The 70590-nt window shown below is 39.4% G+C and overlaps 4 protein-coding genes across 5 annotated transcripts; 3 read left to right on the forward strand and 1 right to left on the reverse strand.

The window, feature by feature from the left end:
* Positions 1-1612: 1612 nt before the first annotated feature.
* CCNG1 (cyclin G1) lies at positions 1613-7250 on the forward strand. 2 transcript variants are annotated; one of them, XM_067305172.1, is made up of 7 exons: positions 1614-1779; positions 2144-2407; positions 3445-3698; positions 4305-4383; positions 4476-4574; positions 4793-4987; positions 5644-7250. In XM_067305172.1, the coding sequence occupies exons 2-6, from the start codon at positions 2144-2146 to the stop codon at positions 4982-4984; spliced, it is 888 nt and encodes a 295-aa protein (XP_067161273.1). In that variant the 5' UTR covers positions 1614-1779; the 3' UTR covers positions 4985-4987; positions 5644-7250. The 2 variants fall into 2 exon arrangements, with proteins under 2 accessions (XP_067161274.1, XP_067161273.1); XM_067305173.1 differs by lacking the exon at positions 5644-7250 and having other exon boundaries at positions 1613-1779; positions 4793-4988.
* Positions 7251-9580: 2330 nt separating this feature from the next.
* NUDCD2 (NudC domain containing 2) lies at positions 9581-13765 on the reverse strand. The gene is made up of 4 exons (XM_067305175.1): positions 13519-13765; positions 12458-12506; positions 10929-11080; positions 9581-10001 (listed from the first exon to the last, which is right to left on the reverse strand). Exons 1-4 carry the CDS (start codon positions 13705-13707, stop codon positions 9918-9920), a joined length of 474 nt encoding a protein of 157 aa, XP_067161276.1. The 5' UTR covers positions 13708-13765; the 3' UTR covers positions 9581-9917.
* HMMR (hyaluronan mediated motility receptor) lies at positions 13706-28984 on the forward strand. Its single transcript, XM_067305083.1, has 19 exons — positions 13706-13714; positions 13809-14010; positions 15152-15232; positions 15892-15968; positions 16886-16966; positions 17689-17877; positions 18194-18280; positions 18819-18919; positions 20113-20187; positions 21293-21465; positions 22287-22435; positions 22765-22979; positions 23603-23719; positions 24643-24801; positions 25733-25882; positions 25997-26096; positions 26339-26515; positions 27079-27241; positions 28026-28984. Exons 1-19 carry the CDS (start codon positions 13706-13708, stop codon positions 28043-28045), a joined length of 2325 nt encoding a protein of 774 aa, XP_067161184.1. The 3' UTR covers positions 28046-28984.
* A 4413-nt stretch (positions 28985-33397) lies between these two features.
* MAT2B (methionine adenosyltransferase 2 non-catalytic beta subunit) lies at positions 33398-45714 on the forward strand. Its single transcript, XM_067304997.1, has 7 exons — positions 33398-33529; positions 37716-37910; positions 38815-38929; positions 39226-39378; positions 42235-42428; positions 43770-43883; positions 44886-45714. The coding sequence occupies exons 1-7, from the start codon at positions 33467-33469 to the stop codon at positions 45054-45056; spliced, it is 1005 nt and encodes a 334-aa protein (XP_067161098.1). The 5' UTR covers positions 33398-33466; the 3' UTR covers positions 45057-45714.
* Positions 45715-70590: the final 24876 nt, after the last annotated feature.

Genomic DNA, 70590 nt, shown 5'->3' on the forward strand with positions numbered 1-70590 from the left:
AGGATAGAGGACTAGCCTCTCTGGGGAGTGAGGGGAAAGGAAAACTGAAAAGGAGATTCCACTTGGCCTTTCTTCCTCACGTCTCTCCTTTCCTACTTCTCTGTTTCCATTCAAAAATTCCCTTCACGTGACACGTAACCAAGGCAGCATTTACCTTGAGTCAGCGGGAGGAGAAGGGCAGCAGCCGCAGGTTTGCGGTGGGGAGGTCAGGGCGCAGGCGCTGGCCCTTGGCTCTCTGGTAGCAGCTGCCTCCCGTCACCCAGAGAAGACTGGGCCGAGCTGGGTCGGGAAGAGGTGCAGCAGCAGCACAACCAGGCTCTGACATAAGATGCTGTGACTAGCAGCCTGACTAAAGTACCTTCTCACCAGTCTGACCCTCTGACTCACATCCAGACAGGGATTAATACAAATTACCTCATTTTGCTGCAGGTAGAGGAAGAAAAGGTTTAACAACAACAGTTTAGGAAAATAAATACTGTAGGAAAATGCCATCTTCGTTCAGAGCAAGCAAACGTAAATGTCATTTGAGTGCAGAATTTTTTTGGACAGCATGAATAAGAGACTCACAAACCACAAAAATCTTCTCTTTCTGGTCAGCCAAGTAAGGAGTATACTCTTTGCACTCCTCTTTTTCTCTTCATATTACTGTGACTTTTTCCTCTTTTATGCAGGCAGCAGCACTCAACACCGAGGAGACAAAATCAATCTTAATTCACTGAGCTACCAACCACCCAACTCAGCCTATCTTAAGCAACAGGTAGGGTAATTACCAAATTACAGTATGTTTTATTTATATTAGGCAGGTTGATCTTGTCTTATTGTTAGTCTTAACCTAGCATGAATATATGAGCATTTCTGAGAGGCTGGAAAACATTACATAATCCCCCCCCGCCCCCCCCCCAAAAAAGGCACCTTACTGATTTTCTGTCTAAAACTTTTCATCATCACCTTCAACAGCTAAGGGCTGTTGCAAGGCTAAATCCCTTTGAAATTCCCAGCCTATGAGAAACAGGTGCTTCACAAGCAACAACGCTGAAGCTACGCTGACCTAAAAACCCGAGAGAAAGCTGCGGCAAACATTTAAAAGCTCGCTGCGCAACGGCCGGGGTGACCCACTGCCAAGTTTTCACCTTCCCAGCAAGCAGTAACACTGACTGCCCGCCCTCGCACCGGCCCGAGCGGGCTCCTCGGAAGGCAAGGACGAGGATACGCGGCCGAGGACAGGGATTTACGGGGGGGGCATGGGGGGGAGCGGGGCCGCAGGGCGGGCGCCCACCCCGGCCCTCTACTGGCGGGGCGGGGCGGGGCGGGGGAGGGGGGCTCCTGGGCTGGCCACGCACCTCGCGCTCTCCGCACGCGCCGAGAGGCGGGAAGCGGCGTGGGGGGAGGGGCCTCGCCCCGCCCCTTCCCGCCAGCCTCAGCGCCGCCGCCGCCGCCGGAAGCCGCCAGCCCCTCCCGCCTGCTAGCGACAGCGCCCGGGCCCCGCCCCTTCCCGCCCGGCCCTCCCGCTGCGCCCCGCCGTTGGCCTGCCTGCAAGTCCGTCACGCCAGAGCCGCGCCCAGGGGCGGGCGCTGCTCCCCGCTCCTCCCCCTGCGCGCCGCGCTGCGCCGCGGGGCCGGGCCGGGCTGGGCCGGGAGGAGCGGTGCCCGGGGCTGGCGGCGGCCGCATGGCGCTCTGCCCGCCGCCGCCGGCGTCTAGGCAGCCTGGCGGCCCTGCCGAGTGACCTCTCGGAGCCGCTGCGGTGCGGGGCGCGGGCGCTGCCCGCCGGAGGAGGGCGAGGTAAGGGCGCGGCGCTGGGGCCTGCCGCCGGCGGGGAAGGGGGGCGGGGGTCTCCGCGGCGCCCGCGGGCCGGGCTCGGTGGCCGGGCAGCCTCGGCTCCCCCGCGCGGGCGGGTCGCTGCGGGGCGCTCGAGAGGCGGCGGCGGCGGCGGCAGGCCCGGGCATGCCCGGCGGAGGGCTCGGCGCGTGCGCGGCGCCGCCGCGGCCGGGGGGCGTTGTGCAGCGCCGCGGGGCCGGGGCACAGGGCGCCGATGGCTGGTCCAGAAAAGTTTGGGGGGTTGGTTTTGGGGGAGAAGCAGCCGTAGCTTGGCACTTTTCTTCCTCGTTTAGGTGCTTGGTACACTTGCGCTTGTCTCTCGTTACAGATGATTGAAACCCTTGGAAGTACCGACGCGCAGGAACTGCTGTACCAGCTCGCAGCCCTGCTGGAGCAGGAGATGAGATGCCAGCCGAAGGCCTCTGGCCTGAGACTGATTGAATCTGCCCATGACAACGGCCTCCGAATGACTGCGAGGCTGAGGGACTTCGAAGTGAAAGATCTCCTCAGCTTAACTCAGTTCTTCGGCTTCCATACGGAGACGTTTTCTCTAGCTGTGAATTTCTTAGACAGATTTTTGTCAAAAATGAAGGTATGGCTTTTTAAAGGATAAGCTCTCAGTCATCAGCTTCTGCTCATTATGACCTTGTTGCTGTTACAAGTTACAACATCTTGGTTTTAAATAGCTAAAGGTTAAGCGCCTTCTACTCGCTGTGATTGCCCAAGAGCCAAAAAATTGCCTTGCCTTTTGGGATTTTAGTAGTGTTAAGAAAGCTGTCTCCTCTGGAGGGAAGGAGGAAGAGGTTATCTATTTCAATGTGGGGACGGCTGTAGGCTTGGATGGATTAAATCAGGACAGATGGTCTTGCCTGTTGCATGTATAAACAAGAACAGCTTCAGTTGCTTCTTATTTTACTGCTAGTTAAATCTATCAATAAGGCTCACGTATATCAAGGGGTTGGATGTTATTTAGCACTTACTAATCTGGCAAAACGTGCAGTAGAAAGGAGTGCTCAGTATATATTCATCTGTGGCATGCTGACCAAGGATTGTTGTTAATCTTCTAACTAGCCAGGCTTATTATACTGCGATCAAGAACGAGTGTTTGTCTTCCTCTTTGTTTTCAGTGTATTTTAGTATGTTCCTAAACAAAAATGAGAAAGTTAAATGGAGCAGATGAGAAAATGATGATCTGAAAAAATGAATACAAAATAAGCTGTAGAAAAAGGACTCTAATGGCTGTGGAATAAAATAAGGGACTATTTTAAAAAATATTTTTGGCATAAGCCAATATGTACAATTCTTGAGGTCCTCCAGGCTTCTGATTAAGGTATTCTAGAACCTTATAAACTACTTCTACCTCCCTTAAAAAACAGCATTTTGCCAACCTGCTCTTTAAATGAATGAGGCAGAACTTGCAGTGTGTAAAGGCCTCTTCATGTAGTGAAACAAAGGTAACAACATCAGTGAATAAAAAAGACTCAGTTCTTCAGCATTTAAAAAAAAAAATGCCCATAATTTTTTTTTCTTAAAATATATGGGCACCTACGTAGCTTAATTTGCTATACGTTGAACGGGCTGATTAAAATCCTTCTTTGAAAGTGACAGGACAAACTGATTTATTTTCAGGTACAGCCTAAACACTTGGGCTGTGTTGGACTCAGCTGTTTCTACTTGGCTGTGAAGGCAACAGAAGAAGAGAGAAACATTCCCTTAGCTACTGACTTAATTCGAATAAGCCAGTACAGATTCACTGTTTCTGACATGATGAGAATGGAGAAAATCATATTAGAGAAACTGTCCTGGAAAGTCAAAGCTACAACAGCCTTCCAGTTTCTACAACTCTACCACTCACTCATTCATGAGAATTTAAGCTGTGAAAGGTAAAATACCTAAAACCTATTTTGCTGTGACTGCAGATGATGAGGAAGTCCACATAAAAAACAAAGTGGAGAAAATTACTCACGTAATTGGCCTTTCTGTACATAAAAAGTCAAAATGAAGGAAAACGCCTCCCCTTGCTGGTGAACATCACAGATGTGAATATCTCTGGTTTAATGTTATTTTAACTTAATATGTTGTTTGCTTGAAGTGACCCAAGAGTGTTGCTCTCCGAGCATAAAACCAGACTTGCTCAACAGTGGTGGTATAATAAACCTCTGCTTACGCTCTAGTAAGTAATGCCTCATTGCAAAGATTTCAAAATCTTCTGGCTTAGAAGGAAGTTCCTTTTGCTAGAAGCATTTGAAGTCCTTTTTAGCCAGCCTATTTTGACAGTGCAACTTTCCCATGTAATACAAGACTTGTTTTTTGCATTAGGACTGCCAAAACCAAACACCTGTTTGGCTGAAACCCTAGAACTTCTGGGACAAATGAGGCCCTTATTTAAGTAAAGGACATTCTAGCCACTTCTCTGAGCTTCTAGGGTGGTTCTGTCTTGATCAAGCTTGCTTTCTTGTGCTACATTCACTCATCTGTTTTTATTACAGGAGAAAGTATCTTAATTTTGAGAGACTTGAAACCCAGCTTAAGGCATGTCACTGCAGGATCATGTTTTCTAAAGCCAAGGTAAATAAATGTCTTGGAAGTGCAAAGATGATGAGACTATTGAAACTTAAAAAAACAGTGTTCAAAAATCATGACGTTTTTTCTCTCTCCAGCCTTCTGTCTTGGCAGTGTCTATTATGGCACTAGAGATAGAAGAACAAAAACTACCGGAGTTGACAGAGGCATTGGAATTTCTGCAGATGCATTCCAAGGTGTGTATAGATTAAGCTTTAGTGGGGGAAGGAAGAAAAATACATGAAAGCACCTATTCACTGGGGAATGGGTTGGTACATTGACATAGAGACTTCTTCTGTTTTTTCTTCAATTTGGCTTGGGTTCTTTCCTATTTTAGGTGAAGTACCTAAAAATGCTCATGTGAAATAAGCATGTAATGAATTAATGATGTGTGGGATTCTGTTTTGCTATTTAGATAAACAGCAGAGATTTGACCTTCTGGAAAGAACTGGTGTTAAAGTGCCTTACAGAATATTCCTCGAGCAAGTGTTCCAAACCAAACGTCCAGAAATTAAAATGGATTGTGTCTGGACGTACAGCACGGCAGCTTAAACATAGCTATTACAGAATAACACACCTTCCTACAATTCCAGAGACCGGCTCATAATAGGTAGTTATCTGTAAAATCAACTTATGATAATGTAGAAGCAATTAGCTGTTAACTACCTCACAATGTTGTATGCTATATAGGTAACCTGGTGAAGATTTGTGTGACATAAACCTAGCAGGCCTGTCATCGTGACTGATCTATTTTTGAGCCAGTGCTTGTACCTACAGAAATGGCAACTTAATATGTTAAGGTCTCGAGAAGGAACTGATCCTCTGGTGTCCTGAGAGACCAGAATTGTGTTCTGCAGATGGGACCTCATTCAGACTAAAATGTGGGATAAAAATAGTAAAAAGGCCAAGGAGAAACTTAGCTTGCACCTACCCTGAAGAGAATTGTTTAAGAAAAAGCAGTTAGCTACTAGAATGTATATCATGTAAACAGTTCAAGCGAACTATTAAAAGGAAGACAGTTTTCTACAGTTTTACTTGTTTAACTGTCCATAGAGTAAACTCCAGAAACTGTAATTCAATTATTTGTATTACAATTATTTGTATTTTTTTAACTCTGTAGAAATCATGAACTCCTTCCATATCTAGATTTTAATCCCAAAGGCTACATATTTTCTGTAACAGCTGTTGTCTTCCTGTATTAAAGCCTGGTGCTTTATTTGGCTCTTTCAGAAAGCCCTTCAGTTGACTGTGGTATTTTCTTTACAGGAGTACAATAAAATGAAGAGATGACCATCCTGTGGCCTAGTTTACAAACTGCTGAAGATTTGAGAAATAAAGTCTGAAATATGATCTAAATGAAGAACTCAGCTCATGAAAAGAATATGTAACACTTCAGACTAAAGATCCTTCCAGCAAACAAGTTCTTTTCATGATGATTACAACAATGAATATTCAGTGTCAGTTTTTAGTCTTATTTGTTAGAATGTTTACTATTCAAACAGTGAAGCACCACAATACTGATACACAGAATTCTAACACCATGTAATTTGTAGAGCAGCTTCTGTAGTCTAACCTTGGTTTACTGTAACTACAGGTGCTGAATTAGGTATTTAATTTCAAACATTTGATCAGTTTCATAAGATTATGTGACATTAGGAAAACATCATGTGCAGTAGCACAGTGATGCAGTCTCAAGCAAACTAAAGACCATTCTGCTCAGTACTAATGAGAATAGCAAATGCATGTCAATCCACCTGACATGCCAGTTGTGTGGTGTCATGTGGCCTTGTGTTCCTCCTGGGCAGGGCACTGGCCTTTAATGTAGATACACACCAACAAGTAGGCTGTGTGGTGGTATCTGCTGTGTGTGTGTCAAGTAATTTGAGTAGGAGAAAAGGGGTGAACCTTACTTCATTACCTTGTAAGAGCAAGTAGCTGACACTGCATTAATAACAACTTCAATATTCTGTAAGGAGTATAGCTTACTGAGATTGTGAATGATATAGAAATGTCATGATACATAACAAAGGCTGAGGGGAAAGCACTGAGTCACCTGCCTCAAATCTGAAACTAGTTTTCCAAGGTTCAACTGTACAGGAAAAGTGCTGATGCTGAACAGGTGCATTTTTATATGCTCAGTAAGAGTAGAGCTGTCTTCCCCGTACTGGCCTGTAAGTAGGAGTGATCTTGTTGAGAAACGCTTAAGACTGCTTTAACTGTTCTCTTTAATGGTAAGCTTCATAAAATACAACTACATTTTCTGAAGACTAGGTCAGTACTTGAAGAGGAATATCATACTTCTGGTGCTAACATGAAAGGGTTGAGAATGTGTTACAGTATGTAAGATGGATAATTGTGTTGGGGGAACGTTGCTAATGACCTCTTGAATTCTATGTCACTGTGAAACAGCAGCTATTAGTTGTAGTCTGTTAATAACCGATGGCCATGTGAACTGACTTAGCAGAGAATGAGAGATCCGAATGTTCTGAATATGGTGTGGGCCTCGATGTTAGCCTGCCAAACCTATCTTGTTTATAACAGCTGATGGGGAAATCACGTTCCTTGCCTATCTCAAACAGAAACTATAGTTAAACATTTCACAAAAGATTTCATACCAAAGCTCTGTAGTGAACAAATCAAAATTTCTCTTGAACTCATGGGAATGAATGCACTGCGTGGTATCTGATTGGGTCATGTATCTTGCCAGTGCTATCTGCACATTGTGCTGACCTATTAAAAATATACAAGCAATTCAGACAGAGAGGTGGCCAGCTTACTGGAAGAAATGAATAAAGATACAATGTGCAATTTAATGGTGGTGTCAAGCCTCAATATTAAGAGATGTACCTTCCAATAAAACATATTGAAATGTGGTTAACTGAGTAACTCTTTTCTAATTGGTTATGAAATACCTTACTAGGAGGCCTCTACCTGAACAGTACCTGAAAGAAACTTGCATACAGGAGGGGAGGGATTACAGAGAACTTCATTCATTTATAGAGGATGAGGCTGAACAGGGAAGGCTGGAGAACCAACAAGTAAGACTCAAGGTGCTTGATAAGATTATTTCCACTTGGCCCATCGCTGCTCCAAATCCTTTGAAAGATAAAAGCATCTAGACTGAAAGAAGATAGAGGATCTGATTTAAATAATCTAAATGATGTAACTTTAACTGTTCTAAGTTTACTTTAGTAACTATTTCTATACATTACAGTAGATAAATGGATGAGGCTTGCTTATTGATAGTCTGGCACCCAAATTTCTAATCCCAAGATTTGAGTTTTTGCTCTGATCAGAGCATCCCAGTTTGCTAAACAGATCAACACAGTGGTATTACTCTGAACTGACCTTGAACCAGATGCAAGAAAAAAAAATGAGACTAGACTGTCCTCCACTCATTTAAATGGCAAAGTAGCACTCAAATATGAGTGCAACAGGGTTATTTCCTAGAGAGGGGATTGCCTTCAGTTGCTGGTAGCCAAATACATGCATTTATCAAATTGCTGTTACTCTTTGTCTATGAAACAAGGGATGGAATCCCACTGAGATTGTTGTGATATGAAAAAACAAACCACCATCTGGTAAAGTACAGACTAAGAACGAAGTAGATACTGATTAAGGAAAATGACAGCATCACTATTATCCTTTTCATCTAGATTTTCTTCCACTACTGGAGGTCTGTAACTTAGAACAGACAAGAGCAGCAGTTAACTAAGTAGCTTAAACCTCTCCTCTTAAAACAATTCAGAGCAGTGCTGCCTGAATACAGATTTGTCATCTTTCCTTGACATTAGAATGAAAGTTAGCCTATAAGCTAAGTCCAGAAAATAAAGGAATAAAGTTTAGCTTTGAAAGCACATACAGTAAAACTGACAATTCACACAGTGAAATGTCAGATGCCATTCTAATGCTCTAAACTGATGTAAGCAGAAGATGTACAAAACCTTTCTGTGCAAACCAACTTAACTGGTATAACATAAAACATTGTTTCACTGAACATAACGTAAGCATTTTAATGCAGGGTCGACTTTTCTGTCTTCCCTTTGTCCTCAATTACTTTCGCTGTTCATGTAACTACAGCATCCACCTTCTATACTAAGATCTTAGTGAAGGTACAAAACCTCATAGCCATAAACCAGCAATTGATACCCTGCTGTATTTTCCTTTTCTTGATAATGAGGAAAGTTCTCTACAATCCAAATATATTTTCTGGACATACCTTACAACCTGGAAGAATGACAGGCATAGAAGGTTTATAGTTGATTATTTCAGGAGTACTTAATACTTGCTTGTTGGTGCAACAAGAAAGTGCTGGACATGATTACAATAGAAGCAGTCCTCCCCAACTTTTTTTTTTTTTTTTTTTTTGGTCATATGCCAACTGAAATAATATTTTAAAATAAGGCTCAGGAATGCAATGGCTGTTGCTGGCAATTTATCTCCAGTGAAGAGACTTCTGCTCAGAGCTTAACTGTAGGCAGTAGTTTCAGTACTCAGAATACAATGGGATTCAGCAATAATGCTTTCTTTCTCTGTTAGTCTATTTGAAGCAACATTAGCCCTTTATAATGCTGTTGTTGCAGTGGTTCTCAATTGCATCCTTAAGAATGAGTAGAAAATCTTGATGCATAATTCCACATACAAAATACTAAATCAGCCAACAGCCAAGTTTAAAATTTGGCTATTAAATTTAAAACTATATTTACAGAAATTTACAACTGCACATTCTTAGATACCTAATAAGCAACTTGTGCTATATGTTGGTCATGAATAGATGCAAGACACTATTTCCTACTTTGGGACTTTTCCTTCTTTAATAGTTTATGTATTCTGTCATTTCAAAAGTCATTAAACATTTCCTCTCACTTCCAAATTTCAAATATTTATACTGAAAGGATATTACATTAGCACACAATTATTTATACAGACTTTGACCTGACCTTTCCTGTCTTCTGGTATCACTTACCTAATAGCTAGGATTAAACATTAGTCCTATAATTGACAATGCAATGGATTGTAAACCCTTATTTGCTGCAAGATGCTGTAGTTTCTTTATTCATATCACTACTTTAGAATGAAAATTACAAATTCTTAGAGAACTGTAACTGTAGCCTTCCTAAAATCCTTCCTCTTGCAAGAAAACTGTTAAGCATCTTGCTTCTAGGATCTATTCTTCAAAAGTTAATAAGATGAAATTCTCACATAAAGACAAATGGTATATTTGTAACTGACTGGTGTAATACAGTGTAAGAAAAGAAAGATATTCTACTTAATGGTGGGTTTGAGTTTTTTTGTTTTGTTTTGTTTTTTTAAGAATACATCTTTGTGCATTTTGTCCGCAATAGTAGAAAGTTATCACAGCTTAAAAATCAGCTGCTAACACTCTGTCTTGATTCTACTGGAAGAGATCTTCTTTCTCTCACAGAAATAAGTAATCACCAACATGCTGTTGAATAGATCACTGAAGTCTTTACCAGTTACATATTCCAGTCCTTAAGTGCATTGTGTAATTCCTCTCAAGGAACACAGGTGAAAACAGTTTACTTTTCAAGACTAGAAAAGTCTGGTCCTCCTTTGCTGTAATTTCCAGAAATTTCTGCCCCACTGAAGTCAAATCCAGGATTCTGATGGACGTAAAAGAAAAATTTAGTAAACCGATTACACTTAATACAAGTGTATAAATCAGTGTTTCTGTTAACTTTCTGTGACTTTAACAAGGTATATAACTATCATCTTGTTACACAATTCAAAACTGTCATGGCACTGAAATTCTGCTTGGAGAATGCATCAACAAATAAACCTTGAATTGCCATTGTTTGGTTGCCCACTGCAGAAATGACTTTGTAAAGCCATCCTCAATTTGGCAAGCAGTTAGTTCTCCCAGTAAAAAAACATTAACGAATGTTTAAAGTAAACTTTTTGACTTTTGATGTCCCTTTAAATTACTACCTGAAAGCATAAGTACCTGCTGTGCTGGACAGCAATTATTATGAGAACAATGCTCTTTTTAGCTAACAGTAATGTGCCAATTCAGCTGTTAAATAAGCTGTACTTCCACAAGTCTGCAAATATGAGCAGAGACAGTTGAGCACTTAAGGTGTATGAAAACAGTTAAATCAATTTTAGTAAAAGGGCAAGGAAAATATTTGCCAGCTAACTGCTTTCCATCATCTGATGTTATATGTAAACATATTCAATAGAGCTTGATGTTAGAAATTTGTTTTAAATACAGCTATGATATAATCATAGATAATAGTAGAAATTGTATGTAGCCTAACTTAAATGAAAAGTTGTTAGAATTATGCAAACACTAAAACATCACTTTCCTTTTCCCCAAAACTAACCTTCTCACAAAACCTTGATTCAGACAGAACAACAGCTTCTTAAAATTACTTTGATAAAGCTTAATGAAAATTCTATACATATTGATTAAAGAATTTGTTTCCAGGATCTTACCACTGGACAGGAAAATAATTCTGCTCAGCTTTCACAGTCATAACCCATGTGTGCAAATGCAAAATACATGCACTGATCACAGCCCTCTGACTTGCCTCTCTTTGGAATCGCTCCAGCGTAAGTTTCCTTTGCATCTGGTCCTGTACCCAAGGATCAGCAGCATATTCATTTTCTAACAGAGACGTCCAACAATTTCCAGCATCTCGGTTTGTTTTTGTTAGAACAATGCGTATCAATTTCCTGTCCTCTATTGAATGAAGAGAGACATAGAAAAAAACATTAGACTCTGCCCATGCGCTATTCTTTTTTTGTTGTTTTGCTGAGTTCACCATTAACATGTTAAAGCATGTTTTTTTTTCACTGAAGTGACTTAAATTCTTAATGCCGAAGCCAACTGGGCTGTTAGTAAATAAATGAACAAGAAATGGAAAAGCTCAAGCAAAGACAACCTATACAGCCACCCTCCCTTTCTGGCCTTTAAAATACCAAGCTGTTCTGGGGGATTCAAATGCAGTTCATAAGTACTTCTATTTCAAACATAAACTAACTTTGTAGGAGGGTTCACATCTGACAAGAGATTTAACCTATTAATGTATACAGCTCAGCTAAGGCAATAATTACAGATTTGAAGTCAGGCTGACAGCTTTACAGAACGTTACTACCAATAAGAGTCAGAAATAAGTTTAAGTGACGTATGGAGGTATAATCATCTTTTCTTTAAATGCAGACAGTACGCTTATATACAATGGATAGACTGAAAGAACATCTCAGAGTTATCATGTAGAACATTTAGCACTAACTGAATAAATGCAGCATGATAAAGTGCATTTTGAAGGTTATTCACATACTGGGGAAAAAGCACTTCACACTTCTAATTTTCATGATTAAGTCATTGAATCATTAATCAACGTTGATTTTAGCTGGAAAGCAAAAACCGTCCTTAAAAAACATTGTATGGCACAGTTCACACAAATATTTTTTTTTAATTAAAAACCAACATATTCTGAACACTTTGCAATATTTATGATGTAATCATCAGAGAAGTTTTTTGCTCTTTATCTGTAGTTTATCTGTAGGTATTTTAGCCCGATTTTTAGATTACTTGTTGATTCTTTAGGATTGTAGATTTTGTCATCTATCCCAAAATATAAGGCTTAAGGGGAAAAAAACCAGAAAGTAACAATAATGGAGAGACATGAATCACATAACTGTACCTGTCTAATTTTTATGAGAGTTTATTAAAAACTTCTCACCATTCACTTCTGAAAAAGTTAATGTTCATTCTAAGGAAGTGTTTGAAATCCCCTGAATACTGCCTTCCCAGATCTGGCATTTCTCCATTAACCTTAATCTCTAAGTTTTTTGCACTACCTGTACTTAAATCACACAAAAAGGCTAGAAAATTAGTATCTAATCCTGATCACCTCAACAACTGAATTTACATCTCCTTAGTCTGGCAATAATGATGGCCTATTTCACACTACATATGGAGAATCAGAACCTGACCAAAATCAGAAAATAAGTAATCTTTCCTGTAACAAAATGAAAACATCCCTACTTCTCTGTAGCATATTTTGAGAAATTCTACTCCTTTCAAAATGTCACTTCAGAAATAGGTTATTACCTAATGTCCATGTTCCTTCATCAGCTATTGTAGAGTCAAAAAGTTTACCCTGCAAAAGACATTTACAGCATTACATAACAGGAAAACCTGTTTAGTATCCAGTTTATATGGAATCACAAAGTGTTACTCCCAACTTGCATTCTTCCATTCTACTGAAAAGGACAATCTGGCTCTACAAATCTACACTTGCCCCTGGGCTAGCAAAGAATTATTTGTTACACAAAAAAAAATATTAGAAATGAAGTACTGAATACAGTAAAAACACCTGTCACTGTTTCAGTATCTCCATTCAATGAAAGGGGCTGTGTTCTCAGGGGGAAATGCCATTTTTAATTGCCTTGCCATCAGAATTCCAGTGTCTGCTAAGGGCCATGCACACCTATGGCTCAATGTAAATACATTATGATACAAAGAATTTATTGTTCATTTCCAATGAGAAAGAAAATTTATATTTAATCCTGATCATCTCATCAGTTGAATCAACAGCTCCTTAGTCTGGCAATAATGATGGCCGATTTTACAGAGCTACACACGGAGAATCAGAACCCGATCAAAATCAGAAAAAAAAAAAAACCTTTCCTGGAAAAAAAAGCCAAACTTTTCTATAGCGTATTCTGAGAAATTCTACTGCCTTTCAGGACATCCCCTCAGAAATAGCTTATTACCTGTTGTCTGTTTTCAGAAAGAAAATGGTATAAATATCAGAAAACTTCCACAATGCTACAGAGCCCAGAGGGCAGCTGCTTTGGGACATCCTGACTCCCAGGTTTTCTTTCATTTAGAAAGACGTTTCTTGCACTTTTGCTGGTAAACTGCAATGCGTCACGTACCAGAACTTATTTTTCTTAAAAACATACTTAAGCAACAGAAGATCTTTTACGACTCACTGGAGTTTATTTAAACTAGTTAAAGCATTAAGTTATGCTATGTTACAAATACGAAATTAAGAGCGCTTTTTAGGTAAAAAAGACTATCCACATAACGGCAGCCGCCGGGGGCTGAGGGCGCAACGGCCGCCGCAACGGCCGCGGTAACGGCCGCCCCTCCCCCCTCGGCGGTACCTGCAGCACCTCCTCGCCCCCCACGGCGAGCTCGACGTGGCGGCTCCGCAGGCTGCAGCGCACGTCGCGGGCGCGGGTGCCCGGCGGCACGCGCACCTCGATGAACACCTCCTCCAGGGTCTGGTACCAGCGGCCCCAGGGGGTGGCGCAGGGCACCACCCCGCTCCGCTCCTCGAACGGCGCCGACATGGGCAAGGCGCCGGCGCGCGGCCCGCCCGGAAGTAAGAGCAACCCCCGCCCCGTGCGCACGCGCTCAACCAAAACCGTCACTTCCCACACGCGGCTCCCAGGCTGCGGACGGCGCTGCGCCTGCGCCGCGCAGGGGAGGCTGCGATTGGCTGAGCGCGCCGCGCGCCGCGGGAGGTGATTGGCTGCCGGCGGCGCGTGGCGGCCGTTGGTGCCATTTGAATGCTGAGAGGGGCCGACGGCGGGTGCTGCCCGTGGCCATGGCGTTCTCCAGGGCTCCGCTCCGGCGCTTCAATGAGAGCTCCGGTACGCGCGCGGGGGTCGGTGCGGGGAGGGGGCCCGGCTGGAGCCCTCCGCAGCAGCGGCTGTGGGAGGGGACTGGCCTGCGGCTCTGGGGTGCCTCTGTGCGCGATCCGGCCTTTCTGCCTTTGCTTTTCGGGGCCTCGCCGCGCTCGGGGGGCTCTCGCTTAAGCAGATGTGGGGCTCTTCTCTGAGGAAAGGTGCCGGCCTCAGGCTGAACCCCGGCTGCAGGCTAACAGGATAGCTACTGAAAGCAGGGGTGAGCAGAGCCAAGATGTCTTGGCTCTCTCATGTCGCCACACAAACCCTACCTCCCATCCTCCTAAGAAATCTACGGATCTTCTCCTGACTGAAGTACGGTTCCTGAGAGGTGCTTCTCCTCACAAGTTTTTCGCCGTGGCTGCATACCTGTTTCATACTGTTGTCTGCTGTCTGAGCATAAGTTAAACGAAGTTGCTCTCTTCCCTCTGCAGTTAGTTAGAAAGCTGAAGCAAGTGGACGGGCATTTGCTGGATTTGAGGCCACTTGACCAGGATTATACAAAGAATCTGCAGCCATGTTGTTTCTGCTTTTTTCTGTTTTCCTAAATTCTTTTAACTCTTTGAGTTTTTTAATAAAGATAAAGGTAGTTTAGTTATGGGGAAGAGATGTCTGGAATTCATTAACATCTAAATATTCTGCTCTTCCAAACTGGAAGAAGATTTTAAAAAAGGTGAGGATTTTTTCCCTTTAGTTTGCTTTAGACTGGCTCTTTCACTAATTAGCTGTAAGATCTTTTAATTTCTTTCAAATGGAATTTAATGCTCTGCTATTGCTGATGAGCTGTCTTAAAACATTCTGTATGTGAAGCACAACTTTTAACATTAGTTGGTGTACCCCGAAAAAGCTAAATTAAGCAGCTGACAATGATCTTACCAGTTCTGCAGTAGTCTTTCTCCACCTCTTCCCCCCACCATGTGTTCTGTGAGCTTTCTTCATATTTATAGAGCAAAACTGAGACTGTGGTTGTTGGGGTTGTTGTCTTCTTGTTGTTTTTAAAGTAGGTTTAACTTAGATATGTTACTAGCTTCAGCTTACTGCTGTCATTTTCCTTATTAATTTTTTGCTGTTCTGAATATTTTATTTCTTGCACATAACCTGCTACTAGGATCCTGTGATATCAAATCTTCAGATACAGTAAGAAGTTCTCTGGCCTCTGAAAGACAACAACGGGTCAGGAAGCAGAAGAGTGAGTAGTCCTAAAATTTGTACAAAATAAAACAGTATAATACCTTTGAAAGCTATGAATGAAAGTGCTTACATGCTGCTACTGCTCTGTTCTTGGTTTTTGTTTTCTCTTGGTGGGGGCTTACTTGCTGCCTTTCAGCTTACATGCCTGGCAGTTGTAAAAACATTAATTTTATGACTTAATTGAATCTCTTTCAAAAATAAGCCTTCTGTGCAATTTCTAGTGACTAGGGAGTCCTCTAATTTGACTTCAGATAAAGGATTTAGCTGCTTTTCTAGCCGTGCTTTTAATGGGTGGGGTTTTGAGGTTTTGTTGTGTTGTTTTTTCCCCAGATATACACTCTTCCTCAGCTGAAAACAGATAGTGTGAATCTGGATTGGGGGTGGGGGGAAACTCAGCAGAAAATGAATTCTCAAAATCGCCTGTCACTTGGTAGTCTGCTTCTGAACTCTGAGTGCCTAGCTGATTAATACTGAACTGCTTGCTTGCAGTAAGAAAATAGCTAGTCTTGGGTTTTGAGATGAGTAGTCTAATAATCAAATAGCATCCTGTCTTTTGTATAAAAAGTCATTTGATTTTGTCCTAGATGGGTGAAAATTCCTTCATCACACACATGCCCACCCTCTTCCTTCACCTTTCTTTTCTGCATCCTTATTCAGGTGAAACAAATCTGAACAGTGAAAAGAATGTGTTTACCCCTGTAACTGGAAGGAGACTTGTATCTCTTGGATCAATAGTAAGACTTTCTTCTGTGGTGTCTCCAATACTAGTTCTAGCTAAACCTAATTTTGGGTCTGATTCTCAATGTGACTGTTAAAGCGCATAGCCCCTTTATATAGTTACTGTTAACCTATCTGGATGAACTGTGAAACACATTATTTTGCCTGGCTTCCTTAGTAACAAAGAGAAAAAAGAAATCATAGCATCTTTGAGATCGCATGATTATTTGGGGCTACGGAGTGGCTTGCTTCATGATGTTTTTTTTTGCTGCATCCAATTATGGTATAGCTGCTTCTCATTAAGAAGATCCAGTTTCTGCTTCTGACTTCCTGTGATGGACATTGCAGGGCAGGAAGCTAGTGGTGAAAGAATATAAGAGGAGATATATATGCAGGTTCTCTGAGATGTATGAGGATACAGGTTTGAAAATGCATATGTTAACAAATTGAATAATAACTCAGATTTACTGATTTAGTTTACTAGAACTTGTGAGATAGAAGGAAGTTTCACAGATAAACTTGTGGTTAAGAGATTAAAGGGCTTTTGGGGGGATTAAGGGGTGCTTATGTCTCAAACTTTCTCAATCTCCTTTCTGTCACCATGGTCATGAGCTGTCCATTCAGAGTAATGTTCATGAGAAAGTGCAATGGTAAAACTGTTCCTAATCTGATATGTCTTATGTGTGGCTTAGCTTTTGATTTTGTGTGTATGTTTGGGGGGAGGGGGGGAAGGTCTTAAATATTGCTTGGTATGTTAAGGCATCTACTGTCACACTTAACTGTGCTAAATTAGCATGCAGCTGGGCAGTATTTTAATTTGTGAGGTTTAGTACTTCAGAGCCTCCAGTTTGCCTGGTAAAATTCCATATTGTAACCTCTTACTGTGAACTGTAAAGATCAATTTAAATGTTTCTAATGGATCTGTTCTCAAAAGTCAGCTAGTGGGAGTCTGAATCCGAAAAGAGATCATATTCTTATGAAAGAGAAAAAGAAACAGAAGACGCTGGAGAAGGAGGTATGAATACATTGTGTGAGTGCAATTCTATGTTGTCCACTTCCGTAATCAAAACTACAAGCTGGCAGAATTTGCCTCTTTCACATAACATAATGTGCAAGTTGTTTGCAAACAGTTCTGTGCAGAGCAAAGGTTCTCAAATGTTAGTAGGTAGAAAACATTGGGTTTGTTAATGGAACAGAATTATTCATTCTTGCTGACCCTGAACAGCCCTGCAACCCATCTTTTAAAGAACAGAATAAAGAAAGAATCCTGTGTTTTCGGAGTATTTTATGCAACCTGTAGGATTCTGTTTTATTTAACTGTCTGCCCTGTCTATTTTTCTTCATAACTGAGGTAATTTTAAAGTTTAGGGCAGTTAGCTTTCCCTTCTTGGTGCTGGTACCATGTCTTTGCTTCATATATTTCAGCTGTCAAGTTCCAATTTTTTTAAATTCCATAGCTAAGGAGGAGAATTAAGTTCTGTTGCAGGTTGAAGTTTTTGAATACATTGCACTAGCTCAGTAGCACAAAGTAAACCAGCTGAAATGCTAAGACTACAAGTCTATGGTGTTTAGTAATAAAGAATTGTGGTGATTTTGTGTCCTTTGCCATGAACAACAGAATTGAAAATACGTGTTTGAATACTCAGCCTTTACAGGAATATAGAATAGGCGTGACTTTAATTTTGTTACTTAAAGGAATAATAGCAAGAAATAAAGCAAATACCAATTTTATTTTAGATTCGTGCATTAGTGAGAGAGCGTGGGGAACAGGATAAAAAACTTCAGGCTTTGGATGAGGATTTTGTGAAGACTGAAGCCAAACTGACTGCTGTGGTGCAAGAGAAAACATCTCTCTTGGCAAATGTTGCATGCCTGAAAAAACAGCTTCTTGAACTAACAAGGGCCAATGAACTATTAAAATCAAAGGTACTGTCAGACAAATGAGCACCTATTTGCTTTGACTTTGCTATTGAGTTTCTTCTGCAAGAATCTTTAGTTGTTGGCAGTATGAATCAGCATCTGTTTTCACATTCACCCCTTTGTTGCCAGAGGGACAGAGCATCTCTAGTTTGGGATTTTGTGCTTTTCTGTCTAAAGACGGAGCTGGGCCTGCAAATGTGTTGCTCAAGGACAGATGGAGATCAGTGTTGTGGATGGGAGGGAGACACTACTAAATGGTTCTGTGAAGAGTAATTCATATGAAGGGGTTATATTTAGTGCTCTTTTCTTTATCTCTAATAAGCTGTCTGAAGATGGCATGCAGAAGAAAATGAGCAGCCTATGCATGGAGTTAATGAAGCTCAGAAACAAGAGGGATGCTAAGGAAAAGGTAAGATCCTTGTCACTACACAGGGTAGTGACTGTGAGCTCTCTGGGAATTGGCAGTGATGGACTAAAACCATTTTGTGGATAACATTTTTTTTCCCCCAAACTCATTTTCAAAGTAGTTTCTTCTACTTTGTTCAGTGGAAATGGACAGAAAAATCTGTTCTTGATTCTGCTGTTGATTTGTAGTGTAAGTCTGAGCTCAAATAAGGAAGACCAGAAATGCCTCTGTTAAGATATAAATCTGCTGGTCAGACTAAACTATTAATTTCTTTGAAAACCAGCACTCCCATGTATGGTTTGAAGCAATGCATGTTTGTATTTTTTGATTCTTCTAATGAATAGATGATATCTTCTTCAGGATACTTGAATGTAGGAGTCAAATCTATCACAGTAGCAAACATGAATTAAATTGTAGCTATGAACTAGTTCTAATTTACCACTGTCTTTTAGACAGTTAATTTCTTTACAAAGTCTCCATCTTGATGGTAATATTTGGCTACTATTTTTTTTTCTTGTTGGTTTTATTTATTTTGTTTTAGACTGCACTTGCAAAGCAGGAAGATATGGAAATGAAGTTGCAGGAAGTACAAAGGAATCTAGAGCATTCAAAAGGAAAAGTAGCACAGTTAGAAGAAAAACTGTAAGTAATAATGAAGGGAATTGACTTAGGTGGCATTATATCTATCAGCTGTGCTTCAATGTTCCTACCTTATAGTACATATGTAGCTCAGGGAAAATACAGGACATTACTGAGAGGGAAGAGAAATTATTAATGTATGTGACTTGGAATAAATTTTATGGAAAGGTGTGCTAGGAACTGCAGCATTCTTATAACCATAACATATAAGATCCTGTTCCTCTAACATATCTAACCTTTTTCCAAAAGAAGAACCATGTCTGAACTTTGTCTTCCAGTGTGGTATGGTTGGGGTTTTTTTGGTGTGAGGTGAGGAAGGGAGACTCTCTTCTTGAGAGAAGACTTAGCCTTCATCTTGGAGCAAGACACTCCTGTAGATTAAACATTTGAGTGTCTGGCCCTATTAAACTAGGTAAGTTTGGAATAAGTAAGAATGATAAAGCATTAGACAAGGAGTTGAGATGCTATTTCAGTTCCCAGGCATTTGACAAGGACCATGTAAACAAATTCTTCTCTAGATAAGAGTATCGAAGGGCAGTTATGCCTTCAGGGTTGCTTCGTAGTAGCCGTGTTGCCTTTTAGAAAGTTAACTGCAAAGTGCTTTGGCTGAAGTGGCTGTCTGCAGGAAGGGAGTTCCAAATAGGCATATTCTATTCTGCCTGGATAGTGGTGTTTGCAGAGGAACAGTGCACTGATACTGGGCTATTTCTGAGGATGGTGTCCTAGGAAGGATGTACTTCTAAAGCAGATTTGATTGGCACTGCAGAATCCTCCTTCTAATAAAGTGTCTTCTGCTTTCTTAACATCCAAGTGTTCAAATATGAGCAGACATTTTATACCCATATTAAACTGAAAATACACAAAGCTAATAATGCAGGCAGCGCAATTAACAAAGCGAGCAATAATTGTTGTCTAGCTAATGCAGCCCCTCTGGCACACTTGATGGTAAAACATGCCTCAGCATCCTTGGTACAAATGAGAAGATGATATGCAACAGAAACAAGCAGCAAAAGAGGGAAGAATGACTTCTTTGAGCCACTATCAGTTTGTCAGACAAACTGGATTATGGAGAGCATGTCTTAATATTAACTGTCTGTACCTTGTGATGCAAGGATGTATTTCTGTTTATCTGCAATCAGATGACTTACAGCTCTTATGTATTTAAATAAACCATCATGAAAGCTCTCTGGTTTTAGATCTGCTACTGAGAGAGAGAAAGTTGAAGAAAAGTCTGACACTGAAAAGCTCCTGGAATATATCACAGAGCTCAGGTAACATTTACCTTGGCTGGGATTGGGCAAGTTAAAAGGCTGTAAGTCCAGGCCTTGGTTATGGCTGTTGATATAGAATCTTGGCAACATTGTGTAGCTGCATTATACTGGGGGGAGGGGGGAAGGAGCTGTTTTTTTCTCCAGATAATGGAAAGGAGTCATAAGACATTTTTAATTGTCTTTCCAAATGTCTCTGTGCTTTTGTGAGCTAAGCAATGCAGTGGAAGAGTTTCATAGAGTCCTGGAATCTTAGTTTCTAGCCTGGCTTATTTGTGCATAAATCAAGCTGGATTTTCCTTCTAGTATACTGGCATGGGCTAGTGTCTTTGAGCCCTCACCTGTAAAACTATGTACAGTAGGGCAAAAACCAATGGTCTTGGTTTCCAGTGAACTTTGCAGCACTTTGATTTACATTTAAGATTTGTGATGAATTATGTATGTTGGAGGCACTTTAGAATCAGATTGAGGCTCTGAAAATCACTAAAGCAGGGCTTTCTAGCTGACTGAAATACTAACCAGTCTTCACAGTAATGTGTCCCCAGCAGGGCATGATGCAAATGTGAAAATATTCTAATTCAGCTAGTTCACTGAAGGTTTTAGTTGTGTTTTTTTCCTTCCACTGTCTTACCCTTGCCAATTCACTCGGTAAGAGATCTCTTATTAACTCACAATGCATTGTAAGATCTTCATCAAGGCAGTGAGGAGCAAGTTCTGCTTAAGCTTCTAAAGTTTTTGTTAACATGTATATATTTCTGTCAAAATTCACCTTTGTACAAAATTGGATGCAACCAGTCATCTATAAATCAATTATAGTGACTGAGTCTTTTAATCAAACTTTCATCCATATTTTAAGTTTTGGTTACATGTATTTCTTGGAAAAACAAAATGTCAATGTTGAAATAAATTGCATTTAATTTTAAGTAATCTGTCTTAATGTGCAATAACTGGTGCGTGGGAAAGTAAGTGAAGGTTGTCTCCCTGTTGAATTTGGTTATGATCAAAATTAATTTGGACCTTTTTAAATGAAGCATTTCCCCCTTTGTACTGAAGTGTAACCTTATGAGCAAAATGTAGTGGTAACACACAGCTGAACTTTCTCCTACAGTAGTGTTGCAGAAACAGTAGAAAAATACAAATTAGATGTTGCCCAGCTGGAGGAGATGCTGATAAAGAAAGACCAAGACATCGGGATCCTGAGGGATTCCCTTAAAAGGGAAGAGGAAGAATCATTTAAACTGATAAAAGAACTTAATGAAAGGTGTCAGCTGCTTGAAAAAGGTAATTGGTAGTACTTGTATGCTGTTGGCATAGGTAAGAATCACTGGCACATCTTAGTTATAGCATCTCAAATAGGTTTGTTTCAAAATGTTAGCCTAGACTGGTTTGTTGAATGTCATGTCTGGTTGAAAAGAGCCTGGCATATTTCCATCAGTATGGAAATTACCTGGAATCTGACCTCTCTTGTTAAGTCTAAAACTATCCTTCCATAGAGGGATACTAAGGTGGATATTATGGAAATAAAAATTGTTTACTTGGTAGGATGGGCTTTAATCTGAAAACTGCCTGCAAATGACTTGCTCTTCACTCCTCATTGACCAGCAGCACTACATTCTTCAGTTCACCAGTAGGGACATATGCTCAAGTTCATTGAGGTACTGGGAATGTGCCTAGGAACTCCTTCACCTCTGTCCCTTCCACATGACCCCCCCCAGAATAGAAACAACACCCCCCCCCCAAAAAAAAAAAAAAAAAAAAAAGCCCTGCAACCTAACACTGGTACTCAGTTCTCTGTATACCAGTTGGCTGCCTGGTGCTTGCATTCTGTGAAAGTTAGTTTTGGGAAAACAGATATTTTTCCCCAACTATACTGCTGTTCTAATAAAGGCTAACTGTTTGTCCCTAAGATTGCTATCATTAATATTAATCTCAAGTATGAGTCTTTCAGCCAGTTTTGAGGAGTTTCCAGGTGGGTAGAAGATTCCCCCCTCCTTGCCTAATTAACTTTAAAGCTAGAAGGAAAGTCCTATGATGAACAGATGTTGTAGTTCTTTGAAGACAGAGAAGTAAAGATCTGTTTTATTGACAACTTCTCTATACAGAGAAAGAGTCTTCTGAGAGCAGAGGAAAATACCTGAGTATGACTGCTGAAATAGAAGACCTGAAAAAAAAAATTAACTTAGAAGAACAAGAGCACCAAAACCTGCTTCAGAAACAAGAGGATATTCTCTCTCAGCTGCAACAAGAGAAGGTAAATACAAATTCTAAGTTAGTCAAAAAATACTCTAATCCCAATGACTAACATTAAATATTCTAATTTTGTTTACATGTAAAATTGCTGTATTAATAGCAGTCTAATCTGTGGGATGTATAAGTGGCTATCTGCCAGCAGAAACTGCATGTTCTAATGTCCCTGTAAGAATCACAGCTCTGATGTGACAGATGTTATCATTCTTCCCATAGATTTGCCCTTATTCTTGTGCTTAAAAGCTTAAATGATGTAAACTGGCATTTAGTATATATAAACATAGCCTAGAAAAGTACTGGTAGTTATAAAATCTCTGCTACTCTGGCCTGCAGCAGTCGTCTGTGTCTATGCACCAGAAGCTACTAGAGTTTCAAGAAGAAGTAACAAATGAGAGACTCCTCCTGGAAGAGGAGCTGAAGGGTGCAATGAATGAGCTGAACAAGTTACATGCTAAGGAGAAGAAAGCTGAAAAGTTGGTGAAGCGATTGGAACAAGAAACCAAATCTCAAGCTTTTGAGCTTGCTCAGATGGAAGAAAAGTTGAAAGGGTTTGTAAAACTGCCTGATTCTAGTGCTCTTACATAAAAATGTTAAATCAAAGGTATAGAAAAAGTTTCTAAACCTAATTTACATTTTAAAGAGACCTGAACAGATCTAAATTTATTTCTTGCTGGTTGTTGACTAATGATAGCAATTAAATCGAATCCACTTGAGTGATTTGAATCAGTTTTAAATTGTTTTAATTTGAAACTGCTTAATTAGCATTCTGAGACATGCTTGATCTGCTGGTACTATAGTTGTATCCTGTTATTCCTAAGGGTAAGCTACATGTGTGTCATATTGAATGCTTCCATCCTGGAGAGGGCAATCACTAGGGAAGACTTTCAAGAAAGTTGTTTCTTCCTTTATCACTTGAAAGATTTCTAGTAGGTATTAAAAGGAATCTGTTCTATAGGTATTTGGGGAAATTAAGGGAGGGGAAAATACTTAGTTAAATCTGCTGTGAAGAAGATTGTGCTTTAATCCTTGAAAAGCTGTGGTAGAGAAGTTATTGATTTGTGTCAGAATTAATGCATTGCTACCACAGCAAACCTTCAGTAACTGATAACAGCACTTGAAACTTGTTCAGACATACTTGTTTTCAGTATGGCATGCTGATTTCTTATTTCAGGAAAAATGCTGATTTGGAGCAAATCAGTGAAATGCACAGTAATGCTGTTTTGCAAATCCAAGAAGAGCATAGCAATACACTGCGTAAACTTGGAAAGACTATTGCTGAATTTGAAAGGTATTTAAGTTCCCTTAAGATCTAGGACAGGTATTCTCTCTGTGATAAAAAGTACTGTTTATGCGTGTATCTTATTACTTGACACTGTATATGAGCATTGCCACAGTGTTAGAGCAGTGCTTTATGTGCTGGATTATTTGATGGCATCAACAAATTGACTTAATCCTCCTTGGTACTAGGCCAGCATAATGACCTATTAAGTGTCCAGCTGTAGGTTCAGGAAGCCATGGATGTTTCCTCTTCCAAAGTGTAACCAAGTACAATACTCAAGTGCTCTTGAACCTTGGTGAGAGTTGTGACTGGTGATGTTGTTCTGTGCGCTAATTTTTCTTACAAAATGGCTTCCTGCTCAGACTCAAAACTTGCAGATTATTTTCCTAAAGTTCTTGAAAATAGCCTCAGTGTTAGATAACTCTTACTTCTGTGTGACACAGTGCTGGAAGCAACTGAGTACATTGTGTACAGTCACTCAGAAGGAATTAAACTCTATTGTCACTAGACATGATCTTCAAGATCTGCCAGCAGATGCGTATCAGGGAAGGAATTCTGATCTCTCAGATTTCTCTTCAAAAGATACAGGCTGTAACAGTATTTTAAAATTGATATTGTTATTGCTAAATGTGCAAAGGCATCTCAAAGGGTCAAGCAGGGTACTTTTTGACACAGGCTTCAGATATAGATGATCTTCAGTGCTTAAAATGTCTACTGAAATGAAAATAACTATAGTATGGTATTTTTCAGTGTAATTTCTTATGGTTTTATGGAAATGACTTTTTTCTTCTGGTAAACATCTTCGTACCAGAATGCTGCTATATCTTGAGGCTAAAGTCTTTTATACTTGGTAGCATGAGCTTGTATTGCTCTCCTAAGGCCTGAACCTGTTGGTCTGTTCTATCTCAAGTAACAAGGTTTTTTAATTCCAGCTACAAGAAGACAATAGCTGAAGAAATATCCAGTCTTAAACTGGAGAATACCTTACTGCAAGAAGAGGTTGCCAACCTGAAAAAAATTGGTGAAGATAACCTACAGCTACTTCAGGAAGCAGAATGTACTAAAAACAAAGCAAAAGAAGAATGTGCAAGGTATTGGGCCAGCAAACCTTTTCTGAAGCTAAAGAATGCTCACTGAGGCTTGCCGCCTTACCTAGAACTTAACAAGGTGCACTATCAAATAAAATCAGCACTTGAACATTTCTATTTCTTCCCCTTCCCAGTGCAGGGAGTTGAAGGTATTGATACACAAAAAATGAAAATCCTTTTCTGGCCAATGTGAATTGGGTATTTCTGACTTTGCCACATGTACCTCTAATTTATAAAATGCTTCTGTAACAAAATGCCTTTTATCTATAGTTAGTATTTTAAGGTTATCCACAATTAGAGCTTATCTCAGCTTACTTAAAACACTTGTTCTTAAAATGTTGCTCCTTTGTTTCTCCCCACCTGTTTATTGTTGTCTCCAGTTCCCATTAGAGTTGATGAAAGAAAAACAGCTCAATTGGTCTCCTGTTTTGATTTGCTGACTCTTGGGCATGGTAGGGGAGGGATTCTTTGTCTCCACCAAGATATTAAATAACTGAGGTAGAAGGAGAGGGAAGGCAACCCATGGATGTAGAATTTGCCTAAACCCTTGAACTCATCCACATTGAACAATCTTGACTTGATCTAGTTTGTGCTTGAGTAAATCTCAAGCAATGCTGCACCTGCATTAAAAAGTCTAACTACTGAGGTAACTTGCATTAAAAGCTGTTAGCGTTAAATGGAGTTAATAAACATATGGTCTTTCCTTTCTTCAAAAGCACTGCTTTCTCAGTTCCTTGCAGTTAAAAATATTGTACATCTTCAACTTGATTGCTTTCTGTATGATGCTGTGCTTTTCTTACAGTGCTGTTAGTGCAAGCCTTCATTCCAGTTCTTTTATTAACAGCATTTCAAATGTGGGTACTTGTTTTCAGATTTAGAATAAGAGCGGGGGGAGAAAAAAGGGTTCATTAAAGATGAATGATGTTTTCCTCAGGATGCTTTTAGAAGCCCAGACAAAGCTGGCACTAAAAGAAGCCGAAATAGAGAGAACCAGAGAGTCTTACCTTGCACAAATGACTAAACTTCAGGAAAAACTGGAAGTGCAAACTGAAGACCTGAGAAGTCTTGAAGAGGAAAGATCAAGGTGACTTTTTCTCAAACTAATATTGTGTACCATGGTACACAAAAGTTTTAGTGTGAAGAAATGCTGTAAGCTTTTTAGCATGTGAAGATAATGAAACTGCATCTTGCTTTTTAGGAAGAACATAAATGAAGATGTGACCTCTAGCTTAAAAGAAGAGATAAAGACCTGGCGTACTCTATATGAAGATTTACATAACAAAACTAAGCCTTTTCAGGTGTGTCATGAAATAGATGTTTTAGTGTCTGACTTAACACTCTTGTGCAGTTGACTGAACTCTCAAGAAGTACTCAAGAAGTAAACATGCTATCTGCTATTCTAAGGTATTTACGTGCAATGGTTTCCAAAGCTACTGTCTATTGAGCAGCTATTCTTCCCAAACCAGTCTCTGTAGGTCTCAGTTCAGTATTTAAAAGGATTTCAATTATAGATTTTTAAAAGTTTTAACATATGTTCCAGCAACAACTAGATGCATTTGAAGCGGAGAAGAATGCTCTCTTAAATGAACATGGTGCAGCCCAAGAAGAACTGAATAAATTAAGTGATGCATATGCTAAACTACTTGGCCATCAGAACCAGAAGCAAAAAATCAAGCATGTTATGAAGCTGAAGGAGGAGAATACGCACCTGAAGCAGGTTTGTCAAATAAAATGTTAGAAATCTGGACTTCATTGACTCTCGATTCCTCTATTGCTATAAATATTTATAGATTGATCCCACACTTGTGTGGGGACCCTGGCCTTAATTTATTAAATTACATGATTTCTGTGGTTCTTAAATTTCCTTTGAGTGCTAGATTAGAACGAATCACTAGCCTCTAGAAATAGAAAAATAATCTCTCTTAGCTTGGACTCGATACATGATGTACAGGAAGATCACCAGTGCAAATAATTACTCTTGCATTTAGACTGGTTAGTTTTTCGTACCTTTTTGGAGATTCTAGACGTATCAAACTATCTGCCGAAAGCACTAAATAAGGTATTGGCCATTAAAAGTTTCAAGCTACTCTACTGCTTAGCATTGTTATACAATGGTGCTAGTTTTTCTGTAACTGTTTTTCCTTTTTTAAAAGAACTGACAAAAACAATTTTGTATGTAGGTGTTAATTAGTCTTTCTGAGTAATGCTAAAGCAAATAATGTAGCATGCTTTCCTCCTGTTATTAATGTGACTTCTGAAGTGTTATTTGTTCTGCATTAGGATGTCTCAAAATTGCGTGCACTGCTAGCAAAAGAGAAGCAAACAAGCAGAGATCTTCAGGAGCAGCTATATGCAATTCAGGGCATTAGGCGGTTTGATCCCTCTAAAGCTTTCCAGCATGATAGCAAGGAAAATATTCCTCCAAAAACTCCCTTTAAAGAAGGTAAGCTTGGATATTGCGGTAACCATGGTCTTGTATCTTCTTCAACATAACCAAAGATGACATGACAGTCTCATAGTGTCTACTTTATCTGGAAAAGGAGATGGCATCTCTTGTCTGTTCCTGGCAGATGAAGGCTACATCTATGGGGTGCCTCTGATACTCTGTTGGCCATTATGCTTCCCAGCCCTATCTGTTTTACTAACCTGAACTGAGCAGGGCTTATGTCAGGTGAGATAATAGAAAGCATGTTTGAGGAGGGGAGCAGGTTACAGAGAATGAACTTGTTTATGTGACCTTGCAAGATGTGAACATGATTTTATTGCTGTGCATCACTCAGTGTTTTCTTTGCTTTGGGAAGCCACCTGCCACATGCAACTAATAAGCTGCGGCTGATCAAGCGATATGCAATATCTCCTGCAAGGGCTGTAGGCATGGAAGCGACTCAGAGGTTTGAGCCCTGTTTTTTTTAGTTGCTGTCTTTCAGGTCCTTGTGCTGCTGTAGGTGTAAAGGTAAGAAGCACAAGGCCTACAGGTGATTGTTCGGTGGAGGGAAAGATGACAAGAGCATGGGGGACAAAAGCAAGTAGTGTAGAAAAGACAGTGAAAGGATGTAGATTGCAAACAGGCTTGTGTTTCAGAATGTTTTCTGGGGTCTGAAATCCTGGTCCTGCCTGTCATGGAGAATTAAGCCCCTCTCCCCCCTTCCTCCAGCTGACAGATGATTACTAGATGTAATAAGGGCAAGAGTGGAAAACACAAACTTAGTAAAGTTTTTCTATTGCAGGTAATAGAAACAAAAGTTAATCTCTTGGTTTTAAGAAAAATATCTTAAATCAACAATAAACTCGCATGCTGCAGTGAAGACTTCAAAGGACTATTTGTTAAAGGTGAATTTGAATGCTGTATGTAATACAAATTAGAGTAGCAGAGAAATGATATTAAATGATCTATTTTTAGAGAAACTGTGCTTGATCATACTCTTACTCAGAGGCTATGGATGACTGTATGTTCCAGGCTTCTGGTAACATAGTTGCACTCTAAGACAAAAATGTTGAATGTTTCACTTTCCAGTATGCTGAAGTTGCTTAATTTGTTTTCAAATTAACAGAACAGCTTAAGCCCAAAAAGGGGTGAATAAGCATTGGGGGAAAAAGAATGACAAATGAAATCTGCTTTCATGTAATATCTTGTTTTGTCTCATCTTTACAATTCTAATTTAATTTTGCTGGCTGTTTGCATTAATACCAATGGAAGGAACACTTCCCAGAGATCATGTTTCCTTTGTGGCTTGCATAATATAGACCAGATATAGAAAGTTGGACTCTATGGTTGGTCTTGATAGCTCCTGGTGGGATCCATATTCAAGACATGCTAATTTCAGTCCTGAGGCTAGATATTACAGCTGTTGATTTTTAGAAGAGGATTTTCAGGACAAATTCAAACCAATTGCTTTGTTTATGTAAATATTTGCATCCTGTGGTGGAGACTAGTGTCTTAAGGGAAGCTTATCATATTTTATGAATGCTGTGCTCACTGGACTCTTAAATTGTCATAACTTCCATGTAGCCAGCTCTCTTGGTCAATGTTAAGTGAAGGAGAAAATAACTTCTCTTCACTGGGTGGGAGGATTCCCACTGTATGTGCATTCATTGTGTAGACTTGGATTTTGGCAAGTTGAAGGATCTGTTTAACTGCATTTCAAAGTAAGAACATTTTAGCAGAATAAACATTTTTTTAATGAAACTATTACTTGTCTACCTCCTTCACAAACCAAGGATAAAAAACAAAATCAAATTAAGCTGTGTAAGTGACCTTGTGTTCTAGTCTTAATTCTTCACAACAAAACTCAATACATCTTGTCTCAAAGATAATGTATTGCCTAATCATACAGAAGAAATTACTCAGATGGGTTGTACAAGTACATACAACTTGAAATTCCCTTATCTTATTTCCTGTAAATGTCTCCTAGCACAAAAACAAATGATGGAACTTAAGTGAAACATGTGAAACTCCCTGTTTTTTGCTGTTGCATTGACTAATATCCTGTGTATGGGTGCTGCAAAGAGGGGATACAAAAAGCTTAGCATGTTGAATATAGTGCTATTTAAACTGACATTAGGCACTTACGGAGGACGGTAATACCTCAGGAAATGAGGTATTGAAAATGCATATTAAGCCCATGTAAATAAACTGGTCCAGTATTGCATAATGTCACCTTTGTGTTTGCTGGATCACTTGAGCTGCAGATGGAGGATAAGGATTAACTTTAGGTGTTTGAAATGAGAAATACTTGAAGTGTTTGTTTTAAGTTTGCCTAAAGTGTAGAGAGGCATTTATAATGGGGAACTTGTTGAAATAATTTAATATTGAAATTATCCCTCCTTGTGGAGGAAAACAAAGCTAGCCCATATTCTTGTCCAAAAGAGGCAAATGAGGCAAAAGAATGTCATAAAGGAAATGCCGAGATCTTCACGATCTCGTTTGAGAATGTGGTCTTACTAGAAAACCTGAAGTTACATGACCTTGTATATCCACCAACCTGTGGATGCAAAATGAACAGCTGGTTATACCAAACTATAGTAAGCAAGAGAAGGAAGAGGGAAGAAAGTAATGGGAGAGACAAGGATCTGTAAGCAGCTGAAAATGGAAGAACACAAGTAACACTTCAAGTTTTTTTATTTGCTGCAGAAATTCTATTCCTGTCATGAAGTTGTCATATCTGGAAGCTATGAAAAGGCTTTGATTCTGCAGCAGTATTGGACTGTCTTGGCCGTTTGCTTTGCAGGCTTTATTCTAGCATCCTTGACTCAAGATGGCATTCTTTTATGTATGCTTGCTGAGTTACACTCTGTTCTACTCTTAAGTGCATTTTAAGGCAAAATCACTACATCTGGTGAAGAGCCTTCTTGATGAAAAACAATGACATATTTCAATGTGATTTAAAAATGTAAGCTAATCCTAGTCTTTTATTTCATAAGCAATTTAGGCAAGTGAATGCTAACAGAAGCACAAAAATCAGACATCTAGAAACAACGGCACTGAATTAAGGTATGAGTTCAACTGATCCTGATTTCCGGTGTCTGGCATCTAGTTGGCTAGCGGTTGCTAAAGGGTGAAAGTATACCCAGTGAAGCAGAAAACTGCAGATGTTGCAGAGCTGTGCTTTGGTTTATGACTACATAATGCTTTGATACAGCCTTAGTGCTTAAAACTTTCTAGCTTAATTGACGTTTTTAGTTAAGTGTCATCTTAAAACGTCCTCCTGATAGTCTAGAAAGGTTTTCTTCCCTACAAAGGAGAAATTTTCAGAAGCTTGCCACATGGCATTTGTAAACTTCAGGAAATTCCCACCTCTATAGAACTGTCAGTACCAGCCAGTTTATTAATCTACTTCTCAGAACTGGTAGCTTCAGACTAAAGCAGAGGAGTTTGTACAGTGGACAGAACTCCTGCAGAATTCCTGTTCAGCTCTGTCAGAGGGTTTCTGAAAAATTGAATAAGCTGCATCTTCAGGACTCTAAATACCTCTCCCCAAAACAGAAATCTGGCCCAATAACAAAGCTATTTGAAAATAGCTGCTGTTAGTCAATTGTTCAGCCTCACCAAGGTTCCCTGAGCATGGCCACTTCTATCCTTGCTTACTGCAATGCAATCTGTAAACAAACTTTTTGCCTTCTCCCAGCAAAGCAGCCTGAGATTCTACTGACCACTGCTGTGCTCTGGCTAGCCTGATTCTTCCTCTGCTTAGTTTCCTCAATTTCCATGAAAGCAAAATAAATTACTTTGAAAATGTGGATAAATAATGTGGAGCAGAGTGGAGAGAGAATTAAAGAATGGAAGTAAAGGGGAAGTTTGAGTGCTGTGTCAGCTTCAGTCTAAGGGTTCGTACTAGTTTCATGCACATGTGAAATGTTTTTTAAAAAAAATTGGTATTGGTGGTTCAACTGCCTTTAAGTAGTCGCTACAGGAATTGGTTATTTTCATATTGTGGCATATATATTTCACCGCAAAAAAATAGTGTAAGGAGAAATTCTCTGATCATCCATCTCAGTATATCATTGCATGATGTTTTTTACTTAATTTAAATGTAAAATGAAGAGTTGCTAGAATAATCAACCTGGCTCACTTAATTAGGACCCACCTCCTGTTTCTTATAAAAGGAAAATTACATAAGACTCAACGTCAGTGCTTTGAATAAATTTTATATGCACAATGGTTGTACTTGATTATGCCAGCTGTTACAAAGTCAAAATTTAAATTCATACTGGGCATCTTAAATGCTACCACAGGGAGTAAACCAAAAGCTTAATGAAGCACAAGTGATCAGAGCTTGGAGTGGCATTTTGATTTCAAAGGTCAGCGGAGCTATCACTACTTTCAGTCCATGCTTGCTCTGCAGACAAAGGGACAAATAGGCAGTTGAACTGCAATCATTTACTAAGCTGATAATTCATTCTGTAGTTTGAGGCAATGCCTGAAATGCTGGTGAAAATGGAGCAGGTAAGGTTTTGGATATTTACAATAATAAAGATTACTGCTGCAATTCAATTACTGAATCTAGGGAGGAGGGAGAGACTTAATCACAGTGTAGTTTGTGATAACAGTACAATATGAAATGCTAAAATAATGGTGCATTTAGTCATATGGTGATGCATTATACTTAAGTGACTGTGATATTTAGTATAATCAAGTTTTCGTTTTATTGATTTCACTATTCCAAGAAATAAGTTTCACAGATTAAACCTACTTATAATAAGTTGTCAGTAATAAATATAACTTGAACTACTGAGATTCAATGTGAGTTTAAAAAATAAAATTTCAAACTATTTTCTGTAATACAGATGGCAAATTATCAATAGTTTTTGTAACTGTAGTGTTTGGTGACAAAAACATGAAGCCATCTTGCAGGCCACTTTACTAGCTTGAGACTCCAGTGTTGATGCTTTTTTCTATTTTCTTCTTGCTCTGAGTCTGGAAGGCAAAACTATTTCCACCTGTTAAGATGTATGCTGACCTACTTGGTATGGGGAGGAAGGAAGTGACAGTAGATGTGCGTGGAACTGTTAGTGGTGTTTGTATCATTCAGAAGAAATGCAGAAAAATATGTACTAAAATACAAGTTATTACTGATATTTTTAATAGAATTTTAAAGTTAGTGAAAGGAAATTACATGTTGGTAGCTTATGACAAGGGAAGAAGTAGGGCACCTGTCTGCCAAGAAGGCAGAAAGTGGCTAATATGGTTTTTATATGTACACTTTGTCCTATAAATATGTTCCGTCACAAATAAAGATCACACCATATGAATCTGTTTGAGTAGGTCTTTTGACCTCTGCCTTCACTGTACTTCAATTCCTGTAGTATCAGATTTTTTTTCTCTTGACTACCAAATGGACTGTTTTAAACAGGCCAAGCAGCAATAGATAGCAGGGAAGACAAGTGTGAGCATAGTCAAAGAATGTCTTGGCCCCTGGTTCTTATGCATCTGCTTAACTTTAGTACTATTACTAAAAGGATGGTAAGCACATGTGCTTTGCCTTTGGGTGGGTAAGAACATCATAGCAAAAGCTTTATATACACATTTATGTTGCTACCTTAAGTACTTGTATTTAAAAATTGAACTTATGTTGTAATCTAAATTTATGTATATAGGATGAGTACTGTAAGCAGAGCAATTGCAGTCTCGAAGATAGTATTTGTAAAAATTAGGATATAGCAGCTGCTTAAAAATTATAATTAAAGATTAAATCACTTCTGCATGGAAACTTAATCTACTTTCTCAATTATTTCTATTAAACATCTGCTGTGCTGCACGAGTGGTGTTTCCTGGCTGCCTGATCCGTTACTTCGGCCTCACGCTGGAGCTCCCGGCAGAGGGCAGGACCTCCCGCGGCGGGCAGCGCTCTGCCGTCCCCGCGCCACCCTGCTGCCAGCGCCGCGAGGCGGGGGCGGGAGGCACCGGGCTCCTGCCCGCAGCGGCAGCAGCGCCCCGAAAGCGGGGCGGCGGGCGGCCGCTTCCCGCGCAGGCGCAGCGCCGCCGCCGCGCGGCCCCTTTAAAGCCCGGCTCGGCCGTGGCCCCGCAGCCAATGGGCGCGCGGCAGCGCCAGCACCGCCCCCGGCCGCGGCCCAATGAGCTGGGGGCGGAGGCGGGAGGCGCTGGGCCGCCCGCAGCGCGAGCGGAGCGCAGCGGCCGCGGGAGGAGGCGGCCGGGCCCCGCGCGGCGGCCATGGTCGGCCGCGAGAAGGAGCTGAAGATCCGCTTCGTGCCGGGCCGCTGCGAGCTGGTGGAGGTGAGCGGCGCCGGCGGGGCTGGCGGGGCCGCTGCCGCCGCTGCTGCTGCCGGCGCCGCGGGGGGGCGGGATGCGGCGCGGCCTCGCGCAGTCCGGGCGGCCGCGGCCTCGGCCTCAGCCCTGGCGGGCCGCAGGGGCGGGGCGGGGCCGGGCCGCGCGCCGGGGCCTTGGCGCGGGGCCTGGGGGCGGCGCCGGGCCGCTGCGCGATGCTGCGGCGCAGCGCGGCCCCTCGCGCGCTGCCGGCTGAGCCTGGTCTGCGGCTGCCGCCTTTTCTGGCCGCGTTCACCCGGGAAAGGAAGAAAGAAGGAGAGAGAAAGGGAGCGAGAAAGAGCAAGTAAGAAGAGTGGGACGTCGGTGTAGAGAGAGAAAGAAGGAGGCAGAGAAACAGAAAGAGAACGAGAGAGAGAGAAACAGAAAAAGGTGTAAGGAAGAGGGAAGGAATGAGAAGGAGAAGCGTCCCTTTAGACGCTTATTTTTTTTCCTCTATGTGTTACAAGATTTGAATAACTTTAGCTGTGTTTATCATAAAGATTTTTTTTGCTTTGTAGCAAAAAACTAATTCTGTTAAACTCACTTGTTTACACTTGCTTAATTTTAGCGTCTCCTACACCTAGATAAAATTATTTTATTCGTAGTAGAGCATATTTTACAGAAATTCCCTATATAATTATTTTTATTTAAATAAATCTTATTTGATTTGGTTGCATTTTATTACTAACAATATTCCACAGGTGTAGCTTTTAACTACTGCAATTATGAGTGTTTGAGGTCTATATTAAATGTGTTGCAACTTCTTGTCAATGTTAATGTGTATTCACTTTTTAGCACAGCGCTTTAAGGAAAATCTCTTGGTTCTTTGGTTGCTTTTCGTTCCAGTGGATGATGATGTCAAAGCTGAATGAAGAACTCTGTTTTGTCAGTGACTTCCCTGTTCCGTTCTGTGTCATTGGGGGATTTTTTTTTTGGTCATCACATGTCGTAAATCTGTGTTATCCCAGTAGCTCCTGATTCTAGCAAACACTGCTTAAAATTGAAACTTTCTGCATTCATCGTGATTTTTTTACTATCGAGTTCCTGACTCCTTGTTCAGTCTTTATACAAAACTGAAATACTTATATCTCAGTTTTCAGCTTGAAACTCATTATACATTATTATTTTTGTTAATTATACTCTTATTTGATATCTGAGCGGTATCTACAAAGTGATCTTAGGTTTCTTAAGTATTGCTTTTTCATTTTTCTTTCCGTGTTACTACTTGCATATTCTTTTTTTTATGTGAATGAGACCACTGAGTGCAGTTCCTCTGTTTTTGGCTTCAGTCTCCTGTTGAGAAATCAGATTATCACCCTAGCTAGGGCTTCAAATTTTATTTCCATTGTTCTGATCCTTAGTGAATATTGAACAACTGATAAAGCACAACAAAAATGTTTATTTTACTATAGAGCTCAAAAATTGTGTATTTGGGTGGGAATATTATTCAAAATTAGGTGCTAATGGAACTTTTTGTGTATTACAAAGTGATGACTTTGAATGGGATTGACTGCTTCTGAGTGGAGAAACATGCCTAAAAGATATGTTAGCTAGACTAGTCTGAACAAGAACTTGTATTTCTTAAGGCTATAAAACTCACAGGTAAAGGAGTAACATTCAAAATCTAGAATGTTCTGTATTCTTCTTTACCTATAGTCTATTGTCTATACAATAACTGGAAATTGGTCTTTAGGAATACCTTCTAGCTCGTTAGGTTAACAGTTAAAACCAGTCTGATGTTTTAATTGCATTTTGTTATTAATATTCCAGTCATATTTAAGGAAAAAAATTATAAATTAACAAAACGGAGCGAGAAGATGCTGCACTATATGTAGTTTCCGTGAAGTACAGAGGTTATAAGATAGTAGCAATAGATTTTTTTGCTCCCTCTTCTCGAGGCCTTGCTGGGTTAATTTTCTGCAAGATGGAACAAGTTATAGGAATTAAATTTTTATTTCATAGGAATTAAATTGTTAACCATTAACAACAGTCTTGCTGATGCGCTGAGGTATGGTGCTCCATACCTGTGCACATGGGCAGCCACGAGGCTGCTGCAGCTGCCTCAGGAGCGCTGAGTCTCGGCTCTTCGGACTCGGAAGCTGTGTTGCCTGCGGTTCCTGGGTCTGGGACAGGAATGCTGTTGTAGCCAGGGGGCCTTCTGTGAAGGAGCAAGGCAGCACCTGAGGAAAGAGTTCATCTGCACAGGTTGTGTATTTCATGAACTTTTAACTTCCAACAAGGTGAAATAATTTCAGCTGGTAGTCACTTTGCTTTGAATTTACGGGAAGCACGTATCGCTTATCTTGACTTCCCGGAGACAATTGACTAAAATCAGTTAGTCTTGCAGAAAAGGGCAACAGGACACAAACTGCGTGTATGCATTGCTAAAAGTCATGATTATGTTCAGTTCAAGCTGTGCTGTTAACATAATACCCTATTTTTGATATATAGAATAAATGAACTTAGATGAATGACATTTAGGAATAACGGATTTTACAAGTAATGTGTTTTTGGTATTTGCCACTATTTCTTTAAAAATTTCTGTGACGTTTTTTGTGAACCTTTGAACTCTTTCCTGCAACAAGTCTTTGATGTTTGTTAATGGACACCTCCGGTTATAGAAGCACTGTTCTATGAGAATCTATCCAGGCTCTGCCAAGATAAAAAGTACATAAAAAAATAAACCAGTACTTGCATGTTCTTGCTTATGCTTTTCAGAGAAACTTGGGCAGCCTTAAAAATAGTGAATAAACTTGTGTTCTGAGGTAAAATTGACTGGAAAGATAATGTAACTTTTTAAACTTCTCTTGCTATAGTTTGTCATTTTCCTGAAACAGTCCAGATAAAATTACTAATTTTCATCTGGTACTGAAGGTAATAAGTTGCCCTTTGCCCAAAGCTTTATATCAGCAGAAAATATATGGAATGTGCTGAGAACTTTAAGCTATCATTTTGGGATAGGCTGTTTCCAAAATGCGACCCACCACATACCCTCATGGAAGAAAGCTTTCTGACTGTAAGGGTGAAGGATAGACAGCAGTTTAGAAGCAACTTCTGTTGCTTGCTGTGTCGCAGCCAAAAGGCAGTGGTGTGCGACAGTGCTCCGAGTGTGACGATGTGCAGGGGTGAGCGTGTCATTAGAACTGCATAGCAGAGAACCCCTACAAGCATGTAACCCGGTGTCACAAGTTGTTCTGGTATGTGATGCGGTCAAGAAATCCCAGGCTGGTAGATTCTGTACACATGAAGTTTTGTTCTGTGTTTGCATGTGGGCATGTGCAGTTATTTTTGGTTTTAGCAGACTCTCCTGCTGTGATACATGCAGAAGGAAGGCATAAAAGGAAAATTAAGGTTGCGCAGCCAGCCCTGAGTCTTATGTTTGCTGTCTTGAGAACCTGATGATCCAGTCGGGGAGAGCAATGAACTTTGTGTAAACTGATATGTACACGGTTGTCTCAAGCACTGAATGTGCTGTAGTTGAAGTAAAGTTTTCGTATGTTGTACAGATGGAGAGTTCATATAATCAGATCACTTTGGATCTTTTTTTGTAAAACAAAGAGGAGAGAGCTGTGTCTTCGTTTAGACCAACACATCGGTCTAAAAATAAACAATGGTGAATTCTTGTTCTATTTAATAATAAAATTCAGATCTTTAAATCTCGTGGTCATTGTAGATAGGCCCAGAGAGAGTTGTACTGTAGATATTGCAGCCTCTACTGGACACAATCTATACAAAATAATTGACTGCAGGATATAGACCCTAATCTTCAAAATATTTTGGGTCCATTTTTAGAAGACATTAGTTCCCTCATTTCAACTTGCAGAGTTATCACTTTCTGAGTGAACTTTAAATTATGTCCATTGAATTTGTCTTCATTAATGTCTGTTGTTTTGTCTTTTGGTTCCCTGCCCCCATGGAAGTAAATGAGGTTCTGGTTTGAATTCTGTGTTCAGTATCTTCAGGAATATGCATAAATACAGTATCACTGCTCCCATGCGTTAGTGTTCAATGAGACACTTGATCCAAAATACTTCTGTAGTAAGGAAAGCTATTTAATACAGTAGCACTGACTGCAGCCTTGCTTGCTTAAAAAAAAACCCAAAACCTCAACAATAAGTAACAGTAAAAAGAAAATGTTCTGTTCTTGTTTCCCTAGGAAGATGTTGATATTCCCAGTAGGCGAGTTTTGATTACTGGTGCTACGGGACTTCTTGGCAGAGCTGTGTTTAAAGAATTCAATGGAAACAATTGGAACGCAGTTGGCTGTGGATACAGGAGAGCACAGCCCAGATTTGAACAGATTAATCTTCTGGACTCTATTGCAGTTCATGACATTATCCATGATTTTCAGGTAAGTTTCTGGAGTATGAAATAGATGGATAGGGTAGCTTATACGTTTTCGAGTAATCAGCTTACAACGCTGTCTGATACTCAGTTGTTGTAGCTTTAGTGGGGCTAGTGCTGTTTCAGAGCTCTGAAGAATCACAGGCAGCTGCCTTTTCTGCCATATCTGGGGTACAGATTTGCTCTGTAGGTGCAAACTGTTCTGAACTTTCCTTATCGTCACCATGCATACAGCAGGTACCGCAATACATGCATCAGCACACTTGCATTGGTAGTTGAAAGAAAAAGCTGGACGTGTTAGTATGAAGTAGTTCTTCTGATGTTGAAGAATACCTAAACACAACATCAGTAACTGTATATTTTGCTTGCAGTATAATAAGAAATACACTGTATTTTCAACCAAACTTGTAAGGGAAATATTTAAAACCTGAAATAGATTATGCAGGGAAACACTCTAGAAAATGGCTTTAAATATCTTGTTAATAGTCTGCATGTGTCAGAAAAGCCACGTGTAAATGGTTTGTCTGAAAACAGTTTAGCTAACACTTTTTTTTTTTACTATGATTATGTGTGGCAGGATGTTGTGTTTTCCCGTGTTTTCTATTATGCCAAGTTTAAAAAAAAAAAACTTTCTGTAAGATTGAAGTTACTGATGATTGTGATTGCAAAACTAATGATCCAGGTTTTTTTGATATTTTAATATGAAATCTTGAAGCAGCTTGATTCTGTTTAATTTCCTAAGGAAAACACATTCCTCAGAATGCCATGATTAAAAATAATGCTGCTACTTTTATTACTTGTCACAACTTAGTGAAATGCTTTTTCATCTGAGAGACCATATCTCTAGAGTTAGGGTGCAACTGTAATCTCTTGATAATGTTCCTTGTTTAAAATTAGTCTTTCATTTCCAGCCTCATGTTATAGTGCATTGTGCTGCTGAGAGAAGGCCAGATGTTGTAGAAAGTCAACCAGATGCTGCTTCTCAGCTCAATGTGGCTGCTTCAGGGAACTTAGCAAAAGAAGCAGGTAAAGAGACCACCTCATGGATTTGTTTTCTTGTCAGGATATTGCACTTATTTATACAGGAACATAAATATGAATAGTTACTTAAAATGCTAAGTGTCATTTCTGCTAGCAGTGTGCTAGCAGTCCTTTTACTGTAAGGATAGTGGCATGTATATGTGAAGGGTTAGTGAACAGACAGACAGAGGGAATGAATAGGGCTAGAAGATGAGGTCTTTTGGAGCTTTGTTTAAAGGTTTATTGAAATTTCAAGCAAGACATGAATTAAGATGGACTCCATATGAACATTTTCTTCCTAGCTGGAATTGGAGCGTTTCTGATCTACATTAGTACAGACTATGTATTTGATGGAACAAATCCTCCTTATAAAGAGACTGATGCACCAAATCCCCTGAATTTATATGGTAAAACAAAACTGGAGGGTGAAAAGGCAGTCCTGGAAAATAATGAAGGTAAGAATACACTTGGAAAATTTTAATACAGGCTTTCCATACTTTCCATACTTAGTTGTATATTAGCTTAATGGTTTCATAAGACAGTAGTAACATAGTAGTAACATTGTAAAACCATGGAAACAAGATTTAGAAAAGAACGTGATTAGAAGTCACTCTCCTTGCCTGTATGGGATTGCTATTGCTTGTAGGTTACTGTAGCTTTATTTCTTACTGTTTGTGCTGATTGTCATTTGCCTTGTTAGTCTCTGCTGATGGATGTTCATAAGCCTTTGCCTAATTTAAATCAACTATTTTTAAAGAAAAATAAAATGTATCATCAATGTATTTTAATGGCACAAGCTTTACTGCATTTAATATATAGCTGCTGTTATGAAAGGGGATGCATTGTAATCATTCAGAATGTATGTTTACTTAAGGAAAAACAGATTTGTGATTCAATAATAATGCAGATAAAAATCAGCATACATTCCTGCTGCTATTCTTTTGCTTTTCTTCCTGATCTCCAGGCTGTCCATTTCATTTTCATCCACTTAGCTTACTATGCTCCTAGTTCTAACGTTTCTTAAAAGATTAGTAATGTATTTCCATTTTTAAGCAACTAATTTTTCTTATTTGATTTAAATCTTTTTTTAATGAAAATTGGCATTCAAAATATACAAATATAATTTTTAAAAGTGTACTTAATAAAGAAAAAAGAGTAGGACTGAATTTTCATCTACATTTAAAACTCATTTCTTCTATAAAAGAGAGGATTGATGGTTTCTAGTTAGCATGTTCTCAGAGATCTAATCTTCAAATCTAGTTTCCATTCACAGATTATAAGGAAAGAAGCATTTCTGTTTTTTTTCAAGGAATTGAAGAAAATAATCTTTGTGTACCTGCAAAAGAGGCTACTAATGTGAAAAGTCAATATAATACTCACACTATAATTTTGCTCTTCCTAACTAGAGAATTGAACAATTCATAAATTACAGTATGCTCTTTCACTAAGTAAATACATGCTATCTTTGAAAATGATAGGCCTTAATATAGGTTTATCATTACTATTAAGAAACTTTTAAACTTTTAAAAACTTTTTTAAATTACTTCAGTGGAAAAAATCTTATTTAAGGAAAAATCAATTTAAATAAAAAGTATTCACTCCACCTCTTACTTAAATATCATCTCTGAATTTGACTATGATGCTGTTTGCTCCCTCTTCTAGATTGGTAATGAAGATAAGACTGCAACAAATTCAAGTACGTGTGGGTATCTTGCTAGATCCTTCCCCCAACTCAACACTTCAGTTTTGTTTCATAACCTTTTTGAGCGTGGTCTATCAGGCAGTAATGGTTTGCTGCAGTGGTATCACTAGCGGAAGGAGTTTCGAGATGATGCTGAGTAAGATGCTTGAAATTGTCAATTCTGTTCTGTCATTAAAATTTAAATATGTTATATGTATTAGTCTTCCAGACATTAATTTGCTAATGCTGTACAGATAGAATTCAGTCCATCGAATGTCCGTAGTTCTGTGAAGATCTTCCCTAGTAATTTCTATTATGTAATGCAAGAAGCTCCACTAATCATTTAGTGTGTTTTATTTTGCTTATGAGGAGATACCACTTACATTTAGTACTCACGCTCATAAAACTAAAAAGCTTCAGCAGGTCTTCAGAACTGTTGGTAGTGAAGCTTATGTCCTTTTCAAATCTCAGATCACTCGCTGAGAGCCAAAGGAAGGCTGTCTTCTTCCCAGCTGTTGAATACTTCTACAAATATTCTGAAAAAGAAAATTTAGGCAATATATTAAGTGAGAAGGAACATATTTGTTGTGTGACCAAATAACAGTTTTTAGAGCAGCAGGAAATGAGTGTCATGGCGTTTTTTTATTGTATTTGTTTTTCTTGTGTATTTTTTTATTTTTCTGTGAGAATAATCTGTGTGTTAGCTTTTCTTACTGTCTTTATAATACCCATAGCATTTTCCTACAGATTCTTAAGAATTGCAATGATTAGGTAAATTCCACTTCTAATTAAAAGATGGACTGACTTTTTTTTTAAGTGAAAATACCTGCCTTACTCCTCATGAATGTTTATTAAACCCTTCTTGCATTGCCCCTTAAACAGGCTTCTGTGTCTTCCTGACTGAGATATAGTAATATAAGCTAGTCCTTCATAAAATGTCCTACTCTTTGCACTTGCTCAATGTCAGTTTAATTTCTTAATTCACTCTCCTGAAATCTAATGTTATTTACTGCTGTGCTCTGTGAACCTGTTCCTTAATTGTTAAATTTATTGATTCCAAGGTTCTCTTCTTTGTTCTGGTAAATAATATCCTGAATATCATCCTTTATGCAGGGGATTTCTGCATGCTTGGTGAAAAATCCTGGTCTGTAACTGATGCCTAAATATGGTCACTTGCAATCGGTGAAATTTGGGATTCTACCCAAATTGGCTGGAATTGGACTGTGGGAATTTTTGTTCCTGCTCTTACCCAGGGGAACAGGGAATGCTGGAGTAACTGTGTAGTACCACTTTCTTCTTTACCTGTTGTTCTAACCCAAAAAGTACTGGTGCTTTTTTTTTTTGCCCTCTCTTCTTTTGTGTTAATGAAATCTCGTACAAACTGTGGCAATCAAAGGTATAAATGAAAATGTATTCATATAAACTTACTGTTATAAATTGTTTTAACTGAGCTAAACTCAAAATGATTATCTGAGGACAGACATAGTACTCGCATTTTCTTTTTGGTTTGTATATGCATAATATCACCAAGAGACTTCTTAACACTTTTGAAACATCCTTCAGGTTATGTTACAGTATTCATACCTATTAATAACACTGCTAATAACTCTTAAAATATTCTTCTTTTTAGATGCTGCAGTACTTAGGATTCCTGTCTTGTATGGAGAAGTAGAAAGACTGGAGGAAAGTGCTGTGACTGTTATGTTTGATAAAGTCCAGTTCAGTAATAAATCGGCCAACATGGACCACTGGCAACAAAGATTTCCTACTAATGTCAAGGATGTAGCAGCTGTTTGCAGACAGCTAGCAGAGAAGAGAATGCTGGTAAGAAATCGAAGAAAGAAGCCTCTTCAGGCGAAGAACAGAGTTTTTGGCTTTGTTTCTGAAAACTAAGAACTGCCTATAACCTGCATTTTCTTCATGTTTCTGAAACACTTTGGAAGGGGCAGGGAGGGGCGAAGTATCTGAAGTACAACAATACCTTCCCTTTACATGACTGTGTTGTTACTCTGATATTTGAAAAAAAGTGGGTAAAGTGACAGGACAGATCTGTCTAAAAATTGTTATGTTTCTTCTAATATGCAGGAGAGAAATGCAAATACCTAACCAACTCTAATAGGCTTTCTACGAATTGCTATTTTGGACTAAAAAAGCATATGTTATTTTGGTGATTGCATGCAACTCTCAAAGATGTCCTTGAATGTTTTATTAAGAAAATTGAAATAGCAAAGATGAGCCATTAACTTGAATATTTTATTGCATTTATTCACCACAATATTTTAAGATTGCTACCTTTGTGCAAAAAAAGTCCCACATTGTCACTGGTATGCTCTGACTACTCATTATTCCTGAGAGCGGTTTGCCAGGTTTAATTTGCTGTTCAAAATGTTGTTTAAAAGAAACCAGTTATCTTACACACTTTCCCTACTTCAAACTGGAGAAGACAGGGGAGAAGTCTGTAACAAGTGTAACTTTTCAGCATTTTTGAGAAGTGACTATCTAAAACTGACTTTTAACTTTCAACCTTTGTACTAGCAAGATTATGCTACAGTTAAGTGGCAGGCTAATAAAGGTAATATAAGGTAAAATAAGTTGTCATTTTGATGACAAAGACAGCAGTGAGGTCTACTACTTCCCCCTCTTTTTTTTGTGTGTATATATATGTGTGTGCATGTATATATGTATTTCTATATGTGTGTGTGCGCATATGTATATATATATTTTTCCCTATAAATATGTTAAAAACAGACCCCATACACACGTTGTGGGTGTGGTGCTATGAATCTGTATGGTTTTCAGGTTATATTTGAGAGCTTCTGTGGTGTCTCTTGTACTTATCTTAGAGTAAAAGAATAGTATGTAATAGCTGAGTTCCTCCTCCCCAGTTGTTTAATCTTAGTTGGTTCCCCCCCCATTCATTCTACAGAAATGAAGCTGTTTCTGAAAAGTGAGGTCTGATATATGTAATACCAGTTTCCAGTCTCAGTCCCCAATCAGGTGTACTCTGAAAACACGCGAGTCATCCCCAGAACATCTCAGTGAGGTGGTGTAACACGCCTGTCAGGATAGAGTCTTGTCGGAAGCTTATTCTGCCTGCATTCTTGCACAGGAATCAGTCTGAGGGCTAGCTTCATTTCTTCACCTGTGGTTCTTGTTTCTTCCTAGGACCCATCAGTAAAAGGAACGTTTCACTGGTCTGGCAATGAACAGATGACTAAGTATGAAATGGCATGTGCGATCGCAGACGCTTTCAACCTTCCCAGCAGCCACTTGAGACCAGTAAGTGATGTGTACAAGCTGTAGAAAGATGGCTGTACTTTATCATTTCAAGCAGTAGTGGCTATACTAGAAAGCTTCCTCTTCAGGATAATCTGAATGATTATGTCCAGCACAGGAGAGGTATTGCTGAGGATGCTGTTTGGTATCTAAATCAGGAAAACAACAGCTACTTTGACCTGCTGGATTATGAAAATTACTTAGTCAGTAATTGGATTATCAGTCTTTTGTGTAATGGCATTTCTGCAGAACAGTTCCCCTCAGTAGTGAATAAATCTGTTTTGCTTGTCATATTTTTGTCCTTAAAAAAGCTTACAGATTTACAGAATGTTAATTTGAAGGTAGGAATCTTTGAGAACATTTCAGTGTCCAGATATATTTCTGAATTCATGTGCTTAAAACCTTCAAATCATTTTGCATTGCTTAAAACAGACACTTGTCCTGCAGTAGTATTGACATGGAAAAATAAGATTAATTTAAAAGACATAGTGATAATGCTATTAGAATTTAACATTATTTTAAAAGTAAGATTTTATTTGGATACAAAATACATTTTTAGGATTCTGAATTAGCAAAGATTGGAATTAAAATGTGGCTTGGAAGATGGAGAGAAAAAGAATGGAGAACACTAAATTAGTCTGATTTCTCCCTGCCCCCCACCCCGATCAAATTCTCCAAGTGTATTGATCAAGGCATGGTTCTGTCAGTGTTTTTAGAGTGTATTTTGCCTCTTGAGTATGGTCATAGGGCAGTAATAGGAATAAAAGGTAGAGGAGCACAGGTAGTGAGCAGTAATTGAATGAGGAAAAATTTAACAATTTAAGACTTTACATTTTTGTGCCTGACACCTCTTGTGTTTCAAAATGAAGTTAATCATAAAAACATGCAATATAGTTGGGGGCGAGAGGGAGACACAACACACCCATATGGAAAACTGTGAATGAGAACTTCTAAATGAGATTTTTTTTCCTGCCATTTTTAGTTGTTTCTTTATTTGTTTCTAAGATTACTGATTGCCCGGTTGTGGGGGCTCTTCGTCCAAGGAACGCTCAGCTAGACTGCTCCAAGCTGGAGATGCTGGGGATAGGTCAGAGAACGCCATTTCGAGCTGGGATCAAAGAATCACTTTGGCCTTTCCTCGTTGACAAGAGATGGAGGCAGACGGTCTTCCATTAGTTTGTAACTTTTTTAGTAAAAGTATGGTATGTGGCACTTTTTTAAAAGAAAAAAAAAGGAATAGTTTTGTATGCGTGTTCTTAAATTGTGACATTTATGAGTTTTCATTTAATCAGGTAAACATATGGTCTTGCACTAGTGAAATTGTTAGCCTAAAAAAAAGTTCAGTGACAAAAACTGAGCCTGTTTGAAGTCATGAATCTTTCCTTCCATTCGTACCAGTCTAACTTAATATCTATTCCTAGTGAATTATGGTTCTCGGTAATCGGTACCATTTGATACTAAGAAAGACTTGGATCACCTACTGTAGACTTCCTTTTGGCTAAAATTTACTGTTGATGCTTAAGGTCCGTGCTATTGTTATATATACAGTTTCTTGTCATTAAAAGACATGGTCAGTTACTTTATCACCAAAAATCTCTGAGTTTTTTGTTTTTAACTTTTGAAGGTGTTCTGTTGAAGTTAAACTGAAGCAGGAATCATTGAAGTTAAATGTTTGTTTTGCTTGAGCTCTGATCAAAATGTTTCTAGAAAAGTGAAACTTTATTTTTGCAATTATCAAGTGTACTTTTTATGCTTGAAATATTTTCAGAATGTTCTGTATTTTGAATGGCTGCAGCTTCATATTTGTATAATATATTATATGCATCTGTTTTAATGGTGACTTAAAAATCCAGGAGAGGGTGGGGAGCAAATAGTTTTGACCTTTGGGGTTTTTTTTTTTGGGGGGGGGGGGTTGGGAGGTTTTGTTTTGTTATTTGGGGTTGTTTTTGTATAAAAGCATGAAGTATCTTCTTTTGAGGGAGTAATATTTGGGATTGGTAGAATTAGTGGGAGGAAGGCATTGCTAGTCAGTAGATGTTACACAAGTGAGGAAAGGTATTTCAGGAATTTATAGCACTGTAGCTTCTTTTGCACAGACTCTTGGATCTTGCACTAATGCAGCTTATTCTGTAACAGCAAAGTGTGTATGTTGAAGGTTTACACCATAATAATGTAACCACAACAGTCTATAAGCAAACCTCGAATCTGCTCAAGTCTAGTCCTTAATGTTGGACTCAGTTCCCAGTTAAAGTGGAGGAAGAACACGCTTTTTAAAGATTAGCCTCTATCTGAAGTTGTTGGAGTCAACAATGTAAATGCTCTGAGATTGCCAGCAGATCATTAGTAAAACTAGGAAGAGCTGCATTTTGATGATCATCTATTTTTCTGAGATTGAAATGGGGTGGGAGGGGACAGGCAGGGAGGAGAGTGTTCAGCATTTAATAAAAAAGGGCAGAAACAGACAAACTAAAAGTCTTTTAAAGGTCAGCTTTCAATTCGATTCTTTTGAATTCCAACTAGCATATGGTAAGAGTTCATAATCCTGATTTGTTTTTTAGTCTGAAGTCCAGATGCACACATGGTAACCTATCTCCAAAATTACAATAAATATCTATTGTCAGCATCAGAAACAGTTGTTGATTCTTTCTTTCCCATAAGGATTTGTTTAGTCTGTCATAAATATTTGTGGTTCTTCTTGAAATCTATGTGCACTTTCAGTAATTTTTTTTTTTTAATTCAATTAACTTATTTCCAGGGTTAGATTAGGGTTTCCTCTATCAGTGTGCCACTGCCTGGGAAAATGAAATAAATGCACTCACAAAAAAAGGTACAGAAGGTTTTGAAACCATGAGCCTGAAATCTCCTGTGCCTGAACATGAAGGTTCAGAGTATATCCTCTCCACCTGCAGGCAACTAACTTTTCATTAAACTTGATACCATTTTTTTTTTAAACTCACAGTAAATATAAACAGATATGAAAAATGAAGGGTGGGTTAATCAAGACGCAGAAAAAAATTTAAGAAACACTGAGGTGGACAGTAGGCTTTCTCTTCCAGTGTGTTTTTTTTTTCTTGTCATGCATATCAGAAGTGTCAATTTTTTATTAAAATCAAGTAAATCATCCTCTGAGTGGTTCTCTTTTTATTTCATTTCTACAAAGGGGACATGTAAACATGTTCCTATTTTGAAGACAGCGTATGCCATTCTGGATTTGTTGCTTATGGCTAGATCCACAAACAAAATGGAAATGTTACAATACTGACCATGGCAGCATCTGATTTTATGCAGCCAGTTACCCATTGGACTCCATTAGCCCTGAATTAGATGCTGAAGAAAGGTTATATGCTGAGTATGCTTAGCAAGGAATTGTTGAAATGGATAATAAATGCTGTGTGGGTTTTCAGGCATATCTGAAATGAGACACCCTATACTGGATTGTGAGGAAGTATCTCCTTTAGCTCAGGATTCAATTTAGAAACCTTCCTTGGTATAGTTATCTTTCTCTGAAAACATATTGAAACTAAGTGTTTGAGGGGGAGGTTGTTAGAGCACTTAGCCCTTTTTTATGAAAAGGGTGTTTTTTCCAGGATTATGCAAAATTGTATCTTCCACCTACAGGAAAGTGCCCTAACCATTCATTCCCTTCAACTGGAATAGCACTACTAGCACTGCATGCGTTATTTTAAATTGAGCAGTTTTACCAGAAAGGAAAAAGAGGACCTCTTACTGTTTCCCCCTGAAATGTTAAGCACCTCATAGGGATGATTAGGGCGTTTTACTGGGAAGGAAGAGAATTGCAATTTTGAATTTTTCCTCACACTGAGGAAATAATTGAGTCAAAATCTGAATTCGCTAAGCACTGAGCTGTGAAATAAAATTATCTCATTTACCTTTCCACTTGCCCTTGTTTGTTCAGCTTCCAGTGCTCTGTTAAGAGAGCAGCAACTACTGCAGGTGTGGGCAGAGAAATAGCTACTTCATTTATCTCGGAGGACTGACTGATACTCTTGAGACTGAAACACAAATGGGCTACAGGAGCAGAATTCTGGAACTTGTGTCTTGAAAATGTGTTTGCAGCTTTCAGGTAGATGAGATGGTAGCTGACCACTGATTTTTGAGGACCCAAATATGGGAGTTAACTAACAAAGTTTCTTGGTGGTTTTGATTCTTAAATATGGGGAGATGCAACTTTGTCCCCTTTTAAATTGGGACTAAACTTTACATTTCATCCTAGGGCACACTCTAGGGAACTCCCCAGGTTTTAAAAAAAAGGTATGGGCTTTTTTTCTTAAGATCTTGTACATTTGCAGAATCACTTTTGTATTATTTAGTAAAATATACAGTTGTTCAAATAGGAAGTAAGGGGTGGGTTGGAGAACTTCATCCTAAACAGTGTTCCAGACAACGTTTTTGCACAAGGTGTTGGACAATATAACTTGACTGTATGTATTACAGCTTGCATGTGTTGTTCCCCAGCCTGGGACTTAATTCCTCCACATAGAAAGAGGAGAGATATGTTAACCTGTTTGAAAAAGAAGCTTCTGGAGCTGGCTGTATCAAAGTCTTATTAATTTCAGATGTTCATAATAAGTTTCGAAGGACTGTAATATGACCGGAAGATGCAAAGAAGACAAGGGATATATCAAAAAACTGTGATTTTGTTAGTTGCACACTTGAATAGTTGGATGACCAAAGATACACAAAAATCAAATGTTTGAACAAAATGAGTTTTTCCACCTCCTATTTCTTCCCTTCCCGAAAAAGCTAAGTAGTTTAGATGCATGTAAAGTCTATGTTCAATAAAAAATATATTCCCAGCTAGTCTGCAGTCCAAGAGTCTTGTTGCTAGTGCTTTTTAAAAAGATGTCTTAGGTGCGGTCTTTATAATTCAAAATTTATTTGAAATTGTTAGGAAAATCAACCTAAAAAGTTTTGAATTAAGCACTGACTAAAAATGGGTTAAAATGGTAGCTCCTTTCATTCATTATCTTTTACAGTGAGGCTCAAAAGTGTAATCGAGATTGAAGCTTCACTGTGTTGGTTCTTTTGACTATGAGTTGTAGTGAAATTCTGCCTAAACTCTGGCAAAGAGATCATAAAAATCAAGGTGTTACAATTAAATATGTTGGAAGTCCTAAGCTGAAATATTCTTTCCTGTTGTACAAATGCGTAATAACATCTGGATTCTGTTCAGATGACAATGCACTTTACTTCAGTGTGTTCCTGATGTAATTTAGCTATATATATATATATATTTAGCAATGTATTTTTCTGGGTTTGTTCATAATTATATTATAAAAAATAAATATCAAACTCTATGTGGATGTCTTTATTTTACTAACGTAATCTGAAAGCTTGGATAGATTATGAAGGTGAAAGGTAAAAATGTTCTTAAATGTCATATCTGTTCACCACAAAGCATTTCCTGCAAAGAAACATTACATTCTTAATGTTTAAAAGGTGAAATTCATAGCTTTTTTATACAACATAACAGTTACAACCTGATGTGACATGGTCCTGTGCAACCTGCTCTAGCTTGAGCCAGGGGACTTGGACCAGAGGTCCCCTTTCAATCTCAACTATTCTCTGATTCTGTTACAAAATCAGTAAAAAATCTATCTTCTTTGACTTAAATATATATGTAAACCAAATACAGAAACAACAATTCCTTTTACCTTTTTTGTATCAAGTTGAGAAATAAGGAATCATTATGTCAAAGGGTTGCAGTAGTAGAAAAATGTCCCCCAAAAGAAAAAATAATTCTTACCATTTCTGTGAAGGAAAGACACAGCTATATCTTGTCAGAAAGAATTTGCATCCTAAGCATTAAACCCCTCCCTGCCCTTTAAAGATCAATAGGACTTGCTCTGGAGATTGTAATCTCCATTACATTTTCTTACTAGATAAACACCTTTCACGACACTTCTCTCCTTTGGCTGTAGATAGTCAAGAGAATGTTTGCAACTGGTGCTGTAATATTACAATCACTTTTAGGCTGCGTTACTGTTGAAAGAACTGTTTTAATCTTCCCTTCTCTGGCTTTGTGTTCTGGCTCCATGGCTCTGTAGGTATTTGTGCAGTTGGATTGGTCAACAAGAGCCAGGGACCTGTTCTGGGTCAGAATCATGGAGACTGCATAAGAAAGGATGTTCATGTGGAGGAGAGAGAATGGCGGCTTCTTATAGGGGCGGTCCGATTTCTGCCAAGTTAAAGTGATTGTGAAAATACAGCATTATAATGTTAGCCCTGCCTGAAGCCTCATTCTAGGCTCATTTTGCTATTTATATTCATCTAGTCATTGCTTTCTGTCAGCTAAGGGGATAAAGAACGGAAAAGTTGCTATTTTTAAAGCCTCAGGTTTTTTGTAGGCTCCAAAGAGGCACTTTACTTAATCTTTGTATCTTCCAGGCCTTCTAAACCCAAATGACAGATTTTTCATGAATGAAATTAAGTTTCTGGTATCACCTGTCCCTTTCTGACTTATTTCTACATAAAGATGAGATTAAGACCATAAAGATTTGTCCCTAAATAAAATAAAATTTAAAATAAAGAAAATTGAACTTAGCATTTTAAAAGAAATAATTTCAGTTCTTTTCACTGTCTCAACTGTTCTTCTAGGGAACTGTAGTATTAGAATTAAAAAATAATAATAATACAACCTATTTATTCCATTTCAATAAAGAAGTAACTTGCTGACTGCTGTTGTGGCCTTTTTCTCACTTTTAAAGCTATTTTTATTACCAAGGCTTCATATCAGTGATGTCTATTAGTTTTTGTGCACAGGGAAGTTTCATGTTACATTGTTCAAACAATGGCACAGTTCTGTTTTTAAATTCTGTCCAAAGCCCCTTCTGGTGGATTGCTGGGCTGAAATACAGCAAAAAGGTTGTCCGCTTCACAAAGTTGTCATTCTCTCACTTGACTCCATTTTGCTGTTAAAGTTTGCTGTAAGAAACTTAAATGTGGATCAGTTCCAAAAATGGCATGCTTCACCGCACATAACTGACGATAAACTGAAAAGCCATCAAGTAAAGGTACAGACTTCTGATTAGACTAGTGGACTTAAAGCCATGAAGCAATATCTACTACCAATTTCCCAGAAAGCTGGGCTACTGTGAGTTCAATAAAAATCTGACATTTTTCAGGAGGGAGCCTTTGAGGAAATTTCTTGGCTGTTTAGGGAAGCACTGAAGTATAGAAGTGTTTGCCTGTCAGTAGCAGTTCTGTAGCAGAAGTAATCTCCAAGGGCTTTTGTGCACAGCTGGATTTTCGTGACCAGCAGATTTATAAAACAGATCATTGTCAGTTTTTTTTCAAAGAGGTTTAAACAGCCTCCTTGCAGTTTCAAGTTCTCTATTTGCTAATAGACTAAGGATTTTGCAAACAGATTCCAAAAGCAAAAGGTAAATATATGCATCAAACTTCTTAGCTTCAGATTCTAGAGTTCTAGATTCTATTAAATTCCAAAATTGAATAAATTCTCTGATAGATGCTGAAAGGAAAATACAATTGATGATATCATAGCTCTAAGTCTGCTTTAGTACTCTGGGATGCAGAATGTATGGGGTGAAAATAAAATGGGAAAATCAGACTTGATGTATGAAATCCTGTTGATTATTAGGAGCCACATTTTTGAGAACATGTCAAAGTCTCTAGGGAAACATCCAATTTCTGCTCAAAATTATCTTTTAGCTTCTCTTATTTCTTACTGTATGTTATACAGTAGATTCTAAATAAAACAACAATGTCAAAAGTTGATGACATTTCTCATCGCACAAAAAAGAAATGTAACATATAAAATGGCAGATTGGCATTTTTGCCATCTTCTTGTGTCTGCTGCTTGGAAGAGGATCTGTCCAAGTGATCGGTGCATCTGTCAGTTCTGTATTTAATTACTATAGCTGAAGGAAGGCAGAAGCAATTTGCTCTGAGTGCTGCATCCATGTGCAAAGATGATAGGAATACAACACTGTGCAATCCAGATCCCTCCAGTAGGCTACAATTGTTCTGTAGTCCACTCAAAACTAATATACTGATTTTTAAAGCTACAGATAGGTTAGGATGCTACCATGCCAGTGGTTAACCCATCATTAACCCATTATCTTCCTTTGAGAAGATGCATTTAAAACACTGTGGTGAAACACAGGGACTGTAAATGAAGCAGTGAGTTTGGGGATTTTACTGTGTGTATTTTATAATGAGAGGTCGACCTCTCAGAGAACATCTCAAATTCTGTGAAGTACAATGAGCAGACCACTTCATAAAATCCACTGCCATCTTGCTGTCCAGAGTTTCTTTGCTTGAGTAGTTGTGTGTTCATTTTTTCATACCTATTCACAGAAAAAGTTAATGAAAAATAATTCCTATGAATGAAGCTGTTCTGTGTGTACAGTTCAAGGACAGTGTTAAACTTTGGAAAGGGTTGAGATCACTCACTCAGCCTTGCATGGCACCACTCACCTGCACTAACTTCAGACACACATACGTATGTATCTGAATTCATCGGCCTCTACACGGGAGAGGTGAAAAAGTATACTTGAATTAAGACAATTGGCTTATGCCAGTTTTTCTGTGGGTGATCTCACAAGCAATAACTAAGCCTGTTACAGGGGATTTTTTTCCCACTGTGTTTGGCAGGGTGCACATCTATTTAGGAGGCTCAGAAAGTATCCTGTGTGTGGACAGCATGCATTGCAGCATGCTAACTGCTCCTCCAGACCACCTTAATGTACCCTTAGGTCCCAGTCTCCTTTTAGGAGCTCCGTGGGCGACCCAGTGCCAGTAGGGCATCTCCGAGAGTAGCAGAAGAGCAGGTCAGGCACTCAGTGGGGTGCAAGGGGAGGAGTGGATGCTCACATCTGTGCTGGTGTACCTGGGGGGACTTGGATGACAGGTGATAGGGGTAGGAACCACAGCTGCAGTGCCATGAGGATGGACGTGTTTTCTGTATATATCATGCTGGGGCTGGAGAGGGAGGGAAGAGGGAAACAAAAATCAAAGCTTCACATCAGTATTTCATTTTGTTTTGGAATTTTTTTCTCTTTGAGTGTTGGCTGCAATTACAAGCCAAAAGGGACAATTTAAATCTAATTTACTTCCTAAATGAAATGAGAAAACACATTAGTTGAGTGAACTGTGACAGACCTGTGCATTCTTGTCAGATGTATTTAATTTCAAATGATACCAGTCAATTCTGACCTAGATTTACATAAGGTTGATTTATATTAACACACTAGTGACGTAAATTATCCAAGTTTTTAACCATTCTGTTTCCACATTCTCTATAACTAAATGAAATCTGGACTCCCCCCCCCCCCCCCAAGTGGCACACCTTTATTTAAGCTATGTGTGTTATGGTTTAATGTGTTAACTTTACAACCAGCCACTCTCACATATAAAAATTCTTAAACATCTAGGGATTAGGGTATAAGAGGAGCTGAAATGAACTGCATAATAAGATGGTAATATATAGCCTCCTTCTATATACACTGCCTTTGATGAGATTTTGGAGTTCAGAGATAAAATGAATGGTAAGCTTAGCACTATCTTAAGGGACCTTGAGTTGTAGCCTTGGGCTGGAGGAACTTGTGGCTTTGCAGTGTCATTTGTTTACTTTATAACTTGTATTTACCTGAATTTGTATTTAATTAAAACCTTAGAGAAATGAGGCTTCTGTCTGAGATGGCTTCTTTATAACCTGAGAAAGGGCTCTCAAGTATGATTGGCTGTTTTGTGACACTAGCTTCCAAAATAATGACTGCTGTGTAATGTTATAGGGCACTTGTCAGCATGAAAAATTGTACTTAATAGTTACAGAAAGAATGTGTAGACTGAGGGGATTAGAATTACATTAAAAACACTATCACAGCAAAGATTTCTGCCTGTGCTTAATGTTCCATTGACTTCAGCAGGGTTCCTTACCATGCTTACATTTAAGCACAGGCATATAACTTTGAAACATCAGTGCTTGAGAATACCTTGATGAGGGGTAAATAAGGATACAGATTGTCATCTCACATGTATTTTAACAGTGTAGTTTGATAGCACTCCGTTGGAGTTACTGTAATTCATATCAGAGTGAAGCAATTAAGTTTCAAATATTTTTAATGTGGTCTAGGAACTGTTAGCGATCACAGTGGATGTAATCGCAGGGGGATCAGACCCCAACAGCACTGCTCCTACCCCAGCACCAGTGAAAATTCTGCACTATTAAGAGTATATGCAGAGAGGACTTGCACTGAACTGTATGGGATTGTTGTGTCCTTGACAAAAGCCAAAGGAGGGGCTAAACACGTGATAGCATATGGCATGTAGATTTTACTTTAAAGAAATCTAGGAAAAATAATAATTCACACAGCTCTTACTATAAAATACAGCATGACAGGGAAATTGGAGGAACAGTTTATACGAAAAGGTCTGTGTCTGGATGTCTTGTACCAAAGCACACTCTTCTACCATTTGAGCTAAGTGAACAGCTCACTTCCATAGTTAGCAATTGCAATTACAGGTGCTTAGTCAAGTTGGCCCATTGCCAAAGGGCAGAAATGACACACTTGGCCCATGTGTCCAGAAGGAGCTTTTTTGAATCTCCAGGGCCCATGTTCTTTAAAGTGCTGTTTGTATATGAAAACTTCTTCTGACCTCCTGGTATCTTCCTCCTCTCTCTATCTGTTCTCCAGCAAATACACCTTTTTTGTCATCAGTAGGAATTTTAATTGCTCCTATTTTCTGATCCTCATTATAATTTTTTTTCTTTTCCTGCTGTGTTTGATAAAGGTAAAAGGCTAAGTACTTGTTGCTGCTGTCTTTGTGGGAAGCTTCCAGAACAGTCCTATACTTTATAATTCGAAATACCCAATTCTGTTCTTGCCTTTTGATTCAACCAGTGCTTTGTATTTTTATTTTTAAATCAAGAAATGTATGGCCTTATTTTCAGAATTACTGATTATCATCTAACAGTGAGCGCACTCACAATTCTGAGTCAACAGAATCTTGAAAAATCAGGACAGTGGTTTTGCAAAGCCTTGAATGATGGATGGGCAAATAAGGTATGGAGAAATGCTTACTAGGAATCAAGGGAAAGAATCAGTAAAAAAGCTTGGATCTGTATACCACTCCTAGCCACTTAGTTCTGTTGGGTCAGGAGATCTAAACGGTAGCAGAAATATCCTATATAGGTTCAATTAATTCAACAATAGCCCTGAGATCAGCTCTGAGGCAAACTCCATCCATGAGTCAAATATTGGAAGGAAAACACTAACTACACCATTTCTACTGTAAGGAAAGTGGAATAATTGAAACAGCTGAAAATAGTAACTTGGGTCAATCAATGATCTGGGGGAGTGACAGAGTGCACTATCGGCTTTGGGGGGTCTGAATAGCAGCCTGCCAGTACCTATGTGGAGGTCATCAAGAAGATGTCATTTTCACAGTAGTGCCTGGTGGGAGGATGAGAGACAACAGGCATAACTTGAAACATGAGGTTCAGACTGGAAATAAGGAAAGACTTTGACCTCCTGGGGACAGTCAGGCAGTAGAACAGGTTTCCCGGAGAGGTTGTGCAGTCTCTGTCCTTGGAGGTTTTCAAGACCAGACTAGATAAAACCCTGAGCAACCTGGTCTGACCTCAGAGCTGACCCTGGACTGAGCAGGAGACTCGACTGGAGATCTCCTGAGGTAGGTCCCTTCCAACCTGAATTATCCTATGATCCTATGACAGAAAAAGGTGAAGAGAACTAAGAAAACATAGAAATAAGTGAAACATTATTTTGTATTTATAAGCAGAAAACAGCTGGGGGGGGGGGGAGGGAGGGGGAATCAGTAAGGAAAGAGGAAGATGAATGATGCTGATTCTGCCAGGAATCTAAATGCATTTCTTTGTGCCATTATTCATGAGACAGGCTGAAGAAGGTCAAATTCTGGAAACTGGAGTAAGTGAGATGTTAAAAGGTTTTATGATTATGCTGGAGCAGACAGGCAATTAGAACTATTAAAAGCTGACAAGGCACAAGGTCAAGATGAATTACATATTTCAGTATTCAAGCAGGAGTGGGAAAAGAAATAGTTTGTGTAGCACATGCTTTGTAACAGTGGAGCTTCAAAAGATAGGTGTAGGTCTGAAAAACTGAAAATTAACAAACATGCCCTTGTATACAAGGAGGCTTTATTTTGTCCATGTTCTATTTCCACAGGAAAAGAGTAGGAAGGGAAGACTTTGTGAAAAGAAGGAAGGGTACAGAGGAAAGCAAAAAATGTTCCTCTACAAGATGGACTAAATATTTTCCTGAAATATTTTATCTATTTATCTATTATAAATTAATAGTCTTGCAAACTATTATTTACAAGAAGAAGCAATACAGTCACACAAAGACAAGCAGGAGACAAAAGAAGGTGTTTTATCCCCTCTCAAGTATTTAAACATCAAAAAGGCATTAAGAAGAGCTGCTTATTTCACTTAGGTGAAGCAGTGACTCCAGACATTCTTCTGTGAAGACTAGAGCACCATTCTTCCTGAACTTTGGGGGACTATACTTTCTCTGATCAGCTAAAGGAAAAATAAATAGGAACCAAGCCTGTACATGACTGTTTCAAGTCTTTATTAGATACTTAGTTCCAAAGCAAATGCAACTGTGTACACTGATGACAGTGATACACAAATGCAACAGTACTAAGAAGAAAAAAAGGCATAAAGAGACACAGTGAGAGTACAAGACAACCAGTATCAGTAAACAAAGTCCTATATCCCAAAAGAAGCAAAATAACATTAGCATAGATATGAAGATATGCTTAACTCAGCATCCAAAATATCAATATACATAATATTCATCTTATCTTTTCATGAAAACAAGATGCAAACAACCCTACTGTAAGAGAAGACCTCTGCCTTAGAAAGATACTTCATTTTATTGAGATGTAAGCAATGTTCAACACATTATACAGTTTTATTTTACAAAGGTGTTTCAAGGCTGTTGGAAGCCAGGCACTGAGCAGAATATGTAAATACCCATCATACATACTAAGTCTCTAACCAATCTGCAGTGCTTGTCTCATTTATGCAAGGCCTGTGTACTTCATGAGGGTACTGTTCACCTCAACCTGTTTTCAAAGGCACTAAAAGAGTATTATGTATCCAGTCAATGTGAATTGGATGTGTAATCCATAGTTGAACCTTTGTACTTCTGACACCTCCTCTATTCTTTCTCTATTCATTGCAATTAAATGGGGAGCTTTGCACAATGTCTTCCTCCCTCCTGCAGAGAACTCCTCTAGTTTATTTTATCAGGAGAAAGTACAGCTTCTAGAAACCTCATCTAACTGTGACCACAGGGGCTTCCTGGTAAGTGCCTGCATACCTCACAGACCTAGAGGCTTCACTTCAGTGGAGGTCAATATTAAACTAGGGAGAGATAAAAGAAGAGAGCAAGTTATAATCACAAGGTCCAGACAAAAGGAGGGGACCTCCTAAACCCTTGGAAATGCTGGGCCTGGGCCCCTCACAGACTGTACAGAGCAAGGGACCCTTTCTTTCCTCCTGTCTCTGAGGTAACGCATGTGGATTTGGTTTAGTTTCAGATCTCAGACTATGACTGGGCTCTTTTTTGTTTGATTTTTGAAGAGGACATCCAGTGAGGAGGGGTGAGAGAGAATGAAAAAGGCTAAGAGTAGGGCAGTAACTACAAGGGACAATACAGAAAACAAAAAGAAATACTGCACAGATATGAAGAGTGCAGGGGAATGTAGTTACCAGTGAGGCAAGAGGCTCAGATTTTGCAGACAAGGGTGTACTGCAGACAGACGTCAGGGCCCTGAAGGCACCGCAAGCCCTGCAGCCCCTTTCCCCCTGCCCAGGCAGAGTTTGGCTGTGAGGCAGGATCAGCCCTGACGTGCTGCAGAGCTCCCTGGGACCAGACTGCCGGGACACAGCTCTGTGAGAAAGAGCTGTGGAAAGCCTTGCCAGGCCCTTCCCCTGGCCCGGGAAGCAGCATTTAGCTCAGGTCCTTGGCCTTTGCCTGAGCGATGGTGTTCCTATGCCTGCCCTGGCCTCGTACTCAGCTGACATGACTTCCTGACTTGGCCTCGGGCTGGCCTTCTCACCCTGTGCTGGTCGGGCTGCCAGGCTGTTGCCAGGCTCTGCTCTCCTTGTCAGGTACGGAGGGACTGTGGGCTGGTGGAGGAGGAGCCTGGCCTGGCTGCTGACTGGCCACCTGGCCCCCAGCTCACCTGCCAGGTGGGGTGAGCCTGGCGAGGCAGTCTCTCCTGCTGCTCTCTGGCATGGTAAGTGTTAAGACAGGCACTTTCAGCTTGGCTTTTCCAAACTGTCAGGCCTTCATGAGAGGAAAATCCTCTAGGCTTGGTGAGAGAGCAGAGAGGTATCTTATGTTTCCTTTCTTGAGTCTTACTGGTGGTCATTTTGACATTATCTTTAAAAAGTATATATTTAACTGATAATTTATTAAAAGACAAAGTGTGGTATCAGGCACCAGTGAGCATCTAATAGAAGTGGAATGACTGGAGGAAAAATGAGAACACCGCAGGCTTGTAAATCTGATCTCAGTAGCAGAAAATACATGGAGAGCAATTATGCACACAGAACATTTAGATATATGTAATTGCTTAAGGGATAGTCAGCATGGATCCTGGAAAAAAGATTAGTCAAGATAAATGTGCTTGGCGGCTTTGAGTAGGCAGGACAGAGAAAGTTGCTATCATTTATCTGGATCATGTGAAAGGAGAGGGAAAGTTTCTTAATCCTATACAACCCAAAAGATGACTCATTTTCAAAATCCATAAACATGGTTTGAGAAAGGAGAGCTAGTGGACTGGATTATGGCAGATAGAGACAGCAGGCATAAATACAATATAACAGTTTTATTACAAAAATTCTCCATCTGATTTTCAGAGACTGCTTAGCAGGCCTCTGAGGCTTTGCATTTCTCTCCACTGCATATAAGTAACCCCTACTGACTTCAGTACTGTCCTAATATAACCCTAGTCACTGCAGCAGTTTTGATATGAGAGACATGCTCCTGTATTCACTTATGAATATTTACCTACAGAGGCAATGGTTAGGAACAGAAGAAGGGCTCCAAACCCCTATCAAGGACCCTGGCAGTAATTAAATCATTCACTTCAGGATGTGGTGGAATGAGTGTTAAGACCATGTGTTGTATAACTCAGGGCTGGAGATCACTGGAGCCAGGAGAACACTTTGTGCTTCAGTCTTCACTTGTACTTCCATCTCCAGCAGCCATTATGGTGATTTTGCTTTTGTTCTGTATGAAAAACTTCAGCTCAGTGCAGAACAGGGACATTTCCAGGATCTTGACTGTTTTGGCTGGGCTATAAAACACTTCATGAATCGGGCACCAGTTGGCTTTTAATATCTTCAGTCGCAGCTGTAGTTCATCATTGTCCTTCTAAAGCATCACCTGCATAAGGGTTCTCTGATTTAAAACTGCACTGCTGTCAGTGTCACCTCTTCTAGAGCAAGGCATCCAATACACCCTCTTGTGACTAGAATAGCTGGAGCTTTAAAACTCACATAATTTCAAAAAGTTCATTTTAATTCTGCACTGAAGACTTCTTGTTTACTCCCTATTGCCCAGTTTACATACAGAAATTAAATTGGTTAGAGTAACCTTCTGAGTCGACAGTCTCATTTTCTAGTTCTCGAGCACTAAGTGAACTGTTTCATTTGGGCTTCCAGCATTATGAGAAAATGTTTAAATAAGAAACACACCACCTGTTTCTTGCTGGCCAGACTTTAATGTCATAAACACTACTCAAGTTGTCTGTTGTAATTATTTCCTCACATGCAGCTATTTTTTTGTTTAAACCAATCCTTGAGCCTGAGGCCTAAGTCTGCTCTACAGCATCCCCTTAAATTGTGTAACAGCAACTAGTTAGTGAAAAAAAAAAAAGATGAACTCCACAAGTTTTGGTTATTTTTTCTTTTGTTTTCCTCTTCCAGGAATGAAACCCCATAATGCGCACCACAGCTGTCAGCATGGAAGGAATGTGAAAGCAGAAAGCGAAAAACTCACGCACCTGGGATCCGCAGGTTTGAGCTTCTCCTCAGCGGGGCGGCAGTTGTAGTGCGGCCACCCTGCCCCGAGGCGGAGCTGCGCGCGGCAAATGGCCGCCGATCCTTCTGGAATTCAAAATGGCGCCGCCCAGCGGGCGCCGGCTTCGCGGAACGCGGCGGCTTGACGGACCTGAGGAAGCTGCTCGAGGTTCGTCATTTCTTCGCTTTTATTCGCCGTTTTGTTTGCGTGCAGTTAGAATTCCTTCTGGATTATGCTTGGAACTGCTGTAGCTGTTTCTTGTGTCTTCTTTAATGGTAAGTTACTCTCTCCTGAGAAAGTTTCAAGGAAAATCTCCATGCCTGCTTAGAGGCAGGCACTTAATTACGGCATTTAAGTATGGACTTAACGTTGTGAAATGTAAGGCAGGGTTTAAGCCCTCTACTTAAAGAAGACTTGAGGAATCTCTTTTTCTGATCTTTTGATACTTCTGATTTCTACTCTTTGCCAAATTGTAAAGTGACTTGGCTGCTGACACGTGAAATCTTACATTTTTGGTATGCTCTTGCTGCTGTGCTGGGGTAAGTTGAGTGACTACTGAGGCTGTTGGGATTTCAGCAGAGACTTACCTGCAACTTTTAAGTGCTCAAAATACTGTTTTTGCTATAAAAAGCATGACTCTTAACGGATATCTTAGGGAATGAATATGCTGTTTTAGAGTTTGTGCGTTCCAGGGCTCCTGAGGGCTTCTCTGAGTCTGGTAAGTAATCTTCGTGAGTTTTGGTGCTGAGAGTATTTCAGGGTGGTTTGAGAGCAGGGAGCAAGAGGGAGGAAAATGCTAACAGGTGTGTGAGACGCCGGCTGCGGTTCCCTGTGTGGATACCAAGTGAAGCGCATCCAGGAGCCGCTGTGACCTGTGCTTTGTGAAGGGGGAAGGTGGGACACTGACCTTGCAGCTGCCCCTGCGCTGGCGTTGTGCCGGCCTGGGACGATATGGTGTTAACGCCCTGCGCGCACCCGGCCCCAACCCACTGCGGTTGGTTGGTTTGAAAAGAAAGAAGGTGAAATAAAATTCACTAATCTGTAAGTAGTGTGATCTTTTGTCTTCATTCTGGTTTCTGCTTTGACCATCTCTTTATGTGGGCAATGGGTTACTGTAATCCTGTGTGCAAGGTACCTTGTGATAGAATATTGCCACATTCTCCCCGCTCTCTTTATTTGAACTGGATGTATTAAATGATCAAGAAAAAATGATAAGGTTCCTCAAGACTTGAAGTGAGGTTCAGGATCCTCATTTGTGTCTTCATGGTAGTCCATAACCTCAGCCTGGAATGTGTATGAAGATGCTTAGTGCTCCAGAAGATATGCGTGAAAACTGTGGATGAGGAGTCTAAATGTTAGTTATGCTTCTTTGACAGAATAAGGGTAAATCCTTAAAATAAGGATAAGTCTCTTTTGTAATGGGAAAAGGTTATAAAACTGAGGCTCATAAACATCGCTACCTCCTACTTCAGGTGGGAAAACCCTGTTTTCCTTGGTCTTGTGTTCTGTAAGGTATAACTGCAGCTAGCAACCATCTAAAAGCCTTCCAAGACCAAAGCCCTTTGAAGGTTCCTCTCCCCCACCAGAGGGACAACCAATGTAGGATAGATGCTGATGGCTTCTAGTGAGGCATTAAGTAGTGCAATTTAGCACATGATAATAAGATGAACAGCCTGTGAACTACAATAGGGTGGAATTTGTGTAAAGCTGTCATTTTTTGAGGATGTGTAAGCTACAGAGCCGTAGGTGATGGTTTGGGAAGAAATCTCTAATCCCCAGTGCAAGACTAAGCGTAGCTATGCCTGGAGGAGTTCATCCAGCAGGCTTTTAAGAGCCGCCTGTTTTGGAAATGCCCCCACCTCTCTAAATCTGTTTCATTCTATCGTTAGAAAGTTGGGGTTGGCGGGGAGGGGAGGGGGACGGGGACGTGTTGTATTCATGTTTAGTCTAAATCTCTTTGTGCACCGCTGAAGAGACGAGAAGTAATGGGCTTAACCGAAGCAAGGCAGAATAGATTATTTATGACAGCCTTTCCTCTAGTCTGACTCCTTGGACACTCCTAACTTGTTCAGTCTGTCCTTGAACGGTGTTGTTTCTTACAACTGAAGTGTGTCTGAGGTGGAGGGGCGCTGCATGTGGCTAGGACTCTCTCGGGTTGCTGTACAGCGGTGGTAAATCATTAAGATATATATATGAGAATGCCTGGGTTTTAAAAATTGAGCTTTTGTAGCCCTTTGCTGTTAGAGTTGTTTCTCTTTAATTCCACCACAAGAGGTCAGTATTGTCCCATTTAAATGCTGTTCTTTTTTATCAGCTTCCCCAGAACAGATGGCACATTTGTTAGACTTCATTGAGTATGTGTTTCGTTTATTGAAGCGTGAGGGAATTTCATGTTTGCAGGTAGAAGTAGATAGGTAGTTAAAAATTTATAATGTTTATTATTTCTCTATGTATCTATACTGATGGGAGCAGCGAAGTAGCTGATTTATCTTCATTTGTCAATTTGATGGACACATGCTAATGGTACGAGTAGGGCGTTCATTTCCCCTCTGATATAACACTTGCAGAATAGATGATATTTAGTTGGAAATGTCACTGAGGTAATATGTACACATTGTTTGCTTGGTGCTACCTGCCAAGCCTGTCATTCAGATTTCAGGTGCATTTTTCTACAGGGAGGTTAGAATAGTTTAACATAATAGGATCATTCTGAGGTGTGGTAGTGGTGGAAATGTGTCTAGTGGTTCCTTTTGTGCAGGCTAGCTGAGAAGCAGTAGCAGTGGCCCAAAATCAGAAGATTTGGGTGACTTTAGGCAAATTGCATTGTCCTTTTCTCAACTGATAAGAAGAAAATCATGATCCTTGCTATTATTTTCTTCTTATAAAACAGATTGAGATGGAGGGTGGAAAACACTATACAAGAGACACACCCTATACTTCGAATATATATACAAACCCCTATATTAATATGTATTGAATTACTTTAAATGGGATGTTCATCTGTTTCATTTGGGAAGTGGCAGTTTAGTTACTTGCTCGTGATGACAGAATGGATCAGTAGAGAAGCCAGGAACAAAACATACAAGTTTTCTCATTCTGCCTCTCTAGACCATGGAAGTCTGAGTGTTTCATTTTCACTTTCCACTGCAGATTGCATAAGAATTGAAAAGAAATGCACCTAATCCTGAAACACACTTTTGATCTCATGTCTTTGACCCTGACACGCATGCTTGCATTTGAAATAAAATCCTGGCAATTCTGCTTGATTCAGTAAAAGGCAAGTTTGCAGAGATGACAGGAAATCCATTCCTACTCTGTAGATTTATAACAAAAATGCCTAAAGCAAACAGCAAAGTAAGTTTGCTTTACTGGAGACAAACTCGCACCTTTGCTCTTTCAAAGACCCTGTTTACAAGTTAAAGCCATGGCTCAGTCTGTCTTTCTTCTTAAACTACCAATCTATAGGTGCAGCCTGAAGGCCCTTGCAAAGAAAAAGTCAGGAGATATCCTGCTGCTATCATGGTTTAATAGAAGTGCTTAATCTTCTGACTATAGAATAATTGTGTTTAAATAGTCCCAAAGCCTGGAGAGCTGAAGCTGTAACAATGGTGCATGTGTACTGTCACCAGCAAAGTCTGATTGCTGTGCATAGGAAAGTCCATTGGAAGTTACCCAGAGCAATACAAATCCTGCCAGTGCAAAATGCTTTCCCAATAAGCCTATTAATGGGGCTATATCATAAAAAGATTTTAAAAAAGGTCAATTGAAATGACTATGTTATCTTCCTCAAAGGCTCTGCCTATACTTGGAACGGAGTTGTGTTTGAAAATGGTGTTAAGGCACAGTTTGAGTTCAGCTCTTGCTGTTCCATTCTAACAATGATTTGGCAGGCTGGCAAGAGCTTGGCTGAGATGTTAGAAGTCGTCCCCCCCCCGCGCTCCTGGTGGGTGTGTATGTGAGAAGTTTTACTTTTGTTTTATTTAAACAAAGCATTGGCTGTCACAGGTTCTTTGAAGGAAAAAAAAAAAAAGCCCCCCCACCCCCAGAGAGTGGCTGGTTCTGTGTTAACCACTTTTCTATATGCTTCAGGTCATGGATGATGGGGAACCCATCCTGAATTGCTTTTAACACTTTTTTTCTGCGTGGTTGTCTCCTTGATGTAGACTGGATATAGGGATCTGCATTTGAAAGGGGCAGAGTTAAATGAAATCATTATAGGTTACAGAACATACCCAGCAATACTGACCTATTGTAAACACATAAGAAACTGCTGTTGTCACAAGGTGGTTACAAAAATAAACAAATGAAAGGAAGAGGGTGATGATGGAATAAATGTTCAAATTTGTTACTGTGGCTAGTAATCTAATGCAACAAGCTTGTAGTATAGTTGGGGGAAAAAGTCCAAGTATTTTGATACCAGTACCCTGCTCTGTTTCTAGGACATGATGAATTTGAATTTAGGCACTTTAGGGAAATAGTGGTTATTTGTGAAGGAAAACAGGAAATTTGTAAGTTTTTCACTGGGCACTGTTACTGGCACAATTTCTACTGTGAAACTGTTTTAAATATAGAAACAGTTATATAAAATCATTCACTTCCCTGTCTAGGGAAATGCTTTTAATGTTTTCCTCAAACTGTTCTCTTTCTCCAGAAGACATTATTACAGTTCATAAATTAGGCTCTATGATGTGGTATGGACTATGGAGGAGCAGAAAAGCTCTGAAATTCATATTAATGGAAGCTGCTGATGGCTGCTGCTTTCCGTGTGTTTCCCCATTATGGCTGGTTCTGCATCATCACTAGCTTGTGTGCATGTATTACCTTTTCAGTTATGTCATAGGATTTTTCTTTGCGTTGAAAGATCACCTACAAATATAACGGAAATGAAAGAGTATTGTTGCAATGTCGAATCTAAACATTTGCTCAGTGAATAGTTGTTTTATCTTTCAAATCCTCTTGATGGCACTGGAGTCTTAGATATCTCTGTTCAGAAGCCTTCTCTTTCTGGTACCAAATCCTATTATCTAGGTTAGCTCATCTGTATTCAAAAGATCAATGTTGCATTATTACAAAGATCCTTTCAAGTGTAAAAAGGATGGCACTTCATTACAGAAAGTAAAAGAAACTAATCAAACTTTCGTGGTGAAATCATTGACTTTTTTAAGTAAAGGGCAAATTTAAGAATTTGAAAGTCCGAAATGTGAGAGAATCTTGCTGTTGAGGCTCTTTACTTCTCTAATTTAAATCTCCTGTAACATAATTTTCAGATTACATGAAAATCCAAGAAGAAAGTGGTGTGATGTAGCTCTCCTCATGGCTTCTGATTAAGCCAAGTTGCCATTTACCTTCCTGTAATCTGATGTACTGTATAGCTTTAGAAAACTGTCCAGTTTGCAAAGAGGGTCTTTCTATCGGAGAACAGTGGAGATGATGCTCTTAGCTTGCGGCGGTTAGGCTCTGCTTTAGCACTGCACAGTAGGTTTTCATTAAACCTGAAATCATAGAGGATTTAATTTGAATGCTTGTCTAGGTTGTCATCAATTTGCAGGGTTATGCAAATTATCGCAACAAATAATCAGCTACTTTCACTTTTTTCTTTATTTGTGAAAGGGCAGCAAACAGTTGTGCAGTTCCCTTGTTTGTTACTGATAGCTAGCTCTTCTATCCTTTGCATCTTATTTGTAGCTTTTTCAAATGCTTTGTTAACCGAAGTGGGTTATTCCCACTGTACAGTGCCAGCAGACAGATAAAGGGCAGAACCCAGACCACTGAACTCCCACTCCTCAGTGAATTGGTACTGATTATCAGCTCATCTGTGAACATCTCACTGTGTATATTTGTAATTTGTGCTAGATTTACATATATTACTATTTTTTGCTTGTTTTCCTTGTCTGATTAGGTGACTTGTGTAGCTCACCAGCACTGGCAGACCTTGCCATTAAAAATGCTGCTCAGAATTCCCTTCTGGTGACTGAGTGCTGAGTTCATTTTCATGAATAAATCTCCAGCATCTGATCATCCACAGAAATGAACGTAAATGGGTTATGAATGCAGCCAAATCAAAATTCAGTGTTAGTTTGCATGCATATTCATGAATGTTTCTTCCCACCACTTCCTTTCTCACTGACAACTTGCATGAGTGTGGTAGCTCAGTTGCCAAAGTTCAGTGCAATACCAGATCTTGCAGGCAGTTAAAACAGATCAGTCTGGGCAGTTTTTACTGGTTGTTGCTATGAGTTTGAAGGAAGCTGATTTGAATTGTGGACATAATTGGGGACTTAATGAAGCCATTTGGAAAGGATGGAAAATATGCCTTAAAAATCTGAATAAAGAAAGCAAATTCATTGAATTGCTTTGGTGGCATACTGGGAATAAAATAGACTAGCTTTATTTTTTTTCCCAGTCCCTTGTTGTGGTCACTAGTCAATAGTGGCACAGTATCTGCCCTCTGACTCCCCCTCCCCCCACTTTGGGAATCAGGTTTTCCCAAATGTCCTGTGATGCTTGTTCTAGGAGAAAGCTGAAGGGAATTGTTTCAAAATAAGGATTTCCAAAGTGAATCTTTTGTGACATATCTAGGAGGAATTTGAAGGAAGAACAGTTGCTTTAAGATGCGCTCTTGGATGCTGACACGTCCACACTGAGCTAAAATTATTCCTCCATCCTGTTAAATAGTTCCTGCTTGCTATACAGAATTGAAACTAGTTTTTTGTGGCTAGTGTATGTAGGATGTATTGACTTAATCCCTCTCAAAAAATGGTCAGATTCCCATTCTTGACTTTGGGGATGTAGTATAGCATCCCACTCTTTAAAACACATTTGGGCTTATGATGAGGCATCCTTTTGTGTTTATGAGCCATTTCGTATGAGCTGAGCATTCAGCACTTTCTTCTCATGTTGGGACACTAGGGTCAATGCTTTTGTTTTGCTGTTTTGTGGATCCTCTTTGTTTTGGAACTGGCTTCTATAACCGTTCCTAGTTCCAGATAGATTTCTCAAAGTTGGTTTCTATAAAAGAACTAAATATTCCTTCCCAGCCAGTGTAGCGTTCATGGGTGACTATGTAAGAGGCTACTAAAATAATCTGCTTAAGATAAAATGAAAGCTAAGGTAGATCATAGTAGGAAAATATTTTGAGAATGAGCTGTAATTCAGTAACTGTTTAATTTCCTTTACGCACAAGGCCTGTATGTTTCACACAACGCTAAAATGCTGTAGACTTGAGTGGGATTTAGGTAGTGTATGGAGCTCATATTGGTTTTCTGTGCAGTGGTGTACTTTACCCTAAATGAAGGGTTAAATTGTTCATGTCACATTTTTACACTAACCAAGATTCTGCTAAGTAACTTCCAGCAGTGTGAGTATCTTTAGTTAGTGCCGAATTGTTGAGTGTTCAGGTTATGTCACTGAGTTCTCTAAGAGATCCCCATTTTCCCATTGTGGCCAAGGTTTTGATGCTTCCTGGTGTTACATCAGCATGTCTGGGATTTAGCATCTGAAGTGGCAGGCCAGTTCTACGTGGAGCACTGCCCCATTTATTTTCTCTCTGCATCACTGAGCTTATTAATTCAAAATAATGATAATACAATCTGGTGCGTGCTAGTGATATATCTTTTAGATTCTTCAATTACTGTAAAAGCCTTGATAATTTAAACCCCTTTGGATACCTATCCTTGTAGTGACTCCAATTGTAAGAACAGAAGCCTTTTTTTCTGGGAAATGGCAGATTCATATAGGTATAACAGTCCTGTCCTTGTCCTCTTGAGGTGTGTCCAATAGGGAGCCTGGCCCATAACGTACATAGTCTTGTGTGTCACTTCCAAAGCTTTGCACTCGCTCAAGAGGATTTTATCCAGGCCTTATTAAAGGTGATAGAAAACTTGCATGTAGGATATGGGGATCATAATTAGGATGTTTTTAGGATAAATACTACACAGAAAATTCTTCCTATCTTTCATGCAGAGACAGCTAGCAGTGAACTAGTGGGGATATTTTCTTTTTATATTACAGTGCAAACTATGTTTTTGGAGGTAATTATTTAGCTCTGGCCACAGAAATGGCTCCTTAATTACTGTAACTAATTTTTTTTATATAATATGTAGAGCCCTGTGTTGGCAGGCAAATGATAGGACAACCTGAAAGGCCTTTTCCCAGTTGCTCTGTGCTGTAGAAATGGAATTCTGATTGCTGTCCTATGCTTATGCCAGTGTCAGCAAACTTGTAACTCAGCTTTAAAGACAGTGAACCAGAGTTGGTGAAAAGTCTCTTATTATCTCCAAGTGGCTAAGAGTAAGGCCTAGAATATGTATATTGCCTACAAAGGCTTTCATTCAATGTGATATATCTTCTTTTGATACTAGTGAGCCAGGAAGTACCCAAATAAGAATGCCACTTTAAATGATGGACTCCTGTCACTGTTGAGTTATCAGTTATTAAGGCTTTAATAATAGGGATACTCTGATGTAGTAAAGAAATTCTCTAAAGCTTGTTCAGATGAACAAAAGTGTTCAGGGAATTAAACATGGCTTTTTACCTCATCCTGTCTGAAATTCTTCTTACAAGAGTATACCCGACTTTGCTAGAGCTCAAGGATAGTACTTATTTTGCCTGGGACCAGGAACAGACATCCATGATGTGGTTCATTGAATTTATGCTCATTAAGGGATTACATCTACAAAACAACCATTACTTTCTGGTTGTCTGGTAACTATTTGAAACTGGTTACAAGCCTTGTGAGTATATGAGTATGGTGAAGAAACAATCCCATCAAATTTTATTTATTAGCTGTTTTCAGACTCCTGGAAATGGGCGTTGCTTGTGGTTTTTGCATGCAAAATACTATTAACATCACCTGTAAAATCAGTTCAGGCTTCTCCAGTTAGGGAAAGAGACCTTTCATACTTTTTTGCTGTTATTTAAGCCAGCCTAGTATTGAACATGCAAAGAGGTGAGAACACAGGTCCTGGTGTTCTTCACGTAGATGATGCCACTTATGGGAGTCATTATTTGCTTGTTCAGTCATCGTGTGTGGATGCACAAATAACCATTTATTTATGAAAGAAATTAATCAGCCCATTAAAAATGTGTGCTTCATAACCCTCATTTTGGAAGATGTGGATATGCATTTGTTATGTTCTGTGTTACTTATCCTGCATATTAGAGTTTAATGTATCTTGCAGTTTCTGTTTATCTAAAAAAAGGAGACATTTTTGTAATACATACAAAATTAACCAAACATCTCTCTGCTCATCTGCATGCCCTATCCTCCCTTTCCATCAGTAGGATATTGAACAGAATATACATGGAGTACGGGAGAACTTTACAACTGGAGAATCTAGGTAGTAAACATATAGAGGTCACAGCATGGCCTGGGCAGGTGAGATTCTACTGCCAACACAGCAGTACTGTGATCAATTTTCTTTGGTAGCTGTGTAAGAGGTTTTTAACATCTTGCCTATTTGTCTAAGGATTAAAAAATACTAAAATTTCACAAGGAATGATACTGGATGTGAGATTTTTCTGAAGCAGAACCATTGCCTGGCAGCGTTTGGCTAATTGTTCAGGCATGATTATAAGTCCGCATGATGTCTATGGACATGCAACTGGCCATGAGGTCTTCCTAAGCACCTGAAGCATTTTTGTTTACACTGCTTGAAAAAATATGCTAACCCTAATGTGGACCTAACTGAACATCTTACAGTCATTACATAATAGCAGTGGGCATTAGACCAAGGCTGTATGTTCTAAAATGCCAGCGACTGCATCTATTATATTTGACAAGGTTGGTCTGCGCTTGCCATCTGCTACTGCTAAGCTCTCTCTCTCCTGTCAATTTTTTATTCCTGTATTTTTCTCCTCTTTTGTTCTTTACCTTCCAGGCTGCAGAGTAAGACTGGAATCCTGTATACCACTTTGAATAGTAAGTCTACCTTCTTCAGTCCAATATGTCTCTGTATAGGCTGCTTTTTCACATTTCTTCAGTGTTTGTCATTACCCTGTATAATTCACATCAGGAATAGGACTAGCTTAAACTTCTTTTGTTTGATGAGCTGTCCTCTTCCTCCTCCCCTTTTTTTAAAACTGAAGATTCAAGACGATATATTATAATAGAAGATAAAAAAGAAATAGAAAGAAATGATGGCTCAAATGAAATTCTAATCAGATACACTAACAGAATTTACTTCTCATTTTATAGTATGTGGCTGTGCTCTGCTCACAGCTGCCTGGAGCTGAGAGAATGTCTCCCTTCAATCTGAGCAGTAGTTCTAAATAAGACTGTTAATTTTGTTGCTGCAACTTGGACAAAAAATCAGAAACAGCATACCATATTTCCTAGCTTTTGCTCCCTGCACTGCCACAAAAATAGCTGACTTTCTTTGTTGCCTGTGTCACTTCAGAAGGTTTCCACCCATATTCCCTCTTCCCTATCACCTCGCAGATAGTCTTGCATCCTCTTTGTCACAGAGAATGCCAAAATGACTGTTTTGCGCTCCCACTGAGGAGCTGGAAACAGCAATCTCATTCAAAAAAAAATTTTTTTAAAGAATATCTGATAGTCCATTTACTGTCCAAAATCCTCAGTTCTGCACTTACAGCTAATTATATTCTTTAGAGAAAACTGAGCATAAACTAGCATTTAACTTAAG

This window comes from Apteryx mantelli, chromosome 14, assembly GCF_036417845.1.
Source record: "Apteryx mantelli isolate bAptMan1 chromosome 14, bAptMan1.hap1, whole genome shotgun sequence".
Classification (NCBI taxonomy): Eukaryota; Metazoa; Chordata; class Aves; order Apterygiformes; family Apterygidae; genus Apteryx; species Apteryx mantelli.

Bases quoted from the DNA above. Each gene is read 5' to 3' on its own strand.
- CCNG1 (XM_067305173.1), top strand. From the start codon at position 2,144: ATGATTGAAACCCTTGGAAGTACCGACGCGCAGGAACTGCTGTACCAG. The intron at 3,699-4,304 runs GTAAAATACCTA...TTTTTATTACAG, and splicing joins GAGAATTTAAGCTGTGAAAG to GAGAAAGTATCTTAATTTTG. The intron at 4,575-4,792 runs GTGTGTATAGAT...TTTGCTATTTAG, and splicing joins TTCTGCAGATGCATTCCAAG to ATAAACAGCAGAGATTTGAC.
- HMMR (XM_067305083.1), top strand. The intron at 16,967-17,688 runs GTATGAATACAT...ATTTTATTTTAG, and splicing joins AGAAGACGCTGGAGAAGGAG to ATTCGTGCATTAGTGAGAGA. The intron at 26,516-27,078 runs GTTTGTCAAATA...GTTCTGCATTAG, and splicing joins AGAATACGCACCTGAAGCAG to GATGTCTCAAAATTGCGTGC.
- NUDCD2 (XM_067305175.1), bottom strand. From the start codon at position 13,707: ATGTCGGCGCCGTTCGAGGAGCGGAGCGGGGTGGTGCCCTGCGCCACC. The intron at 11,081-12,457 runs GTAATAACCTAT...TTCATTCAATAG, and splicing joins TGAAGGAACATGGACATTAG to AGGACAGGAAATTGATACGC. The intron at 10,002-10,928 runs GCAAGTCAGAGG...TACGTCCATCAG, and splicing joins TGGAGCGATTCCAAAGAGAG to AATCCTGGATTTGACTTCAG.
- MAT2B (XM_067304997.1), top strand. From the start codon at position 33,467: ATGGTCGGCCGCGAGAAGGAGCTGAAGATCCGCTTCGTGCCGGGCCGC. The intron at 33,530-37,715 runs GTGAGCGGCGCC...TTGTTTCCCTAG, and splicing joins GCCGCTGCGAGCTGGTGGAG to GAAGATGTTGATATTCCCAG. The intron at 42,429-43,769 runs GTAAGAAATCGA...GTTTCTTCCTAG, and splicing joins TAGCAGAGAAGAGAATGCTG to GACCCATCAGTAAAAGGAAC.